Raw genomic sequence first — 72,089 nt, 5'->3', positions numbered from 1 at the left:
AATTTTATAACATCGACTTTTCCTTGCAAACGCAATTGCGTCTCGCTGGAGCTGCAGTGCCACCTTCCATGCCAGTGGCATCAACGCCTAAAGATGCGACGGCACGAAAAATTCGGCTGCGGCGAGGGCCACGCGCTGAGGGAGGTGATCAGGATGCAGCAAAGGTTCTGAAGGGCATGAAAGACGTGGCCAACGATAAACAGCAGGCTGATCGTTCGCTTAATGATGTGAGTGATGGTCGACCTGAGTCACTGAAGCCAAAGCGTTGGGATGAATCGTTAGAAAAACCACAGTTGGATTACTCAAAGTTTTTTGAAAAGGAAGATGGCCAGCTCCCAGGTCTAACCATATGGGAAATTGAAAATTTCTTGCCAAATAAAATCGAAGAGGTGGTCCATGGCAAATTCTACGAGGGCGATTGCTATATTGTTCTTAAGACCAAGTATGATGAATTGGGCACACTCACTTGGGAGATTTACTTTTGGATTGGCAACGAGGCGACATTGGACAAACGCGCCTGTGCGGCCATACATGCGGTCAATCTCAGAAACTATTTGGGCGCCCGATGTCGCACAATACGCGAAGAACAAGGTAAGTTTTTGTTGCAGCTTAAAATAGTCATTACAAATAATTTCCAACGTAAATAAGCTTTGTCTTAATGTCCGATTAATAAATATGTTAATTGGCTTGTTTTCAAGACTGCCTGACGTACTGTTCGTAGTGTGGGTACATTGATGTAAATATTTATGAACATGGAAATTCAAAACTGAACGGGGAAAGGTTATATTGTTTTGGTGAGCAAGTAAGACGGGGAGAATGATACTATAAACCAATTAGGACATTATGGTAGCCGCGGCCATAGCTCAGAATTTTCTCAATTTTTATACTATTACGGATTTTTGTTTGTTTTGTAAATCTGTTATTTTCATTTTTCCAGGCGATGAATCGGAAGAGTTTCTGGGGCTCTTCGAAACTGAAGTGATTTATATTGAAGGAGGTCGTACTGCTACAGGTTTTTATACAATCGAGGAGATGATACATACAACACGTCTGTATTTAGTGCATGCATATGGCGCTACAATTCATCTGGAACCTGTTACCGTCAAGCTAGAATCGTTGGATCCACGTCATGCCTTCGTTTTAGATCTAGGCACACGCATACACATTTGGCTGGGCAAGCATTCAAAGAACACTCTCAACTCAAAGGCACGTTTAATGGCTGAGAAAATCAATAAGACAGAGCGCAAAAATAAATGCGAGATATTTGTTGATCATCAAGGCGCGGAAAGTGAAGAGTTCTGGCAGGGTCTTGAGGTGAAACCAGAAGTAGGTGCTACATACATATTTCTGGAGCACGTGGATGCAGATTATACGCCCGCCCAGCCTCGTCTCTATCAAGTGCAATTGGGCATGGGTTACCTAGAGCTGCCACAAGTGGAGTTGCCTGATCAAAAGCTGACGCACACGCTCCTTAATAGCAAGCATGTATACATACTAGACTGTTATACAGACCTGTTTGTGTGGTTTGGCAAAAAGTCCACACGATTAGTGAGAGCAGCAGCAGTTAAATTATCTCGTGAGTTGTTCAATATGATGGAGCGACCTGACTGTGCACTTGTTATGCGTGTGCCTGAGGGTAACGAGATGCAAATCTTTCGCACTAAATTCATTGGCTGGGACGAAGTCATGGCTGTTGATTTTACGCGCACCGCAAATTCGGTGGCCAAAACGGGAGCAAATTTAACGAGATGGGCACGTCAACAGGAAACGCGCACCGATCTTGCAGCGCTGTTCATGCCACGCCAGAGTGCAATGCCCCTCAGCGAGGCCGAACAATTGGAAGAGGAATGGAACTATGATCTTGAAATGATGGAGGCATTCGTTTTGGAGAATAAAAAGTTTGTGCGCTTACCAGAGGAGGAATTGGGTCATTTCTATACTGGTGAATGTTACGTGTTTCTCTGCCGTTATTGCATACCCGCCGATGAGGCAGAACCGGAGGGTGAGGAGCAGCGGGACGATAATAAGCCATCATCACAACAGCCCCTGCCTGAGGATGAAATCCAATGTGTTGTCTACTTTTGGCAGGGACGCAATGCTGGCAACATGGGTTGGCTGACATTTACGTTTACGCTCCAAAAAAAATTTAAGGCGATGTTTGGTGAAGAACTCGAAGTTATGCGTATCTTTCAGCAGCAAGAGAACCTCAAGTTTATGTCACATTTTAAACGTAAATTCATCATACACACAGGCAAGCGTAAGGACAAAGCTAAAACACCAGATGGGAAAGCTGCTGTGGAGTTTTTCCACCTGCGTTCAAATGGCGGGGCGTTAACCACCCGTCTTATACAAATACAGCCAGATGCGTCGCTACTTAATTCAGCATTCTGGTGAGTGAAATATTAAGAAACTTCTTCAGATGTTTAGCTGTAACTCCGAATATAATTACACAGCTACATACTTCATGTGCCATTTGAAACCAAGGATGAATCACAATCAGGTATTGTTTATGTCTGGTTGGGCAGCAAGGCATGCAATGAAGAGGCCAAATTGGTCCAGGAAATTGCCGAGGAAATGTTTAATAGTCCTTGGGTTAGTCTTCAGGTGAGTCACAGAACAAAACATTTTTGTTTTTAAAATAATAAGCATTTTTAAGTTTTTGTTTTCGTAAAATTTAGAAATATCCAGAACTCATCTTAGTTCTGATGGCATGGGATGATTCATATGGCTACTCAATTTTTGATTCCTAATTTTTCAGTTTTCAGTTTCGACAAGTTACGAATAGTTGAAAATTGTATATTTATATATTTACTAGGGGGTTCCGCTTCTTGCTTTCTTCCTTTGTCAATACGATTAATTTAGTCAAGTAATTGACACCTTCCACTCAGAAAACCATACTCAAAGAGAAAACGGTATATTAGTTTTGTTCGAATGAATGTAACGCACAGATCAGCATGACATTGACGAGTCGATTTAGCCCGGTCTGTCTGTCCATATGAACACTTAGATTTTAGATACTATAAGAGCTAGACACAACATTTTGCACTCAGGTGCCTTATATGTGTACGTTGTGCAAGTTCTTTTTAATGCATAGTGCAATATTTTTTCCATAGTATTTTAACTAAAGCCAATCCTTTTGAATTTCTCTTTAGATTCTTAATGAGGGCGATGAACCTGAGAATTTCTTCTGGGTGGCGTTGGGCGGATGCAAACCACACGATACTGATGCCGAATATATGAAATATACACGATTATTTCGCTGTTCAAATGAGCGTGGTTATTATACAGTGGCTGAAAAATGTGCCGATTTTTGTCAAGATGATTTGGCTGACGATGATATAATGATTCTCGATAATGGCGAGCATGTGTTCCTTTGGATGGGCCCACGCTGTAGCGAGGTGGAGGTAAAATTGGCTTACAAATCTGCACAAGTTTACATACAGCATATGCGTATCAAACAGCCGGAGAGGCCACGCAAGCTTTTCCTCACTATGAAAAACAAAGAATCGCGACGATTTACCAAATGTTTTCATGGCTGGAGTGCGTTCAAAGAGTATATCTAAAGAAACGTGTGGAATTTTTTTATATAACATGACAATTTTTAATTGCTACGCACATATTTGCACATATACATAGTAAACCTTTCACGTCTTACTTTTATACTTACATATACATACATATACATATATGTATACCTATACCTACAATGCCGGCTAATAACAGAAGCTGAATAACTCAACCATCCCGACAGTATATAAAAAGTAATCGTTTTATTTATAACCAATGTACCATTTTTTATGTATTTTATATAAAACTGTATGTATTTATGTAATGAGCAAGCGTTTTTTGGATTTTTAGTTATAATTTAAAGTCAGAATTGCATTAAAGATAACACAAATAAAAAAAATTAATATATAACAAGAAACAAATCTGAATATTATTTGCTTTATAAGTGCAAGAATAAAGCCATGAAGGAAATACGTTTATTAATTGCAAAATCTTGTTTTGAAGAAAACGCGCTCAGAATCCCCTAATCGCCAATCTGGCAGCTTTGCCCATTATTTATCAAACATCGATAGGTAAGCGATAAATATCGATAGAATTAATTTCACATGCCGCAACGGCGTCTGCTCGGATTTTTATGCACAATTTTTCTCAATGGAAAAGTGCGTTAGCGCAACAAAGCGCACGTAAATAAGAATATAAATGAAGTGAAATAGTCGCGCCAAATCGTCTAGAATTGTAGTTTGCATACCACTCTCAGTGTTTTTCTGTGTTTTGGATTCCTTTTTGGTGTGATTTAACAATTTGCGAAGGGGTCCTGTTGTGACTGGAAAGAGTAGCTTAGGCAGCTTGCCTCGGCTCGCTAGCAATTTCTAGTATGTAGAAGTGTAGTTTGAGTAAAACTTCATTTGGAGGGAAAAACACAATAATATAGCAGCGCTATACAACTAGAACCTGAAAGTATTAGGCACAATTTGGAAACGCGCGCATGCAACAAGCGCCTGTTAAATTCTCTCCAAACTATAGGTATGGATCTGTTTGATATAGTACGAGCGGCGCCGCCGCCGGCAAACATTCGCGAAGAGCCTCAATCTGCTCAGGACGATCGGTTGCCCTCGCCAGTGGCACCCTCTCCAGTGGCGCCATCGCCAGTGGCACCATCACCAATACCATCAAATGGGTCCTGCTCACCCATACATAACAAAGCTGGTAAGCTCAAAGATAATATTACAAATGTACTTAGTAAACTAATCAATTTATTTATTCAGAAGGCATAAACGATCCAGCAGGTGCAGGCATTAACACAGCCTCCTTTTTGGATAGTGATGACGAGTCGCATCCATCACATCAGCTTCCGCCGCCAAAGACAAAGGCGGAGCAAAAAATGTTTGTCGATAATTTACTGCCGTCCGGTGAGAATAGCCAGAAAGTTTTTGAAATTAAAACTTGCACTGTGCGTATTAAACGCCTGACCGAGGAGGAAATCGCCAAACACACAAATCCACACCTTGCTAAAAGGCAATACTACTCCCGCAAGTCGCATGCCAGCGATGATTCAGATGAATCGCCACCTAAGAAGCAGCACCGTACAAAGGTGCACATCAAAATGCCGCTGTCAGGCCTTTTCAATGGGGGTAAATCGTCGATTGGACGCATGCGTCCGCCTACTCCACCACCACGCTGGTCGAAATCTCCGAAGTCACTAAATTTGCTTAAATCATCAAAAATTCCAAGAGCTCAGTTTCATGCTAATGAATCTGAACTAAAACGTCGCTATGGATCAAGATTTTTTAACTGCTTGGTGCGCGTTAAGCGCGCTAAACTTCCTAAGAGCACAAATGCCAGAAGATCGCGCAAAAATAATTTGTCCGTTTCGTTTAGCGACTCGGTAGAAATACTTGGCAGCTCACGTGGACGCAAGACAACCAAAAGCTTGGAATCAATGTCAGTGCCCACACGTTTACAACGTGTTGATGCCACAGGAAATGTTTTGGAAGATATTGAGTTGACTGCAGACACTTTGCTTGAGTCACCGGTCAAGGGCAAGAGGGGCCGACCACCGGGCAGGGGTGTGTGCAATGGTGGCGCCGGCAAAGGTTCTAGCACCCCAGGAAAACGTGGTAAACTGAAGCGCCCGGCTCAGCGTGTTCCAGTTATCGGGTTGGCTAACTTGCGTATAGCCAATGAGGATTTGGTCAATGATGAAGAGGATGAAAACCAGGAATATATTGGTAAGGATGCTTTTAAACGTTTTATGTTAGCTTTTAGGATAAGGTACCATTTTTTTTGCAGGTCATTTCCCATAGGGAGAATTACAATTATTGTTTAAATTATTTTTATTTTTCATCATTCATGTTTAAATAAAACGGTACAAATAAACTAGAAAATTGATTGCTTAAAACGATGCACTATTCAATGGACCTTTTTGCATTACCAGTAGCTTTATTTATATATATATATATATATATATTTATCCCTCTTTCTATCTTCTTTATTTGTCAAGACTATTATTTTTTAGCTCATGGCCGAACAAATTCAAATTCATGTGAAGATGGTGTGTGTGTGCATTTTTGGAATTTGAAGACCATTAAGATATTTATAGTTACAGAAATATCACATCTATTTTACAGTGCCCAACGAAGTGCCGGAGTGTCATACAGCTGACGTACGTCGCGTGGCTACTTCCACCCCAACAAAGCGCTCCACCACTACTACTATAAGCGATAGTGAAGTAGAGCCCGAGCCGCCCCTTATTCCAAGTAACCAAAATACTGAAAAGCCGAGGAAGAAACTACATAAATTAAATCAAAAAGAAGAAACTGAATTGCTGGGCGAAAAAGAAACGGTAGAAGAAGACAAGACGCCGCCGTTAGGTGAGAGCTTGCTAGACAAAGGAGATCAGGTAAATGCGGAGCTCAAGTCCATAAGCGCAGCTGCGGAATCAAATCCAGAAGTGGAATCAGAAAATGTAAAGTCTGAGGGGCAATTTAATGTACAAAAACTACATGACAATATGAGTGACGAAGGCAAAAGTGATACTCTGGGCGAGAAAGTGTCCATCAAAGACGGGACACCGTTACAGGAAAAACAGGCCGATAACTCCGATAAAATTGTTACACCTTCACCAAAAGTTATGGAACCTGAAACTCTAGACCTAGAATTAGCAGTTGCTGCCGCAAATGCAGCAATGGAAGAGGTGTCTTCCGACACTTTGGAAATTCGCACCTCCCTTGAGGATGTGCGCGATCTGCATACGCCAACCTCACGTTCCAGCTCCCCCAAGAGGGTACAGCGCACACGTACCGAATCGGTGGAATCTGATGTAAGCTTTAAATCTGCTTCGGAGCTTACAAGTAGTGTATTTAATGGAAATAAATTGGATATAACATCCGAGCGTCTGCCCACAATAAACGATTTGCGGACGCCTTCAATAGCAACGACCACCACAACGAATGGTCAACAACCACTCAGTGACTCTAGCGCCTTGGGCACAACAACAACAGAAACATATAACAGCAGTGCTGTGCCCCCATACTCGCCGGTTGGCCAAATGTCTAGTATAGATGGTGATTTGGGCACCGAGCTGGGACCGTTGGAAAATGGTAGGTTTATGTTTGTAAGTTTCATATTTCGTTCTATCTCTAAAATCTACCCCTTGTACTTCATTTGTAAAATGCCTAAACATAATGACGTTTGAAGCTTAAAATCTATATACAACACTTGTATGCATAACTTGAGAGCTTATACATATGTGGTGTTGAATGGAATCATTATGATTAGGGTTACGTATAAACGGAGATATACCTTTCTCTTTTTTCTTTGAAAAATGATCATTTTTGTGTATTTCACATGTGCAGACGCCGATTTCCTAAATAGCACCACTTCAGCGACAGCCAACTTGGAAGATATTATTACCGCATTGAATTCTTAGGAAGGCACTACAAACAACACAACGAATACCACCACCTACAAATTTTTTGTTTGATTTATCATCTTGTTTTCTTGATTTGTCAAAAAGGCCCAAAATACACACAATCTATTGGAGCAGCGTTTTTAAGGTAAAGCAAACAATTTTTTGTATTTTCTATTACACAACTGGTGTTAAGCATGAATAATGTATGTACATACACACCATATTATTTACCATATGTTCTTATACATTGTGCGTACTCATAACGTGTATAGGACCTCTAATATAAACAAGAAAGGAATGGTAGAGTCAAGCGGGCCCAACTCTTAAATACCCTGTACCCATTCCCACCAACAAGAAACAAGAAAGGAATACTAAACCCTACCCACCCTAACCTACCCTACCCCTACCCACAAAAAAATTAATTAAAATTTTGTTAATAATTTAATTAAATATAAAATATACAACATATGCGTATGTATGTATGTATGCAGCTCAAAGTTGAAGCAAGGCAGCACTACAACAACAGCTGCGGGCAGAGCATGGGCAGCGATCTTATTTATGGCTATAACTTCCTTCGACATTGAGCGATCATGATGAAATTTGGCATACGGACACATAGGCACTAACTGGATGTAACTACTAAATTTGAAAAGTCGAGATTCCAAGAATTACGGAAGTTATAAAAAATCACAAATAGCGGGGGAGTGGGATATAAAAACACAAACTCGTCCTTTCTCGGACTTAGGAGTATGTGGATACTAAGTTTTGTTATTCTAGCTCTTGTATTTTCTGAGATCCTTGCGTTCAAACAGACGGACATGGCTATATCGACTCGTCTTGTTATCCTGATCAAGAATATATATACTTTGTGGGGTCTCCTTTCGTTCATACAGTCGGACGATCATCAAGAATACAGGATTCGCCATCTTTTATCTCTAAACATTGAATATCTTTGAAAATACACAACCAATTTTCAAGTATGAGATATTTTTATTTAATTTGGTTCTGTACAATTTCTTGAACTGAGGTTTTCAACACTGGTCTACTCAAGTCAATCGGTTCACTAATGACAAAGTTATTCAATATTTACATACCGACATAAAAGATGGCGCATACACATTTGGGGTCTGCCACAACTCCTTCGGTGTGCTACATGTTTACTTGCCCTAAACTAGCATACCCTTCCACCTTTTGTGGACAGTTAGATTGTTAGATAAAGCAGCTAACATTTAATTTTTAATCGTGTAGTGGGAATTTTCTTTTGAATATTACGTTTTTCATACATATGTATGCATTAACTGTGTAACTGTCCTTAAAAACGCCATTATGAATATAATTGCAAGCTAATATTCATTTAGCCTGCATATAGTATATCAGATAAGGATATGTAATTTTGTATTGGTTTCAACAATAATTAAAAAACAAGTGAAAAAGCTAAAATCGGGTGTCCCGACTTTGAAATACTCTATGTAGAGAGTATATTAGAATAATTATAAAAATTAAAAAAAGTAAGAATTAAAAAAAAATTTGTTGATCGATTTTACCTTTTTTGGTATTCGAAATACAAAAAATGAAACAAACTTGCGCAGCGTACACACATAAGGCATCTTTGTGGGAAATTTGGTGTCTTTATCTCTTATAGTCCCTGAGATCCAGGTGTTCATACGGACAGACAGACAGGACTAGATCGACTCGCCTTGTCACGCTGATCAAGAATATATACACCACGCCTCTTTCTGCCTGTTACATTTTCACCTCGCGCAAACCTAATATACTCTTGTACATTTCATGTACAGAGTATAACAAAATGGTTTCATTTAAATATATATTTATATTTATCAGTTACAGATACAGATACATCACCACCCATCGTGCGCACAGATACACATAAAGATATATGCGGAAAGACGTCGTAAGCTGTACAGTGGAAGGGCTTATGTGACTACATAAGTCATAGTGGCCGTTTGCTATGAAGACCAACATTCTTATCAGCTTCGATAAACAATGAATTCTTATAATCCATTGGTACGTTTCTAGTCGCGCCCTCTACTGGACATAAAGTTGCACATAAAATGAAACAAGCGAGAAATTTGCAAATAAGCGGTGCGAACATTTATATTGTATAAGTATTAATATAAGGATAAAGTTTTTTTTTGTATAACCCTCAAGCTTTTACAAATTATTTGTAACGGTCTTCACATATTTTTGTTATTAGATTAATTCAGTTTTAATTAGGTAACTGTATTCGCAATGCAAAAAATATAATTATCGTGTAAGAGCAAAATAAAAATAATTAAACGTAAGGACCGTCATGGAAGAAAAGCAAAGCAGAGCACATTTTTCATTTCCTTTTCGATGTTGATCGAATAAAATCGCCATTAAATTATCGTGAAACCACAATAAAATATGATATTTGGGGCAAGGCCGACACTTTTAAATTTTCAAGCCATCAAAATCAAAGTTACAGATGGTCCACTGTGCGGGTTAAAACTCAACATGAAGTCTGTACAAACTTGGATAAAGTTGGCCAATTTAGTATTTACGATAAAGCTTATTATATTTCTTAAACGCATAAACCATTTTTTAATTTTAGCTGAAAAATGAATTAAAATGACAAAACAACACATTAAATATTTGATTGTAAGAGATTTCAGAAGCATCACCTGCTGTTCGTTATTATTTACAAAAATCGATTGGTTAATAAGTAAATCGCAATTTTCATGTCAAAATGAAATGTATTAAGCATTAATTAACGTGTAATTATATTGTAAAAAAATTTAAATAAAATAAAATTAAATAAGAACATGCAGCACGGATTTACAGTTTTTTTGTTGTCAATGTTAGGTTCCACTGAAACCTATGAAATAGCTTAAAAATGAGAAAACATAAACTATTCCAGATGTTTGCATAAATAGTAACTTGAAATTGCCGTGCATAGCGCATGAAGGAGGCGTGGCAGACCCTACAAAGTACATATATTCTTGATCAGCATGACAAGACGAGTCGATCTAGCCTTGTCTGTCCGTATGAACACCTGGATCTCAGAGACTATAATAGCTAGAGACACCAAATTCTGCACAAAGATGCCTTCTGATTTTCCCCCTACTTCCCGATTTTTCGTTCGTGTAATCGCCTATGAGACCTAGGGACATCAAATTTTAGTCTCAGGTGCCTTATGTGAATACGCAGAAAATGTGTATTTTGGAATTTCCCTCCCTCCCCCATCTCAACCGCAATCACTGATTTTCCATAACTCCCGGGACTCTGGGAATTTTTCATTGAAATTCGGAATACATGAGATGTAATTGCCCATTTGAGTTCAAAATTCCAAGAATAACGGGAGTAATGGAAAATCATGAATAGCGGGGGAGTGGGGGGTGCATCGAAAGAAAAACTCAAACTAGTTCTTTCTCGGACTTTGATGAATCTGGATACCCAGTTTGGTAATTCTAGCTCTTGTACTTCTGAGAGTTTATACGGACATTGTTATATCGACTCATCTTGCCATCCTGATCAATAATAGATATACTTTGTAGGGTCCGTATTCTGTGTGTTACATACATTCGCACAAAACTTTTACCCTTTGGGTACAGTGTAAAAAAGGCAAGTGATTTTGGTGGAAAATCATAATCATAATATCACCATCTACATAATAACAATGTTAATTAATGTAAACAATGAGTCAAATAAATTACTTAATTGTAAATTAATATTCCATTTAGCTCTATTATATACTTATTTTTAAGATTGTTACTTTTTGTGTCATACTCAAAAATTTGTCTTATCGGTCGTTTATATCGGACTACCATATAAACACATATTTACATATGTATGTATGTAAATGTACAATTTTAACTTTCTGCTACTTAGTTATTCCAATTAATGCACATGCCCATCTCTAGCGTCAACAAGCAAAGCAAAAGCAATTAAGTAATTACAGTTACCGTCGCTTGGCAACTCAGAGCTCAGAGCTGTTTAAATTAAGAGCTCTCGCTACCTGCTTTAACAGTTTAGGGGACATACAATTTTTCGCTATTTTTATAAAAATGTAAAAAATACAAGTAAAAAAGCTAAATTCGGGTGTCCCGACTTTGAAATACTCTGTACATATATCTAGAATAATTATAGAAATTAAAAAAGTAAGAGAATAAAAAAAAAAAATTAGATCGATTTTACCTCTTTTGGTATTCGAACTCACGTAAATACATACATACACTCAAATAGACGCAATTGCTTTGTATATGTGCATTATACCCCCCTAATTGCACATATACAAAGCAATTGCGTCTATTTGAGTGTATGTATGTATGTTTATGCGCGTCTATTCGTGTCTGTGTAAACATGTTAGCGGTCAACCAAACAGCAACATCAACAACAGCCGCGGGCAGCGCTTGGGCGCTGCAGCAGCAAATATATTTATGGCTATAACTTCTTCTTAAATCGGTCTATCATGATGAAGCTTGGCGTACGGACACATAATTACTAACTGGGGGTATTTACAAAAGTTCGAAATTCCAAGAGTTAGAGAAAATCGCGATTTGCGGGGGAGAGGGGGGAGGTAGGGAAATTCCAAAATACACATTTTCTGCGTATTCTCATAAGGCATTTGGTGTCCGTAGGTCTTATAGTCTCCGAGATATAGGCGATTATACGAATGGAAAATCGGGAAAACCCCCATAGGGGGGAAGTGGGGGGAAAATCAAAAAAATAAAACAAACTCGTATAGAATACACACATAAGGCATCTTTTGCCTCCTTCTGCCTGTTACATTTTTCAGCTCCCGCAAACCTAATATACTTGTACTTCTGTACATTTCATGTACAGAGTATAAAAATACATTGATCAATATCATCAATAGATGAATGGTGATTGATAAAACAAGGATTTATGTGTATTTTATTAGATCAAATATATACATAATACCGACCCATATCAGAATGATTTCAAGCTGTTTATCAGCTATGTGTGTTTTTATACCCTGAATCCAAAGGGTAAAAGGGTACACTAGTTTTGTGCGAATGTATGTAACACACATAAGGATGCGTGGCAAACCCTACGAAGTATATATATTCTTGATCAGGATGACATGTCATGTCCATCTGTCTGTCTGTCTGTCTGTCTGTCTGTATGAACGCAAGGATCTCAGACAGTATAAGAGCTAGATTAACCAAACTTGGTATCCAGATTTTCCTAAGTCCGAGAGGGAACGAGCTTGTGTGTTTTTCCTGATTCTTGTTTTTTCCATAACTCCATAACTCCTTAATTTTTGCCATTTTGTACTCAGATTTGGCAAATAGTGATTAGTGATTATGAATGCGTATACCAAGTTTCATTACGATTAGTTAATTATGAAGAAAGTTATAGCCATTAATATATTCTCTGCCGAAGCTCTGCCTGTATATGCTGTTTAAACTGTACATAAGAATGTCTTCACTTTTGTATGTATGGATTGACCATTATTTAAAAAAATGTAATTAATTAATTTTAAAAAAAAATTTTTTTAAATTTTCTTTTTTGTGGAGTACAGGGTATTTTACTGTTGCTCGACTGTAGCGTTATTATCATGCCTAGTTGATTATCTAAAAGAATTCGGATGTTCCTGAGTAGAACATAATTTGCTTGCAAGCTCACAAGCAAAGGGAGCGCGATGGAATTGGAGCAGTTATTAAAAAGAAAGTATGGCAGATAAAGAAATCCAAAACTATTTTGCTTCGACGGAAGCACCCTTTGGCTACAGGCTGTAATTAGTTAGGCCTGCATATTCTGAAAAAAACCGTATTGAATTTTACTAATAATATTCGAATTTTAATTTATTTTTGTTTTTCACACTTTTTACTATTAGTATAAAAATTTTTCATTTGTTGTTGTTAAGTTGATTTTATTATAAGAAACTAAAAAAACTAAATATTTCTGTTAACTCAAAAACCATTTTTACTAAGCTTTCTTTATAATTCGGTGGTCATGACTTTCTCCTCAAACAACTCTTTCAGATCAATGATATTCATCTCTTCGAATCCTGCACCTCCAATTAAATGTATAATTATACTCTGCACATGAAATGTACAGAAGTATATTAGATTTGCGGGAGCTGAAAAATGTAACAGGCAGAAGGAGGCGTGGCAGCCCCCACAAAGTATATATATTCTTGATCAGCATGACGAGGCGAGTCGATCTAGCCCTGTCTGTCTGTTAGTATGTCCATCCGTCCGTATGAACACCTGGATCTCAGAGATTATAAGACGTATAGACACCAAGCAAGTTTGTATTATTTTTTTGTATTATTTTTTTTGTGAAGATCGATTTCTCTCGTCATGCTGATTCAGAACATATGTATTTTGTGGGGTCGGAGATGCTTCCTTCTGCATGTTACATACTTTGCATTTAGCTAATATACCCTTTTTACCATACGGGTACAGGGTATAAAAATAGTCAACACGACTTTTGTTAATTATTGGACACTAATAATGCAAAAAAAAATTTTCTGGTTGCGTCAAAAATAGATTTTGAAATATATTACTATATATGTACTGCTGTTGATCCAGGAATTTGTGTGTTCAGGAACTGGAAAAAAGCTAAAAAAAAATGGGAATTGCTAAGGCATATATCAATACATATACATACATAGTCAATATCCCTGATTGCTTTTCAACCGGGGAGCGAGCTTTCTTTTCGTTTCTGGAGAAATTTTAAATGAGCGACGAGCTCGGTTTCTTAGCTCAAATATAGATGAGTACATATTCTTTAATACAAATTTAATTTTACATTTAATGACATGTTCGTGTTGGGCCGTGTTTAGAAATATTTTCGTCGTGCGTGCGCGTGCGTGTTTCCAAAATAGCAGGCCCATGGCCATCTCTAGTACAGGGTATTTCACTATCGGGCTTGCTCTACTGTAGCGTTCTCTTTTGTTCGATTCGATTTGTTTACATACGCTGTAATAAAGATGCAAACATAATTAATTATTATACTTTGCACCCAAAGCGTATATTAGTTTAGTGCGAATGTATGTAACACACAGAAGGAGACTTGTCAGACCCCATAAAGCTTATGTATATATTCATACACATACCACTACCCCACTATTACTGATTTTCCATACCTCCCGTAATGGGAATTTCGAGTTCAATTTGATAATTACATCTAAGTTGTGATTATGTGTCCGTATGTTAAATTTCATCATGATAGGTCAATTATGAAGAAACTTCTAGCCATAAATGTAATCTCTGCCCAAGCTGTGCCCTCTGTGGTTGTTGTTGCTGCTTTGACTTAATTCTGTACTGCACACATTCACGCACATAAATGCGCATAGGCTCCATTTTGATGTAAATTATCCTGTGGAAACTATACATAAAAATCTTTATATCTCCACTTATGTACACACTATATGTAGGGATTGAATATTTTTCATTAAATTAAATTAATTGACTTAATTTAATTAATTTTCGTTACAATGATTTTTTAGATATTTTTGTGTGGGTATTTAAGAGTTGAGCCCACTCGACTTAACATTTCTTTCTTGTTTTTACAGCCTGTATTCAAAGGATGAAAGGCTATATAGTACTAGTTTTGTGCAAATGTATGTAACACACAGGTCAGGCTGATAAGACGAGTCGATATAGCTATGTCCATCTGTCTGTCCGTCCGTCTATCTGACTGTACAAACGCAAGTATCTCAGAAAGTATAAGGGCTAGAATAACCAAACTTGGTATTCAGATTCTCCCAAGCCCGAGAAAGTACGAGTTTGAGTTTTTTTTTATGCACCCCCACTCCCCCGTAATTAGTGATTTTCCATAACTCCCGTAGTTCTTAGAATTTCGAACTCAAATTACGATGAAAGTTATAGCCATTAATTTTATATCTGCCCAAGTTGTTGTTGTTGTTGCTGCTTTGATATAATTATGTATCGCACACATACATATGTATATACATACATATGTAGTATGTACAATAACACAAACACGCATAGACATGATTCTGATGTAAATGTATGCTGTTGAAATTGTACATAAACACTTATGTGTGATGCATACATGTTGAATATTTTATATTTAATTAAATAAATGAATTAAATTTCTTTAAATGCATTCTTTTTGTTTTTTGTGGATTGGTACAGGGTATTTTAGAGTTGAGCCCGCTCGGCTTTAGCATTCCTTTCTTTTTTTTATACCCTTTACCCGTAGGGTAAAAAGGGTATATTAGGCTTGTGCAAAGTATGTAACATGCAGAAGGAAGCAACTCCGACCCCATAAAGTATATATATTCTGAATCAGCATGACGAGAGAAATCGATCTAGACATGTCCGTCCGTCCGTCTGGATGGACGCAAGGATCTCAGACACTATAAAAGCTGGAACAACCAAAGTTGGTATCCAGATTCTCCTAGGTCCGAGAAAATGCGAGTTTATTTTCTACAGAATTTCGTCAAAACCATCCACATTTCAAAAGCTACATTAACCAAACTGCACACATAATTTATATATAATTATCTACTTTTGTTTCAAATTTAATCTAAATCGGTCAATTCTAAGAAAAGTTATTAGCAAAACAATTTCACTCCGGTACTACGCCCACAAGCTGCAGCATCAAGTTCGCTCTTCTTCTGCCTGTTGCTTCTGCTAGAGGCGCATATGCCTCAGTGTCGAAAGTTTTTCTGGGTACAGGGTATTCCACTGTTGGGATTGCTTGACTGTAGCGTTCTCTCTTGTTAAACATTGATCTACGAGGATTTCATGCCTACATGCAAACAATATATATATTTCGAATAGAACATGCTACAACGTCCTAATATTGGTCCGAGTTCGCGTGTCGCAAATCGCGTGGCAGCGACAACAGAGTTCACAAAGTAGAGCTTCTTCTGTAGATAGTAAAAAAACAAGAAATCGGCGAATTCAACAGAAAATGGAATATGCTTCTTTCAGTAACAAGGTTGAGGAAGATTACATTGTTTATGGACATGGATTATGGATTAATGAATGTCCATACTGTATTGGGGCAAGTTTTATGGACAAACTCCTCAGGTGACCTTTCTTAATGAACTGAAAAATTGCTTACAAGGAATAGCAATCCAAATTAGAAATGGTTAGAATCGTCATAACATTTCCCTCTCCATTATCTTGTACATGTATGTTGGAGAATCAAAGCAATTATGTCAGCAGTAGCTGCGCATTCTACATAAATCTGTCTCAGCATCTCTGTTTTTTTATTGATTAAGAACCTACATACATAGGTGAAAAATGGTAGTACATTATTTTAAGGAACTAATTCCGTTTTTTGTGACGAGATGAACGGTGCGATTCACCGTTAACAAAATATGTAAATAGAATTGGAACACAGTGTTGCCAATTCTGAAACATCGCAAAAAGCTAGATCAGTCAATTAAATAGCTAAAAAATGCAAAACAAAATTAAGAGCTTTTGAATATACAGAATTTTTGAACCTTAATAGCTACGGAGATCTAGTTTGATATGTATGTACGGCCACATGTATGAAGGCCAAGTCTATTACAAACCCTATATCGCGTTAAAAAAATCTCCTTTTATTTATTACGATATCGTAGCCATATACGAGCGTCGGGCTCGGCGGACTTTAGCATTATACTCGCTGGTAATACATTGTAAGCAAGTAGCTCATATTGGACAATAACCTCTAGTTAATGATTATCTGTCCATATACCAAGTTTCATGATGATAGGTCAATTTGAAAGGATGTTATAGCCATATATATAACCTCTGCCCAAGCTCTGCCAGCAGTTTGTGTTGTTGTTACTGCTTTGGCTGAGCTCTGTACTGCATACATGATCTCTGACAGGCACGCATATACTCACATAGACACAATTCTTATGTAAATGTGCAGTTAAACACCTTTTACGTGAGTTCGAATACCAAGGGAGGTAAAATCGATCAAAATATATTTTCTTTTTTCAAAATTTTATTAAAATAATTTAATTTCTATAATTATTTGACACATGTGTACAAAGTAATTCAATGTCGGGACACCCGAAATTAGCTTCTCCACTTGTTTTTATTATGCCCTGTACCCGAAGGCCTATAAGGTAAATATACTAAATAGCTTAAAACTCTTTAAGAATTTAATAGACGGAAGGATGGGTGACATACCTGATCGTATTGTACTTATATATATAAACGCCAATCCGAGACTGATCGATATCCGTCTAGGAACACAAAACTTCGTTAGTAGACAAACAAGTGCACCATTGCATAGGTATAGCTGCTATTGGACCGATCGGTAGAAAAGAATTATTTTCTTTATTACGAAATCACAACTAATTTTGGTACTTTTTAGTTTCTTATTATTTCCTAACGTAATCAAAATCGGTGCGCTATGCCGTATGACTATAAGAGTAATTGGTGCAGAAATATGTACTTGATTTATGATTAATGTTGAATGTAGTAGGTTTTTTATAGATTATAGTAATGTCCATCTTAGAAAAACAATTTTTGTCAATGTTTTTAAAAAGTCAGCGAAGTTTTGTATTCGTATTGCGCAACTTGCAATTAAGAAGTTGGCGCTAAACGTGGAATTATTTATTGTACGGATTTCTGTACTTTATTTCGTGCACCCGCCATTCAAAAAACTTGAGGGTTGGCGGGAAAAACGCTAATTTGGCAACACTGCTGCCTTAGCTGCCGTCGCCGTGGCCGTCGTTGACGACGTGTCGTCGTCGGCACAAGAAGATTTTCACGCGAAAATTTTGCGGCTTCTGCTTCAGTCGTGGCGTTGACATCGTTGCGTGCGGAAGTCAAACGGGACGTCTTTTGGTTTTCGGGACTGCGAAGCAATATTTGAAATTGACCGTCGTCCTCCATTCAGCTCGTGCGCGAGTGTTATTTGATTTGTTATCAATTATTCGTTCATTTTTTTTTTGTTTTTTTCAAATTTGTTTTGTCAATTCTGAGTGTGTATTTATGGAAATTGATAATTTGGTGCAGGATGGGAGTCAGCGAAATAGGACTCCTGGCGCGCGGCCAAAAACGTTAAGATTTGGTCGCTCAAAAAGTTTTCACACATTGGAATTGTAAAACGTGAATTTTTTGTATAAAGTGACAGCACACATAATTATACGGTTACAAATAAAGGTAGAATGCCTGCCCCCGTTAAGACAGATTATGATTCACAAGATGAGGCCAGCACGGAGCTGCTGGAGAAGCTCAAGCACTTGGATCGACGCGTGGAGGAGACGATTGAGAGTGGAGGCTTCTGTCAGCGAGGTTGTTGGCAGTCTCTAAAGTGGAAATCGGCACTCAATCATATTGGCCTGCTTATTTCACTTTCGATTTACTGTGGCGTTGGTGGCTTGGTAAGTAATAGCGTTTAAAAACGCGCATAAAACGTGGCGCGCACGCGCCCAAAAACGCTATGAAAATTGCTGAAAATGTTGAGATACATATGTACGAGTAAATGTAAGCTAAATTATATTTACAACAAGCTGATTTGTTTGCTTATGCACCCAAATGTCCGAAAACAATATGCAAACATTTATTGCAGCAAAAATACTAAAAATGAACTAAAAATTAAGACATAAAACTATTTTGTACATTAAAGTGCCGACAGTAGCAGAGACGGCCACAAACACCCACTCACGCACATACACACACCCAAACCACCTCTACTAATTGCTTCATATTCATCTCGATCTTCTTCGACTCGCTGCTTTATTGCCAACAGCCGCCATTCCCATACATACAAACATACATACAAACATACATATGTACTACTTATGAGTGTAGTATAATATATGAACACAAGTTTATATATAAACATTTAAATTTCGGCAATGACGTCGTCAACATCAACGCTAATATTTAATAATATTGCTGCTTCAACACACAACTTTGACCCTTAAAAAAAATTGATTTATTGCAAATGTACATACATACGCGTATGTATGTATGCATGTGTTTGCAAATACTATGTACATGGATGCATGGACCTCAGCAAACGCTGGCTGAACAACGGTAATTACCAAACGCATGTTCGTCCGAACCCTTGACATATGGCAGTGTCGTACATATATGCCTCGTATTTATAAAGTGCCACTGTCTGTATATACAAGTATACATACATACATACATACTTGTATATGTGTGTATGTTGTCTCTACTCCAATTTCCGCACCATACATTTGCAAATTGTTTGGCTTATGATTTTGCTTGTACATATGATAATTACGTTAAAACACTGTAAGAATGGGTTCCACATTTTTTGACGGATTATCTACTGTTTAAATCTCCTTTGTGCTCGTTCCCCGCAGGATGCTATTTTACTGTCCATATTGATTTAAGCCCGAGCATTTTGTATTCGAAACTTAAGAGAGAAAGAGCTACTTATGTACTATATATGCGATGGTTGTTAGTTTAAGATGTGTTTTTGTCGCTTCAATATTCGTACGCCAAGTAAGTCGGCCATTGCAGTGGCCCGAAGGGGGCTAAGATGACTTGAGTTATTCCATACCAATGGTTAGCATAGTTGCTCATTCAAAGTTAACCAGTCTGAGCCCTATTTGTACTCTTTCACTAGTTAGGAGTCTAGTTCTCACTCGTGGAACCAAATACATTGCCTTCGGGCCCTCTAGAATTGTGGCATCGTGCGATATTTTACGGATGCTCATTTGTGGGTATTTGGAGCAGCGTTCTGATTTAAACATATGTGTGTCCATCAGGTCAAATATTTAGAAACGACGCAAGAAATATATCAATTTAGTATACTCAATACGAATGGATGCATTTGAACTATAGTATGATGTGTGTTTTTAGGAATGGGTTTTTCAAATAGGTTTCATCGACACTAATATACGAGTATGACGGCAATCATGGACTACATAAGTTAAATGTTTTCCTGGATCCTTAAGTAAAATCCGGATTCGTTTTTTGTGGGAAACGTTTTCGATCTGTCGGTTTTGTTTTAATTGTTTTAATTTACCTTAAAATTGGTATTTTTACAAGGTTTTTGTCTCTCGGCTTAAAAAATGACTTTGACAACTAATAAGAACAAGCAGTTCTTATATGTATATATATTTTTGGTCAGTCTTGAAGCCTAAAAGGATCATTAGAGCTAGAGACACAAAATGTTGCACACAGATGCGTAAAAATTCATTTTAAAATTTTCCCCAATCCCCCGCTATAAGTTATATCCATAACTCCCGCGATTCTTGACATTTTTTAAAAACAAATTTGGCAATTTCTTCCGCATAGTGCTTACAAGTATGTGCTTATTTATGGCCATAAATTTAATCTCGGCATAAGCTCTGCCAGCAACTGTTTTGTTGTTGCTTTGGCTCCGCTTTGACTCCACTTTGTGTTGGACACATACTATGCCGATGAAAATGTGCAGTCATAACCCTTTACGTGAGTTCGAATCCCGATGGAGAAATAATTGATCAAGAATGTTTTGTGTTATTACAATTTCATTGATTGGTGTTTTTTTCTTAATTTCGTACAGACATTGAAATTTACTATATATAGTTATTTTACACTCAGTCACAGAGTATTTCAAGGTCGAGGCACCCGATTTTAGCTTCTTCAACTGTTTTTCCTTCGCGCTGTAAGGTTATTGATAGTTTTGATTTCAGGTCTTGAGGCTTTTTATAGCCTGTACGCAAAGAGTAAAAGGGTATAATAGTTTACTACGAATGTATGTAACACACAGATGGAGGCGATGTATATATATTCTTGATCATCATGACAAGACGAGTCAATATAGCCATGTCCACGAAATTTATTAAATTAATCTAATTTTTTAAATTCAATGAACAATTTTTTTTTTTTTTGGGTACAGTGGGTACAGGGTATATAAAAGTTGAGCCCGCTTGAATCTAGGATTCCTTTCTTGTTTAAATATGGAGAGTTGTTTTGCCCACGGAAATTTCCTTTTAATGGTGTTAATAAATGGTCTAGGCATACCCGACATACAGAATTTATTTATTTTTTTGTCCATTCTGTTATATATATATATACATACATGTGGCGTTTATATTTTCTAGCCCTCGTGTACCAGCTATACGCTAAACCAATTGAAATGAAACAAAAGAGACGAGCAGCCCGGCAGGGAAATACCCTGTACCCAAAAAACCTTCCGCCCCTGACTTATGCACTTTTAGAAGCAACAACAAAAACAAGAACTACTAAAATATTAAAATGTAATTTATTTACTGTAAATTTAAATCAACTACTAAATCAAACTACGAATCAAAGTTGAGAAAATTATTTAATGTATTAATGTATTATTTTAAGTGCTTATTTAAAATTAAAATTGTATGTATTTGAAGATTAACAAAGACATACACTTTATTTTTAATATTATTCATTTTAAAAATATTAATCGAATATGTTTTTAGATAAATTTACGGTGCTTTTGTTATGTTTGATTTGAAAACGAAATATTAGAACATTGAATTGCATGTGAAAATATTCATTTGTACTATTTTATAATCTAAAAAAAAAAATATATCGTCAACTGTTTTATTTAAAATGTTTTAGTTTTATTTAAAAAAGTAGAAAATGTGGAAGTACGTTGATTAGTCAAGAGCCCTATTTGACCTTTTACCACATCGATGTTAAGCACTTTAGCATAAAACATATGGGCAGTTTAATTTACATCATATATCAAAAGTACATTTTTGGGATTTTTTTCCTCTTAACACCTAGCCGTCGTTTAACCCCAAAATTGTTTTTCCTATATTCACGGCCCGAAATTCAATCTAAGAGCAACAGTAATGGCAGGGCATAAATCAAATAACATACAATATAATAGAGCATCAAAACACACACAGACATACACACACACGTACAAAACCCGGAGACTTACAAACACATGTTGGCGCTTTCCTATTTTTTATGTGCTAACCAATTACGCGCACTTTTCCTGAAAATTGTTCATCAAGTAGCGCCAAATTTGCAGTCAATTTTAAGCATTTGTTTTATGTTTTGCCAGCCTTTGTTTTTTGTTTGTTTTCGCTTCGCGTTTGATTTGGACTCGTCGACTACTTACGAGTACTTATGTGCTGTATGAATTATCAGCACCCACAAAATTTAAATAATGGCAGCCAATTCGAAAGCAACGTTGCGTATGGGTAATGTGTGCGTAATCAAAAAAGAGCAAACACACTCTCATACACACACACTCTTGTACATACTTTTACATACATGTACACATGTGAAGAATGCCCAGCAAGGGCCACTAATGGCCACGAAAGTCAGAACATTACTATTAAAGATGATATGAAACAAATAACAAACATATGCACAGTGTTGTCAAGCAGAGTATTCAGAGAACTGTATAAGCAATAGGAATTTCGATGTTGTAGTTCATAGCAAATATGCTTGCGGGCTTGTTTGAGTTCAAAGTGAACCTTAAGTGGTCTGTATATCGACTACTAATTTGATCTACTGATCAATTTTGTGTCGATAGAATGAAATCTGTTTCCTCCTGTTCCGTATCCCCGACAGATCAATTCTAGAAATGTACTTTAGACAGAAATGTTAATGGTGATGTTACATATGTAAATACTTGTAAAATGGTATTATGTATTAGGTTTAATGACCTATATGTAACAGACTAAAGAAAGCATATCCGAGCATAACGGCATATCCTGCGTAACGGGAACCAAACTGCACGCGAGATCTGTAAATTTTGTATCTCTCTGTAAAAGCTTTATTTTATTTTTTAATTTTTTCGCAAAAAAAAGTTGTCTGACATTTAAATAATTTGCACACAAACTTGTGTTTCGTACAACTAGGATTCGCAAAATTAAACCTCAAAATGATTTGTTGCTGAACACAATATACTTGTATTATGTTTCTGTCCGCATTTGCGCGAGGGTGCTTAATTACAAGTTATCGCATGAGTCCCGTTAATGAGTTTGAATTTTTATAGCCTGTACCCAAAGGGTGTGCGCATGTATGTAACACACAGAAGGAGGCGTGGCAGACCCCAGAAAGTATATATATTCTTGATCAGGGTGACAAGCCGAGTCGATTTAGCCATGTCCGTCCGTCCGTCTGTCCGCCCGTCCGTCTGTATGAGCGCAAGGATCTCAGAAGGTACAAGAGCTAGAATTACCAAACTTGGTATCCAGGTTCCCCTAAGCCCTAGGCAGGTCAAGATTATTTTTTTATTTTGATACACCCCCTCCCACTCCCCCGCAATTTGTGTTTTTTTTAAAAATAATTTATGTTTTTTTCCTATTTTTTTTTAAATTTTTTGTTTGTGGAGAGTACAGGCTATTTTACTGTCGGGCTTGCTCGACTGTAGCGTTCTATCTTGTTTTTGATGCACCCCTGCAAAAGGTGTGGAGAGCCTTTCTTTCAATCTTAACAATTATTGAAAAGCTGTTTCTTTACTTTTGTTGCTTACAAAGCTATTAATTCAACAATATCGATTAAATATTTTGCAATTTAGAAAATGTTTAAGGAAAGTAAAACACGCAGTCAATAACTTCGGACTATAAAAAATTCTAAATGGGTTTTATTAAAGTTATAAACATTATATTCATAAGCTTGTTATTCAACAATTTGCCTTGGAAATGTTTCGCCTTTCTACACAAAGTGTAAGACATCCTAAAATAACAAGAGAGAACGCAACAGTCGAGCAAGCCCGACAGTGAAATACCCTGTACACACACAAAAAAAGGAAAAAATTAAAAAATATATATTTAAAAAATATAGAATCGTGTCCAACAATAACAGCTGCGGGCAGATCTTGGGCAGGGATTATATTTATGGCTATAACTTTCTACATAATTGACCTAAAATGATAAAACGTAACATACGGACACAACATAGAGTTGGAAATTTAAAGAACTGTGGGAATTATGAAAAATCTGGCGGGGTGCATCAAAAAAAATTCAAGCTCGTACTTTGTCGGACTTGAGAGAATCTGGATACCAAGTTTGTTCTAGCTCTTATACTTTCTTAGATCCTTGCGTTCATACGTACAGACGGGCTGACAGATGGATATGGCTATATCGACTCGTCTTGTTATCCTGATCCAGAATGTATATACTTTGTGGGGTCTGTAGACATGTAGACATGTCTGTCCTTTGATGTACATATATAATTAGGGTTTATGATTATTTGTGATTTATCCCATTACATGTACATAAACGAACACTTCGTACTTTGTTTAAATTTTCTACTAAATTTCAGTGCAGTACAGTTTGATCTCAATTGAAACGAATATGCACGGGGAGCACAAACAAACACTAGGACTTGTGAATATCGCTTCTTTTCTATTTGTGAGCTAGCCTCACAAATTCGCAAAAAGAAAATCAAGTGGAACTTAAAATGGCTTGGCTCTACAATTTGCCCGTTTTGGGAAACATTTTAAGCAAGATAAAGAAATGCGTCAATCGCGCTCTCTTTCCTTTGATGACCTTGACCAAAATTTTCGTCACGCATCAGAGCGAAAAACAAACTTATGTAAGTTTTGATTGCTTTTGTTGCTTCACTTTCCCTATACACACACACTCACACACATATATACATACATATGTATACATGTATAGTACGTACATACGCACACACTGGCTAGCAAAAACAATTGCCGCTTTAGACTGTCTTCGACATTTATCTATTTTATGGTCTTTTGTTGCGACCGGAAGTTTATTTATTAATAAAGCTCACTAAGCTGCCAATTGGCTTCATGGCGCATTAATTGGGCGCCTATAAAGGAGCCAAAAAGCAAACAAGGCACAGTGGTCGAAATGGGCAATTGTTATGTCATTAAGTTCAAGTATTTCCACTTCCTTTTATCTCGTATATATACTTGTACGAATACGAGAGGCATTCGTTCATAAAATCTGAACGTGTATTATTCAAGAAGCAATCAAATTGCTAAAGTGGGTCTGTGCTTATCCATACGAGTATATTGAACGTCTGAATTGTATAAAAAGTGGCATTTAAGGGCCAAGCTACATTGCCTACGTTAAGTCAGTTGTCTTTCTTTCGCTAACGTTAAAAAAAGATTAAAAATGATATTAAAACCCGGAATGGCGTGCGCAGATGAAGTAACTAATGTGTCCTAAGCGAACTGAATAAAACACACAAACGCTTTGTATTTCTTATGAGCCTAACCAAATGCATAACGTGGCTCAATGCAACTGGGCCATTGGCACACTTAAAAAGGGGCTAGGTCCCCACTTATTTGTAATTTTATTTGTAATCTCTATCCTATCGTAAGAAGTACTATACATATTAGATTACTTTTAAGTTAGCACGCCAGTCAGTAAAGATTTAGATCTTTATAAATATACCATATCATATATTTTTATCTGGATATATTTAATTTATAACCCAATATTTAGAAGTTACATTTTTATTTATATATAAATTAAAATTTAAAGTTTTTTTATTTTTGAGAGCCATGTCAACAAACATATGTCTGTCGATATAGGAGGGAAATATATAAAAATTATAAAAAGCATCTCATAAGCTAGAAAAGCCTAAGAAGGAGAAATCTAATAAAATTACAATAATATTATTTGGTCAGAGGCGTCAATAGATCACCGATATAAAAAAAGAAAAACTTTACAGAGAGAAGAAGCTTAGAATTATTATAAAATGGAATCTCAGACCCGGTTGGGGAAGATTTACTAGCCAGTCCGGCAAGTTATGCCCCGTCTGAAAAGAAAGGCTTGAATTAAAAGAAGAGACAGTTTGGTTCAGAGCAGGTGAAAATATTCATTATAAGTTGAGCATACAAGTAAAACCGGAAAAGGATTGTGTGATGCATAATCGGTTGCACATCTACTAAGGAAAAGGGGAAGATAATTTCTTGTCGTTCTAAAAGGAACAGAGAAATGAAGAAGACCTAATAGAAAAGGAGAATCGACACTACCGGCAATCAGTTTGTGGAGAAATACAGCTCCAAGGACAGTCCTCCGATTAGCCAATGAGAGAAGATTAATGAGCAGGAGTCTAACGAGTAAGGCGGCAAATTAAGGTTGTGATCCCAGTTTAAGCCGCGAGGAGAAAAAAGGAGGAATTGTTTCTGAATCATTTGTACTGCGGACACCAAACGCATGAGCATTATTCTAGAATAGGCCGTACCAGTGAACTATAAACTATTAACTTATTGGGTCTCTTGAAAGTGTGCTTGAATAATATTTCTAAAATGCGTTTTACTGCTGATTATTTTAATCAAGTCAATAAGTATAGGAGTATAATTGGAAAACCTCTAAAATGTGTGCCATACGTGTACAAACATATGTCTGTGAGAGGAAGAAGGAAGAAAGTTGTTATAAAGTACGTTGATGGATGAAAAACAAGAGTGAAAGTTACAGTCGAGCAAGACCAACACTTAAATATAGTGTACCCAAATAACTTCCGTCTGTGTTGTATAGCTATGTATATTTCCTTAAGAAAGAGAACGGCTAGTATTGAGCTCCCTGACGCGTCCTGAAGCTGCTGCTTTCGTCCTACTTATTTGTCTTTATTTCTGATATGCGGGTCATAAATAAGTTTCCATGCCCGAGTTAAATAAAAAATCAACACTTATAAAAACTCTATTCATTCCGTTTTATCTAATCGTTTGTTAGCGAAATATTTTGCACTTTTCTCTGCTATATCAAACCAAATTAAATAAAAATATCTCATACTTGAAAATCGGTTGTTTATTTTCAAAGATATTCAATGTTTACATACCGACATAAAAGATGGCGCACCCTGTAGGACGTGAAAGTCGTGCCAGCCCAACTCTTTAGTTCCATGTTTCCACGCTTTTCACCGCTACAGCCATTCAGTTATAATAAACTTTGTTGTTTCTATTGTGGCAGCTATGTGATATATCTCACCCATTTTGACCAAAAACAAAATTGGTTTTAGTATTAAATGGATATGTCCACCGATAGGTACAGCATAGGTACATACTAAAACAATTTTGGTGAAATGAAATCTCTTGAAATTTTTTAACGCCGACAGAATTTTTAAATGATTTCAAAAACATCCGAAGCTAAAATCTCTAAAGATTTCTGGCACACACCTGCAAAAGTTGTTCTTTAAATCTTGAAAAATATTCAGCTCTAGTCAAATGCAAATCGTATGCAAAGCGCAAAATTTCTGTCAATATTGGTTTGAATTACTCTAAATGTTAAATAAACGGACACCGAGAATTAAAAGGCCAAACGAATTAAACGGTCGTCGCTTACTCAATGTCTTGCTGTCTGTCTCCGTTTTTGGGCTAGCCAGTGGCCAAAAGTCAATTTGACAAGTTAACCCAACCCATAATGGGTATGTGTGTATTTGTTATCTGATTAACTGCTCCATCTAAGCGCAGGCACACATGACTTTATATAAAGCCACTTATTTCCTTTTTCGTGGCCAACAGACAGTGTTACCAGATTTGTATTTCCTCGGTCAATTCAACTTTGCCGATGTAAGCGATTCTGAGCTTTCTCAGGCACTGAAAAATAGAAAAACTTCATCCCATCCGGATTTGGGAGAATCCGGATTTCAAGTTTGGTTATTCTAAATTTTATGCTTTCCGAGATCCTTGCGTTCATACAGACGGACGAACGGACAGTGAGTATAACCAAACCTTGAGAAGTTGGACATAGCTCTATTATACATTATATAGCGGCTTCCAATATTTTGAAAAGATGGAATATGTTAACAGCTTGAATGCCGGAGCTTAAGCTATTTATTAAGCAAGGTCGCCATAGCATAGTGAGGTCGGTATTAATTAGGCTTTACTAATTAAGTAATTATAAGGAAATATACAGTTTTGTTTTTAAACGGAATAGAGCACTAATAAGAGCTCCACGCTGAGGCAATGAAATCTTAATTTGTTACTGTTTTATCAAGACTGTTGTGTCTGCATTTAATGCCACTGTGCGCAATCAGGATTTAGGCACGGCCCGGATGTTTGCGGTTTGATTTTGGTCAAAAGTGCTCGCATAAAAAACTAAAACAACTAATGCGCCCTATACACACATAAAATCCCACACCCACCAACACACGCATAATGTGACGCCTGATGATTTTTAGAAGCGTTGGCCTTTCCAAAATCACGCCAGTCGGGCATTAGGGGTGTGATAAACGGCCATTTATATTTGGTTTTGCTTCATTTTACATTTAAAAGGGGCATATTGCGTTTACTCTGACATTTGTAACAAAGGGTACAAGGTTACTTTGTAAAATGCTATGGTCAGACCAATTCTTTTCATTTTCGGCTTAGTACTTAGTATACTTGAACACAACGCGTGAGAACCGATATACAACGGCAAAGAACACACAAACACACACACACGATCACGTGTAGAAACTCAACTCACACAGACACACACACACACACAGTATACTGATATTCTCAAACCCTTGCACTCGTACGTACATATAATCTTCACTATACAAAAACAAGTGGAGAAAGTCGGGTATCCCGGTTAGAAATTAAAACAAGAAAGGAATGCTAAAGTCGAGCAGGCTCAACTCTTAAACCACCCCACAAAAAAGTAATTAAATTAATTAATTAATTAAATTAAATTAAATTAATTAACTAAATTAATTGGGCCTGGTTATATGACTATAACTTTCTTTCCGATCATTCTACCATAATGAGACTTGGTATACGGATATATAATCACTAACCTAATGTGAATTCCAAATTTTAGTTCAAAATTCCAAGAATTACGGGAGTTATAGAAAATCGTTAATAGGGGGGGGGGAGATGGGGGGGGGGTGCTTTCTTTCTCGGGCTCAGGAGAATCTATATAGAATATATATACTTTGTGGGGTCTACCAAGCCTCCTTCTGTGTGTTCCATGTGCACTCGCACAAAACTAATATACCCTTGTACCCTTAGGGTACAAGGTATAAAAAGGCAAGTAACGAAATTTCAATATTACAAAAATTGTATGCGAATTTCATATCACTAAATCAGGATTTTTTAAGCTGTTTAGATAAACCTGCAATATACACAAATATCTGCTCATAATTAACAAATTGAAAGTAAATATTCAAAAATTTTACCCTTTTATATGAAAAAATTCCAAAATTTTGTTTACTGTGCTGTCTGAAAGAATACAAATAGGAACAGAATGTATAGCAGCTCTAAAAAACGTTTAAAGATAAAAAGCTACCTACCACGTATTTTTATCTATTTTTCTACAAGAAATCTTTTTAAATATTCCTAAGAGAGAACGCTACAGTCGAGCAAGCCCGACAGTGTAATAAAATAAAAATAAACTCGTCCCTTTTTCGGACCAAGGAGAGTCTGGATACCAACTTTGGTTGTTCCAGCTTTTATAGTTTCTGAGATCCTTGCGTTCATCCAGACGGACGGACAGACGGACGCACGGACATGTCTAGACCGATTTCTCTCGTCATGCTGATTCAGAATATATATACTTCTTCTACAAGCTGCATACGATAGTTTTTATTATCATAAGTATATATTTGAAATTTCTAACGAGTTCTCTCGTACATGTGGACGTGTCTGTCTTTCCGTCCGTTTGAAGAGCGAAAACTTTCGTACCCTGCGCTAGGATGGGGTAAAGGATATACCCGAATGTTGTTGGGTTAGTTGCTTGTTTCTATTACATGTCTTTAGTTCATCAAAGAAATTTTTACGTGCACTCGTAAATGTTCGAAATTGAATGATAGAGTTACACGCAACTAATCCGCCGGTTAGTGCACGAGTGGTTTGCAATTTTAAACAAGAAAGGAATGCTAAAGTCGAGCAGGCTCAACTCTAAAATACCCTGTACTACCCCACAAAAAAATAAATTAATTTAATTTAATTAATTAATTAATTAAATTAATTTAATTAATTAACTAAATTAAATATAAAATATTCCATACATGCATACATACATTTACATTTACATCAGAATCGTGTCTATGCGTGTTTGTGTACTTGTACATATGTATGTGTGTGTGCATTGGGCCTGGTTATATGGCTATAACTTTCTTTCCGATCATTCTATCATAATGAAACTTGGTATACGGATATATAATTACTAACCTAATGTGACTACCAAATTTTAGTTCAAAACTCCAAGAATTACGTGTTGAAAATCAATACAAACATAAGTACCAATGCACGCATGTTAATATAAGCAGATAATAATCTTATGTTATCTACAAGTTATCTGTCACTGTTGCATACGAATGTAAGCATAAAGAATATGTATAGCAAAAGTGTCAGTCTCCAATAAAACTCTAAAGCGAACAGACGCACGGCGGTCCGCGACTATTGTCTTTTACTTTACTCCTACTGAGCCCTTCCCTTTTCAGCGAATATATAATCTATTCAATAGGTTATGGGCCCAGGGCATATAGGCTCATAGGAGAAGTTCAAAGTATTGTGAAATAGTAATCGTTTGGTGACTCAAGAAATATAACATTTAAAAAATGAGTGCGCTATATCAAATAGACAAATTGGAAGAGCATAACTATGACTCATGGAGCATACAGATGCGATCTGTCTTAGTGCACGCGGAATTGTGGAGTGTGGCATCAGGTGCTGAACCTAGTAATACTGAGAGTTCAAGGCCAAAAGATGAAAAGGCATTAGCAATTATAACGCTAAGTGTAAAAGCTTCACAATTGGGCTTCATTAAAAATTGCAACACTTCGTACGAGGCATGGAAAAAGTTAAAGGACGTTCATCAGCCGAGTGGACCTGTACGGAAAGTGTCGCTGTACAAGAAATTGCTAGGCAAACGCATGTTTCAAGGCCAAAGCATTTCAAGTTACATACACGAATTTAACGAAATTCTGGATGGTTTGTGTACAGTTGGCATCGAATTAAATGATGAGTTAAAAACAATCGTGTTGTTGTCAAGCTTGCCCGAACCATACGAAAATTTTGTCGTCGCCATTGAGACGCGTGACAATTTACCGTCATTTGATGTGTTATGTATCAAGCTGATGGAAGAGGGAGAGCGCAGAGGCAATGCAGATGGAGAGAGCGAGAATGCAAGAGCATTTATAGCTACGCAGCAGATCGTCGCGCATTCCAAAGCGAATTCAAAAAGGAATTCAAAAATCGTCGTTTGCTACAACTGCGGCGAAAAAGGGCACTACAAGGCACAGTGCAAGCGTGAGAAAATTCGCGGTGAAGGGAAAAAGCAATCGACAAAGAAAGAGATGGAAAAGCAGAGCAGCTTGTTAAATGCGTTGGACGTTGGAAAGATAGAGAACAACATGTGGTGTCTGGACAGCGGAGCAACAAGCCATATGTGTTGCGATAAGACGTTATTTTCAAAATTTATTGCGCACACTGAAATGATCGGTTTAGCTGACGCTGGTTTCCTGAAGGCCGAAGGCAGAGGAGAGGTGAAGTTACAGACAGAACTTTGTACCTTGGTGTTGTCAGATGTACTGTATGTACCGAAAATGAATGGCAACTTTATGTCCGTCAGCCGGTCAGTGCAAAAGAACAATGTTATACATTTTGGGCCACATTTTGCTAAAGTTATACAAAACGGCGAGTGTATACTGAAAGCGAATAAAGTTGGGAACCTTTATATGTTTCAAGGCAAACAAAATAGGTGTTATTCCGCAACTGAATCAGATGGTACATTGTGGCATAAGCGTTATGGCCATTTAAATTTTACCAGTCTGAAGGAAGTGATCAGCAAAGAGCTAGTGCGTGGTATTGGAAAGGTTGTTTTCCCAGACAACTTGAATTGCAAAACGTGTATGCTAAGCAAAATACATGTACAGCCATTCCCAAAGGTAAGCACTAACCGTGCCGAAGAGCTGTTGGAACTGGTTCATGCTGATGTATGCGGCCCATTCGACACGAAGTCACTTGCTGGATCCAAATACTTTCTGACCTTCATCGATGACAAGTCCAGGCGTATATTTGTTTATTTTTTGCGGAAGAAAGATGAAGTGTTCAGTAAGTTCGTCGAATTTAAAAACTTGGTTGAACGGCAAACAGATAAAAAGCTCAAATGTATTCGAACCGACAATGGAGGCGAGTTTGTCAACACAACATTCAACGGTTTCCTGAAACACCATGGTATTGCAAGGCAATTGACCGTGGCTTATACTCCGCAGCAGAACGGCGTGGCGGAAAGAGCAAACCGGACATTAACGGAGATGTCCAGATGCTTATTGGTGCAGTCGGGCCTAGGCGAGTCTTTGTGGGCCGAAGCAGTCAACACAGCAGTATACATAAGAAACAGATCACCTACCAGTGCACTGAACAACCTGACTCCAATGGAAGCGTGGACAGGTAAGAAACCCTGTGTTAGCCATCTAAAAGTTTTTGGTTCCATTGCAGTTGCACTTGCAAAGGGTCCCCGTAAAGGCAAATTCAAACCCAAAGGGCATGAGTACCGTATGGTTGGGTATTCGGTAGCAGCCAAAGGCTATCGGTTATACGACCCAGAGACGAGGACGATTGTCGAAAAACGAGACATTCTATTTGATGAGCGTTGTGGTGGTCATACCAATGAAGATACCGTTACGGTAGATTTTCCTGCATGCGAGGTTCAAGAGCATGTCACTCACACGGATGGTGACAGAAGCATCGACGACGATGACAGTGAGCACAGTTCTGACGACAGCAGCTCCAACGCATATGAGAGTGCAGTCGAAAAAGAAGACTCTGACGAGGATACTGTGAAGATTGGGCCAGGCCGGCCTAAAATTGTTCGAAATGGTAAACCTGGTCGTCCAAGAAAGCAATACAATGTGCTTGGAGCATTGGTTGCTAGTGACGTAATGGTTCCGACATCCTATGATCAGGCCGTTGGTAGCACACATGCAGTATTCTGGCAAGAGGCGATGCAAAAGGAATATCAGGCACTACAATCAAACGAAACCTGGCAGATGGCTGATTTACCAAAAGATCAGCGAGCAGTTGGTTGCAAGTGGGTATACAGCCTGAAACGTGACTCTGATGGAAAAGTCGAACGTTTCAAGGCACGACTCGTTGCTAAAGGGTGCTCCCAGAAGTATGGCGTGAACTATGTAGAGACGTTCTCACCCGTTTGCAGATTGGAAACCGTGCGGTTTATTTTGGCGTTAGCAGCGGAATTGAAGCTGTACCTTCACCAGATAGATGTGTGTACCGCCTATTTGAATAGCGACCTGCATGAAACTGTTTATATGAAGCAGCCACAGGGATACACAGATCCCAATAATCCAAGTAAGGCTTTATTGCTTAAAAAGGCAATATATGGATTGAAGCAGTCGGGGCGCGAGTGGAACTCCAAGCTCGATTGTGTACTACAAGGCATAGATTTTGTAGCATGTGAAAATGAACCGTGTCTTTACAAAAGGAACGGAAGAGGTGACTTATCATTAATCCTTGTTTATGTTGATGATATAATTATAGCATGCCGATCAAAAGAGGACTTGGCCAACATCAAGTCAGCCATTACAACATCGTTTGAATGTGTTGACAAGGGAGAGCTGCATTTGTTCCTTGGCATGGAAGTGCAGCGCGACGGTGAGCTTGGCGAAATTTCGCTAAGCAATTCGCAATACATCAAAGACATATTGCGTGAACATGGATGCGAGACCTGTAGACCTACAGCGACCCCACTGGATGCTGGTTTCCAAGTGATATGTACCAGCGAGCATTGTCAAAAGGTTGACATTGCATCCTACCAGTCTTCAATTGGCGAGTTAATGTGGCTGGCGCTTACAACAAGGCCAGACATATTGCATTCCGTTGCCAAGTTAGCTCAACGGAATCAAGATCCGCATGCAGAGCACCTAGTGGGTGTAAAACATGTGCTTCGATACCTGGCGTCAACTGTGGACCTGAAGTTGCACTACAAAGAGTGTGGACAACCCCTTACCGGCTATGTGGATGCAGACTGGGGTGGCGACCGCATCGATCGCAAGTCGTATACTGGCTATGTATACTACTTGGCTGGAGGACCCATATCCTGGCGATCTGAAAAGCAACGCAGCGTGGCACTTAGCAGCACGGAGGCGGAGTATATGGCTCTTTCAACTGCGTGTAAGGAGGCCATATACCTACGGCGTCTTATAGTGGAGATTGGCTGCGGTGACTCGAGTACTCCAACTATTCTTCATGGCGATAATTTAAGTGCTCAACAATTAGCTAAGAATCCTGTACACCATGAAAGAACAAAGCATATTGATATTAGATATCATTTTGCAAGACAGGTTGTAAACGAAGAACAAATTGTTTTACAGTATACATCAACCAATGAAATGATAGCTGATATTTTAACGAAAAATCTCCCTAAAGCGAAGCATGTTCATTTTACAAAGCTGTTAAATTTGATTTGAAAATTTTTGTAAAACATGTTTGCATTGAGGAAGGGTGTTGAAAATCAATACAAACATAAGTACCAATGCACGCATGTTAATATAAGCAGATAATAATCTTATGTTATCTACAAGTTATCTGTCACTGTTGCATACGAATGTAAGCATAAAGAATATGTATAGCAAAAGTGTCAGTCTCCAATAAAACTCTAAAGCGAACAGACGCACGGCGGTCCGCGACTATTGTCTTTTACTTTACTCCTACTGAGCCCTTCCCTTTTCAGCGAATATATAATCTATTCAATATTACGGGAGTTATAGAAAATCGTTAATAGAGGGGGAGTGGGGGGGTGGATCAGAAAAAATGAACAAACTTGTCCTTTCTCGGGCTCAGGAGAATCTGTATACCAGTTTGGTTATTCTAGCTCTTATACTTTCGGAGATCCTTGCGTTCATACAGACAGACAGACGGACATGGCTATATCGACTCGGCTTGTCATGCTGATCAAGAATATATATATACTTTATATATATATATATATATACTTTGTGGGGTCTGCCACGCCTCCTTCTGTGTGTTACATGTACACTCGCACAAAACTAATATACCCTTGTACCCTTTGGGTACAGGGTATAAAAACCGCATAAAAACAGCTAGCTAAGTCCCGTCGTGTTTGGAACAATAATGATAAATCAGTTAAGTTGTTCTGATGAAGTTGAGTTATTTATTTTGGAAAAACAATTGAAACACCCCTTAACTGTGCCACTGGTCTTGAAAACGAGTTACTCAATCGTTCTTCGGAATTGCAAGCTAATATTCCTCATACAGAACAGAATTCATTAATCTCCCTGAAGCCTTAAGTCACAGATTGAGATGATAATATTGAGTGTAGAGATAAAAAAGAAAGCTAGCTAAAGAATTATTGAGGTGAATTTAATGGACAGCTTTTTTCGGAAAGAACTTTTCAACACACACAATAAGTATATACTTATATTATCTTTATTCATCGAGACTCCGAACCAATCATTTAAATATGTTATCGTTTTCTTTTAATTCTGTTTTCAGTTCGTGCCATTTAATTTAATGTAGAGATAAAAATGAAAGGTGAGCCATGTTTCTGAACAATTATTGAGTTGAATTTGATGGAGAGCTTTTTTCGGAAACAACTTAGCAACACACATAGATTTATGTTACTCATATTTATCGAGACCACGAAACAATCTTTTAAATTTGTTATCCTTTCTTTGAAATCTGTTTTCAGCTCAGCTCATGTCATTTAATTTCCTTCTGAATACTATTTTCCGAAATTTTATTACAAACAGTATTATAATCTTTGCTCATTTCAATCATTTCTTTCAAGTGTGAAGACACAACGACCCTCAGAAACAGCATGATCATGGACTTCAATGAGGCGGGATATTACAAGGCTAGATAAATTGTCATTGATGTGTCTCATAAAGAAAAGTTTCTCAATGTACTTAAGTGTATTACACGCCGTACATACAAGTATACCAGTACATGCGTATGTATGTATGTATATATATGTATATACAACTGATGGCAGATATTATTACCAATAGCAGTCAGGGGTGAAGGTGATGCTGACCTTAAAAAATACAAGAAAAAACAATAACAGAAGGACATAGTTTTCCCTTTTCAGTCGCACGCGTCGATCATACCAATTTGAGGGTCTCAATGCTTTGCACATTTCAATTTATTTACAACAGCAAAGAGAACATCCCATTATTGCCAGAAAATGTAGGTCATAAAATCACTTGGCCGAAACTTGCAAGAATAAAAACAATATCACTCAGGAATGTGCGTACCAAGAAATACTGTCGGGGCTATTTTATTTGCTACTAAGTATTAAGCGCTTCTTCGTTCACAGGCGGAGTGAGTCAGCGTTTAAGCGGGACATGTACATACCAGTATGAATGTATGTATGTATATACATAGTGCATACATACATAGTATGTATGTACTATATTTACGCATTTCACAATTTCACACCCAACAAAGAAGTTCATCAGTTTTACATGCTTCGAATATACAAGTCTTTTTGAATCTATATATGTATGTATATATGTATGTACTATATGTCTGTATATGTATACATGAATGTACGAGTAGAGTATGTACATATGTATATGCTTTAAAGATGAGCTGCTGCAATGTTTCCGTGATGGACAGTTTGCAGATGCGGCTAAAAGAAAACGCAGCCTGGCGCAGGGCCAAGAGGCGCCACAGATGCTTTGCAGACATTAATGTACATACATACTTGTATGTATGTATGTATGTAGAATATACGAGTATGTATGTATGCATGTATCTTTGTATTAAATGCGTCTCATAAACAACTTAAGTGTGGGCGATAATAAAGAAATTAACAAACGACACAAGCGTCGACAGGCAGGTGACAAATGTGGCCATACATACTTACATGTATATGTATGTATGTATGTATATATTTTTGAATTTGGCTAGAAAAATGATTTTTGTTTCGATTCGCTTGTTTTCGCTTGGTCTTTTGTCGCGTGCCTCTCCATAAATAAATCAAACGAAAATACTCTGGGCTGTTCCTTAATGTAGAGGGGTCTTTAAATGGAGAGGCACCTCATTCGAATCAAATTTGTAGGCCCATTCCTCACAGAAAAGTGAAGCAGCAAGCACATAACCTTAATTTTGCTGTTAGCGAGGTCGTGATTTCAACAACAGCATTTAAACAACTTTGACTTAAAAGCCATGTGAAACCATTTGTTATATTGGCTCCAACGACTTTTTATACCCTGTACCCGTAGGGTAAAAAGGGTATATTAGGTTTGTGCAAAGTATGTAACATGCAGAAGGAAGCATCTCCGACCCCATAAAGTAAATATATTCTGAATCAGCATGACAAGAGAAATCGATCTAGACGTGTCCGTCCGTCCGTTTGTCCGTCTGTCCGTTTGTCTGGATAAACGCCTGGATTTCGGAAGCAGGCGAGCGTACATTAACCAAACTTGGTATGCAGACACTCCTAGTCCCTAGTCTATACGAATTTATTTTACTGTTTTGATTTTCCCTCCCCCTCTCCCTCATATTAATCGGTTAATTCTAAGAAAAGGTTTTAGCGAAACAATTTCACTCCGGTACTACGTAGAGATACTGTGATAAGGGTTTTGCGATTAGTGTAAGCAAATAATTGAATGAAATGAAGAATGAAAATAATTGAGCCCTGTCACATAACGAAATTGCTCTCATGATTAAACGCAGAAGTGATGTCTGAATAATTGTAAGCATTTATCTATTGTGATGACAATTAAGTAATCTGAACATTACTTGCGCCATTTAATCTATCCAGTTGCTTTGATTATTTGCTTTAACTTCACTTAGAAGAGCTTCCAAGAGCTGCTTCTTGGATCATTAGAAACATTTCTAAGTTAAGCTGAAGCTACTCGTAAGCTTTTTAACAACTGAGGCCAGACAAGCAACGGGTCGTACTAGAGTATACTTGTATTTATTTATTTATTTACTTATTTATTTATTTTAACAAACATGGACTGTCGGTGGAAAATATATAAAAATTATACAAATCATCTTATAAGCTAGAAAAGCCTAAGAAGGAGAAATCTAATCAAATTACAATAATATCTAATTAACGCCTCCGACCCGGTGGGGGAATATTATTTGTCCCTTGCCAAGCTGTGTATATACATACATATATACTAATAATTGTTTGTTCCATCTGGTACCGCACCCATTTAATAATAATCGGTTAAAATAAATCAATGTAATTGAGAGTTTGCATAAGTCTTTGGACAAAAGATTTTAAGTCGCCTAGATGGTCGAAAAAAGCTATTAGGTCTGCGAGAATTAAACAAGACAGAACGCTACAGTCGAGCAAGCCCGACAGTGTAATAGCCTGTACCCAGGTAAACTTCCGTCACTGAGTTATATGCGCCCATAGCAGCAGCAACAAGAGAGAACGCTACAGTCGAGCAAGCCCGACAGTGTAATACCCTGTACCCAGGTAAACTTCCGTCATTGAGTTATATGCGCCCATAGCAGCAGCAAAAAGAGGAAGAAGAAGAGCGAACTTGTTGCTGCAGTTTGGTGGGGTTGTACTGACGAGAATTTGTTTCGCTAATAACTTTTCTTAGAATTGACCGAATTACATAAAATTTTGAACAACAGTAGACAATTATATAAATAAAATATAGGGTATAAAAATAGGAAGAAGAAGAGCGAACTTGTTGCTGCAGTTTGGGGGGTTGTACTGGCGAGAATTTGTTTTGCTAATAACTTTTTATACCATGTACCCGTAGGGTAAAAAGGGTATATTAGGTTTGTGCAAAGTATGTAACATGCAGAAGGAAGCATCTCCGACCCCATAAAGTATATATATTCTGAATCAGCATGACGAGAGAAATCGATCTAGACATGACCGTGGGGTCGGAGATGCTTCCTTCTGCATGTTACATACTTTGCATAAACCTAATAAACCTTTTTACCCTACGGGTACAGGGTATAAAAATATAACAGGTAGAAGAAGAAGAATGCGTGGCGGGCCCCACAAAATGCGAATAGCAAAGCAAAAAAATTTAGATTTATAAAATGCAATTCATGTGCACAATACTTGTATGATGATTATTTTTAAAATGTTTGTATGTATGGCATTTACTTATTTATTTGTATAGCAAAGCTCGATGTATTATTGATTTAATTGTAGCTCTTGTTGCGAAACAGTTATGCATGTCATGCTATGGTCTATTGCGCCTATTTATGAGAGTTCGTCTGGGCTACTGTGGCAATAAATAATGCAGCAACCGATAGAGTGTGCGCTTTCAGATTTATCTGCGCACGTACTCTATCGAAAATGTATATGATATATGATAAGGTTAGCCAATAAATTCAACTGTAATGATTAATAGAGTAATAGCTGCATTCTGAATTTATTACTTGTTCAAAAAATGGTGTGACAATACGAATATGTACATTTAGAATTTAATTGCATAGTAAAATAAACGATACATGTACCCGGTTTGGTAATTAATTAAATTTAAAACATAAATTAAATAATATATAAAAGGCATAATTACCCAAAGCATAAAAGAGTACACCAATTAAGTGCAAATGCATGAAATAGAAGAAGAAATGACAGACCCCACAAACTATATACAGAATATACGAGTATTCTTGATTAGTATTGAGTATGACAAGACAAGTTGTCTTAACAATGTCAATCTCAGGAAGTAGGAAGCTTATGTAGTGTAGAAAGAATCTCATTCCAGTAAAACGCCCACAAACTGCAGAAGGGGATTGCTCTTCGTCTTTTTGCTGCTTCTGCTATGAGTGCATAAAGCTCATTTTGTACAAGGTACAGGGTATTACACTGTCGGGCTTGCTCGACTGTAGCGTTCTCTCTTGTATAAAATGGTTTTGGTATACAAATGTGATAACATACATATTACATATTACAATTGAGCCCCACAACTATTATCAATATGTAACAAGGCAATAGTGTACATATTTACAAAATAAAGGAGTTTCAAGATTGTGTTTTTGGGGCGTCCAAAACATTGAAGAAGGCACCGCTAGCTGGTGAAAGTTTTATTTCGTTGTTTTTATACCCTGTACCCGTAGGGTAAACAGGGTATATTAGGTTTGTGCAAAGTATGTAACATACAGAAGGAAGCATCTCCGACCCCATAAAGTATATATATTCTTGATCAGCATGACGAGAGAAATCGATCTAGACATGTCCGTCCGTCTGTCCGTCCGTCTGTCCGTCCGTCTGGATGAACGCGAGGATCTCAGAAACTATAAAAGCTAGTATAACCAAAGTTGGCATCCAGATTCTCCTAGGTCCGAGTAAGGACGAGTTTATTATTTTTTTTTAATTTTCCCCCCGCTACAGAATTTCGTCAATAGCGTCCACATTTCAAATGCTACCTAAACCAAACTTTGCGCACATAATTTATATATAATTGTCTACTGTTGTTCAAAATTTTATTCAATTCGGTCAATTCTAAGAAAAGTTATTAGCGAAACAAATTCTCGCCAGTACAACCTCCCCAAACTGCAGCAACAAGTTCGCTCTTCTTCTTCCTCTTTTTGCTGCTGCTATGGGCGCATATAACGCAGTGACGGAAGTTTACCTGGGTACAGGGTATTACACTGTCGGGCTTGCTCGACTGTAGCGTTCTCTCTTGTTTATGTGTATTTTTATGTGAATGAAATGCGACCGTTTAGTCTACTGTTCGAAATTGGCGTGCCAAGTAGTCGAAAGCAGCTGCAGTGTGCTGTTGGCGCCTCGACTCTTGGACCTAGCCCCTACAACCTACACAAAATTGGGCTAATTTGGCATAATTGATCTAGAAAAAAGGATTCAAATCACACCTGATGCGGCTGTCAGGCCAAATAGCGAGCAGCAACAGAAACAGACACAAAAACAAAAACTGGAGCAACTTTCACTATTCGTGTTACACCTGCAACAGAAATTCATGCTAAGACGATAGCCAAAGCAATTTACAAGCTTTGAAGGCGCTTTGATTGTTTGCATTCCGCAAAGACTTTCAGTTGTTTGCCACGCAAGCCACTTGGCGACTCAATTCTTCCTTTTGGTATGCCCCGTTAGCACGAAAGGGATATGGGTGTTATTTTGCTGATTTGAAAGTAGACTCCGAGTCAATGAACTAAAATACTATGAACAAATAAGTTTATATTGGCCCATATATTACCTAGGTATATACGAATAAACTGGGCGTAGTACATCGATTTACATTTTATAATACTCTTGTACCTTTCGGGTGAAGGGTGAAGGTAAAGTTAAGTTAAAGCAGTTAAGATCTGTTTGCATTACATAACTGGAATGGAATGCTATCCACTTTCATTTTGAATTTAAATTGCAAATGCTAATTTAATATAACTCAACAAATAATAACACCTACATGAAATTATTGATATACTTTGCAGTTTCATCAAATTTGCATCGGATCTGTGTTTGGGTTTTAAGAACAGCAGCTGTTGGCAAACCACGGGCTAGTATAAACTAATATATCCTTTAGATACAACATAATAGCTAATATACATATACAAAATGTGATAACAATATAATAACAGACGAAAACGATTTTGCTACCCAAAGTATTTTTGCACCCAATGTTTCTATAGGAACTACGTATATGCATATACATATATGTAAATGAATGGATTATTTATGTATATTATGGAGTCTGGTAAACCTTCGTATGCTAGTTACATATAGTATTACAGTTTCTTCTTTGAAGAAGAGAGAAGGAATATCCACTTGTTTGTAACCAGCACATAAAAGGGTTGCATTTTATATTGTATTATTTATTAGATATTTATACTCTGTCCATAAAATGTACAATACTATTATATTAGGTTTGCGGGAGCTGAAAAATGTAACAGGCAGAAGGAGGCGTGGCAGACCACACAAAGTATATATATTCTTGATCAGCATGCGAAGACGATCTAGTCGATCTAGCCTTGTCTGTCTGTCCGTATGAACACCTGGATCTCAGAGACTATAAGAGTTACAGACACTAAATTTAGCACAAAGATGCCTTATATGAATACGCAAAAGTGCGTTTCAGAATTTTCCTCCCTCCCCCATCGCCCCCGCAATTCGTGATTTTCCATAACTCCCGTAATTCTTCGACTTGTTGACTGAATATTTGCCAAATAAATATATCCAGTTAGTGATTATAAGTCCGTGTGGTAAGTTTCGTTATGATAGGCTGATTTAACAGGAAGTTATAGCCATATATGTATCTGTTGTAGTTGTTGCTGCTTTGAACAGACACAGCAGATACACACACAGACACGCACAAACATGCATAGACACGCACAAAAATGCATAGACACGCTTAGAGATAAAACGACACGCACAATGTGTAGTTATAAACCCTTTACGTGAGTTCGAATACCAAAGGAGGTAAAATCGATTAAAATTCTTTTTACTGTTTGTTTTTTAATTTTCTTAATTTTTTATATTCTATAATTATTCTACTCATATGTATGTAAAGAGTATTTCATAGTCGGGACACCCGACTTTAGCTTCTCCACTCGTTTTTTTTAAATCCACGTCGAAAATTCTAATCAATCATCGCACGAGCACTTAACGAGCTATTTCAACTTTTTTGGCCGAAACGAATTTCCCAATTCACTGTACGAGTAAACAACACAAATACAAGTACAAATAGTATGTTTGTTTTGTTGTTGCGCAGCCTTAATGCTGACGTTTCGGGTAACAACTTTTTCGCCATTAAATGCCCACCTAGGTGTGTAGTTTTAGCTGTAGTCAGCCTACAATACTGACAGCACATACGTGTCTATTTAACAGATTAAACTACTTGTATCAAAGTATAGAATACTTACAGGCTGACGGCCAAGCGCTTCATCCGTGATGTTGAAATTTGATGTGTGTATATAAATATAAGTCCATGTAAGCGCTAAAATGTCTGCCCGTACAGCTAAAGCTGACAGCGGGAAGCTGATTTATTGTTTTTGCGCAAATTCAAAACAAACATGTAGTGTTGGTGTCGAGAAAGCTCAATTCTTAAATACACTGCACCAACTGCCACTAAAACCATATTTTAATTAAAAGTTCACTTCGGGGTTGTGTCTATCTTTGTGGTACAGAGTTTAACCAAAACAATGACAATCATAAGCTGCTGCAGAGCTTGGACTGGGATTATATTTATGGCTGTAACTTTGACTAGAGTTGACGATAAAAAGGGTTAGTAAAAATATAAGAACTACGAGAACTTGATACTGCAGTTTACTGACATAGTACTGAAGCGGAATTGTTTCGTTACCTTTTCTTAGAATTAACCAATTTGGATGAAATTTGAAACAGAAGTAGGCAATTGTACTGACAATTACGTGTGCAATGTTTGCTTTATGTAGCTTTTGAAATACTATATGATCAGTATTGTCGAAATTTCGTAGCGGAGAGAGGGGATGAAAAATTAAATTATATTGTATTGCCTAGGGACTAGGAGTGGCAATGTCTAGATCGACTTCTCTAGTCATGCTGAGACTTAAAATATAAATAGTACTTTATGGGGTCGGAGATGCTTCTTTAATTAGTATACCCATTATCCAAAGGGTAAAAGGGTATATTAGTTTTTTGCGAATGTATGTAACAGGCAGAAGTAGGCGTGGCAGACCCCACAAAGTATATATACAAGTATTCTCGATCAGGGTGACAAACCGAGTCGATATAGCTATGTCCGTCTGTCTGTCTGACTGTCCGTCTGTATGAACGCAAGTATCTCAGAAAATGAAAGATCTAGAATAACTAAACTTGGTATCCAGATTCTCCTAAGTCGCACAAAGGACGAGTTTGTGTTTTCTCTCTGATACACCCCTTCACTTACCCGCTATTCGCGATTTTCCATAACTCCCATTATTCTTAGAATTTTAAATTAAAATTAGTTAATTACATCCCTTTACTGATTATGTGGCCGTATGCCAAGTTTCATCATTATAGGTCAATTATGAAGAGAGTTATTGCCATAAATATAACCTCTGCCCACATCTGTTGTTGTTGCTGCTTTGACTTATTTCTGTGCTGCACACATGCATAAAACAAGCATAGACACGATTCTGATCTAAATGTATGCTGTTGAAACTGTACATAATCATGTATTAATGTTATTATCTTAAATTAATATAAAAAATTGTTGAAATTTTTGTTCCTTTTTTGTGGGCGTGGGTACAGGGTATTAAAGAGTTGAGCCCGTTCGACTCTTTCTTGTTTAAATTAATTGATATTAATAATAATTAGTATACTCTGTATTAGGTTGTAGTCCAAGTTGCCTTACATGAATACGCAGAACATGTGTGTGTATTTCAGAATTTTCATCCTTTCCCCACTCCCGCTATTAGTGATTTTTCATAAATTCCGTAATTCTTGGAACTTTTCAATCAAATAAACGTAGGCATTGGCCATTGTCGTTACATTACGAGTACAATAATATTTTGCTGATTTGACAAATTTGTTGACATTCTTCAGGGTTTTTTTTTCGGATTTGTAAATAGTTGAAAATTATGTACATACTGGTACTGTATGTAAATAGCATCATGCACGCACATGGTCATTTATGTGTATGTACGAGGTTTGTTCAAAAGAAAAGGTGAATGATGGATTTTGAGTTTTCGCGGGCTTCGAACATTCGATTATCGATATTTTTATACCCTGTACCCGTACAGTAAAAAGGGTATATTAGGTTTGTGTAAAGTATGTAAGATGAATAAGCAAGCATCTGCGATTCCATAAAGTGTATATATTCTGAATAAGCATGACGAGAGAAATCGATCTAGACATGTCCGACCGTCTGTCCGCCCGACTGTCTAGATGAACGCCTGGATTTCGGAAACAACTGAGTATACTATACATTAACCAAACTTGGTATGCAGACGCTCCTAGGCCCTAGTCTACACGAGTTTATTTTTTTTTTATATTCTCCCCTCTCCTCTCCCCGCTACAGAATTTCGCCAATAATGTCAACATTCTCAAACGTACATGAACCAAACTTTGCACATGTAATCCATACAAATATCTACTTTTGTTTTAAATTTGAAAATCGTTCAATTCTAGGAAAAGTTATTACCAAAACAGATTCACTCCAGTACTACGCCCACAAACTGCAGCATCGAGTTCGTTATTGTTCTGCCGGCAGTTTGTCTCGCGTTCTCTGTAGCGTTCTCTCTTGTTCCTATTTCCAAAAATGAAGAGACCAATGAAAGAGAAGGGTTTTCCCACAATTGGTGAGATAAAGCCAGAATCGAAGAACGAGCTGATGGCCATACCGAAAAGCGTATTTCAGAAGTGCTTCGAGGATTGGAAGAAGCGCTGGCATAATAACATTATACCTGAGGGGGATTATTTTAAAGGGGCCAAAATGGATATTGATGAATAAAATTCACCTTTTCTTTTAAACCGGCCTTGTACTTATGTATGTACTTTGTGAGCAAGTGATGCATGTTTGACAAACAGCTTCAAAATACTTATGTATACATCGTATGAATGCACACAATTAAGTTATTTACTACTTAGCTGCCCAAATTTGTTGTTGAAAACGAATAAGTGGCACTGTCGCAAATGTTATTATGGGTCCATTAAAGCAAAGCATCAGCGTGGCATTTGTGGTAGTTGTTGGTGTTTTTCTTGCAGGCCGAATACACACGCACGCGCACACACACACACATACTCGTACAGGAGTCGATAAGATGGGGAATCAACCTGGCACGGAACACGCAAGCCCCTTTGCTTAAGTTACTCGAACACGACCTCCCCCAACTACCACCATATTCTTTGCTAACTGCCATGTTTGGCTCACACACGTCAAAATAAGAGAACCACAAATCAGGTTAAAATGTTGGTAAAAATCTTTTATTCGCATGACCTTATTCACATGGAGCGGGGAAATCGGGCTCTGGAGTGGGGAATGGGGAATGGAGAGAGTGGAGAATGGCGAATACTCCAGACCCAGCAAATATACAACTGATTTGTCGCCTGTCGTCTCATGCAAATGCGTTTAAATCGCGCGCATTTTCCTGCCTGTAATTACATTACATTTCATTTCATTTACCGTTCGCATGTTTCGTGCTATGGCCAAATATCACGTGCTACTCATAGCATAGAGCTGGAATCGAATCAGCGATTTGGCCGAGAGTGAAACTAGTATACATACATACTACCCATACATACTCGTACATATACGAGTATAACATATTTTATACCTTTTGGATTTCCCCGGAAATTCGTATCACAACTTAATACTTTTATAGTTTTCGCATTAACGCTGAGAAGGATGATAGGGGGACAGTTTCTGATGGTAACTCACCTGCGAGAGGTCATAAATTACACAAAAACAAACATACTATACGCGTATACGTCCGCAAAATCACGTGTCCTCTGTGTAGCCTCTAAGCGTTCGTTTAAGAGCGTGCCAATGAGGAGACGAGGTAGTACCCATCCATGTACATAAAACTAGTATTTTCGCACTCACCCAACTAATGACATCGTTCGTTCGTTGTTTCGGAATGCACATATATATAGTCTGTACTACCCTTTGGGTATTCTAGTTTTGTGCGAATGTATGTAATACACAGAAGCTGGCGTGGCAGACCCCACAAAGTATATATATTATTGATCAGGATGATAAGACGAGTCGATATAGCCATGTCCGTCTGTCTGACGAACGAAAAGATCTCAGCAAGAATAAGGGCTAGAATAACCAAACTTTGTATCCAGACTCTCCAAAGTCTGAGAAAGTACTTGTTTTTGGATGCACCCCCCTCTCCACCGCAATAACTAATTTTCCATAACTCCCGTATTTTTTAAATTCAGAAAATCCCTCCAGTTAGTGATCATTAGTCCGTATGCCATAATGATAGACCAATTTAACAGGAAGTTATAGCTATATATATATACTTGTATATATATATGTCATCTTTGCCCAACTACAACCGGCTGCTGTTGTTGTTGTTGTTCTTACTTTGCACAGACACACGAGACATACACAGACACAGAAACACGAACAGACACGCATAATGTACATAATGTATTTCAATGTCGGGACACCTGACTTTAGGTTATCCACTTGTTTATTGTATCGCTTAAGTTAGATTCCACGGTTGAGTGGAATAGGTGCGCATTGGAGATGATTCTGAGCAGTTTGTTTTGAAACATTTGTATGATATTACAGTTGCTTCGGCTGGAAATGCCCCAGATCGGAATCCCATTGCTATTCATTATACCCTTATAAATTAAAAGCTTGAAGCGCAGCCTCAGGGTGGACCTTTCGCCCACAGCGTTTGAAAGTGCTTACGTACATACATGTACATATGTACTGATATATTGATTAATAACAAACAAGTAAAAAAGTTAAAGTCGGGTGTCCCGACTTTGAAATACTCTGCACATATGTTTGGAACAATTATGCGTATCTAGGCGTGTATGTGTGTGTTTGGGTGTGTCTGTGTGCTTGTGCAAAGCAGTAACAACAACAACAGCTGCGGTCATTGTTTGGTCATATATACATATATGGCTCGAACTTCCTGTTAAATCGGTCTAGCATAGTGAAACTTGGCATACGGACACATAATCACTAACTGGGGGTATTTGCAAAATTTGAAATTCGAAATTCCAAGAACTACGGGAGTTACGATTTATGGGGGAGAGGGAAGGAAATTCCAAAATACACATTTTCTGCGTATTCACATAAGGCGTCTTGGACTAAAATTTGGTGTTCCTAGGTCTTTTAGTCTTCGAGATATAGGCGATTATACGAATGGAAAATCGGGAAAATCCCCATAGGGGGAAGTGGGGCGAAAATCAAAAAAATAAAACAAACTCGTATAGCGTACACACATAAGGCATCTTTGTGCAAAATTTGGTGTCTCTAGCTCTAATAGTCTCTGAGATCCAGGTGTTCATACGGACAGACAGACGGACAGACAGACATCTTGTCATGTTGATCAAGAATATATATACTTTGGGGGGTCTGCCACGCCTCCTTCTGCCTGTTACATTTTTCAGCTCCCGCAAACCTAATATACTTGTACGCTTGTACATTTCATGTATAGAGTATAAAAACCGAATATGCTATTTTTACCATACGGGTACATGGTATAAAAACTCGTACTGTCGTTGTGTACAAAATTTGGTGCCTCTAGCTTCTATAGACAAACAGACTAATTCTTGCAATTTAGATCTAAGAAGAGTCCAACATTCCGCTAAATTTTTATTTAATGAGATTATATTGGAGACGGCGGCATGCGACTTGTGCGTAAATAATTTGCTTTCTAACTTTGTGGTACAAAACACGTATTTTATTATGTTCATGTGAAAAAAGTGAACATCCTGAACTTAAGCAATAAAATGTATATGATCTATTTATGAAACCACAAATAGGAAAGTAGGCACTCTTTGCTCAAATTAGTAAAATAATTAAATTAGCAGACTTGTTTGTATTGTAAATACTCGAGGTGGCCGCCGTCTATATAAAAATAGCTGCAGTCAGCACTCAAAAGTAAAAGTTCGCTGGCGTCAACTCTTAGATGACATGGCAGGTATTTATATAATTTGCATTTCAAGTCGGGCACCTCCCACCCACATACATATGTATTTGTAGTATGTTTTACATATGTACAATGCTGGACACATTTCTGGTCTTTGTGGCTCCCGTCTCTGTGTTGCTGTGTTGCTCCGTCGCTGTGGCAGTGCCATAGGCGGCCATATGTAACAATATATTTTTATCAACTTAATATCAATAAATACTCAAACAAATGATGGCACATCGCCAGTCACGCCTTGCTCAGATAAATCAAGATCTGGCGAAAACGCAGGGGAGAGCATAGTCAATGAAGTGGAAGAAATTTGTGCTAGATGTTAAGCATAAAAATCATCAAATCATCAAATCAAAAACTCATAAAAATCATAAAATCAATACGAAAGAAGCAGCAGCAGTAATGAGAAAGACCAGGCAAGGAATTTTTCAAGTACATTTTGTTGTCTATACATAAAATAAACATCAACACCACCAACATTGGATTGTACAGTTGTGGGGGTGCTTCGAAAAAAGTCCACTATCCTGTCCAGTACCATGGAGAACCGGGATACAAAGTTTTTCTATTGTATTGTACTATAGCTCCTTTAATTCCGCTGATCATTGTGTGTAAACTGATTATCCATCTGCCAGGCCTCCTTCTGTAATTTACATACATTCGCAATTGGGTACTATAGAAACTACCTTTTGCGAGCAAGGTATGAAGAGAGTAAAACCTGGAGTACAGGTGTTTGAGCAATAGCTTTTTAGAATTAGCAAATTTAATTTAAATTAAATTTTTGTAAAGACTGCTTACAGACGTCGCGACTAGAAATCCACAATTCGCAATTTGTTTTACAGCTTAAGAACTGCTCTTTCAAACTAAATTTGTTTATCCCTTCGGGAGATATGATTTTTGCAACGAAAAAAGTCAGAAGGCTCCACTGTGCGTCGTGCGGAATGTTCTATGTGTAGGTTTTGCATTATGGACACGATTATTGATGAATAGGAATTGAATAGGATACTTTTCAAATTTAAAACTACAATTTCCGAAACTCCCTAAAACGTATCTTATTTAAAAAGAAATTCAAGTACCTTAATGAGTTCTGATTGTCGTTTTCGAAATATTGTACATACATTTGAATAATGAGGTTTTTCTTTTTAAATAAAATATTTATTGATCTGAAAACGCTTGCGTTCAAACATGTACTTATGTATTTAACTTATACCTTATGAGAAGATTTAAGTAAATTGGTGCGTATTTTCTTCAGTAAAATCGCGAACATACAAGTAAAAAGATGCGTTACAAGGATATAAAAATGATGTCGAGATCAAAGTTATTAGATATAATTAAATTTTAGGAATTGTGTGTCTAAAAAATTCCCACAACATTCTTCAGGCTGCAGTAGCTGCTTTCATTCTTCTTTTAAATACTGCTGTATTCAGACGTTCTCTTGCGTGTAGGGTGTTGCCGAATCCAGCTAACTGAAATGTGTCTTGTTAAAATTAAATGATTTGTCGGTTTTATAATGCCATTAAAACCCGTCAGTGGCGATTCTCTGTTTTTTTTAGGTATGTGTGCAAACTTTCTGATTTATAGCATGTAAATGGAGGGATAAATCCCCATGGGCTTTGAGCCAACACAATCAAAGTATGAGCCACCATGGAAATGGGAGAGTTGAAAGCTGACGCTGTCCTTCACTTACATCAATGCAGGGACTGTAATCATTAAATGTTTTATTATACAAATTACATAGCTTTAAAATTTTAATTTTTTATTGATTCGCTCAGTATATAATGATAAACCTTGAGTTATACTCAACCAATAATCAATATTTTTGAGCAAAAGAATAAAACTCATAAAATAGTGATTATTCTTGAGTTTTATTTTTTGCTTGCAAATAATATTCAACATGTAATTTTGTATTTTTCGTACGGATATATACGTGTATACATACTTGTATATTCGTAGCCAAGACCTCTATAATATAAGAATGACCAAGAATATATATTAATTTCCCCCCTATTCCCTACAAAATTGGTGCTTGAGTTTTATTTATAAGCAAAAAATAAAACTCAGTAATAAACATTAATAATTATTATGAGTTTTATTTTTTTGTACATTCTTAAATCATGGTGAAAATGCACAGAATATGCTTAAATAAGAATATTGGTATATTTCTCGCACTCTTAAAGTAAGTGATTTTTTCATTAGAAAAAAAAAAACTCATTATTTGCAGTCCCTGCATCAATGCAATGTCGCCTTAAATGAAATCTATTTATTTTTTGTTTAGTTGTAAACCTCAGAAAAAAGTTTCGTTATTCTACCCCTGGCATATCCTGAGATCGTTTTGTACATACAGACATTTCTATATTGACTCGTCTTACGTTATACTCATCAAAACTATACGTACTTACTTTGGAGGTCTGCTCTTTAACCCTTTTACCCATTGGGTACAGGGTATACAAAGGAATACAAAAAGTGCCCCCTTTGCGCACAACCTTGTCACTGTTTTGTGTCACTGTTTGTGTCACTGTTTGTGTCACTGTTTGTATCACTGTTTGTGGAACTGTTTGTGTACATGCACTTATGCGTGTGCGAGTGTGTGGTGCCATCATGGTCCAAAGTCTTTTCAATAATAATTATAAATTATGCGTGAGCACAAAAATAACACACAATTACACGTTGTGTAAGTTTGATTTAACGCTTCATGCTAATGCTGATGCTGATGTCGGTGTTTGTGCTGCGACAACTCGCCCATCGCATAACCATGACAAACGGCTACTGCCAACAGGCAACGGGCAGGACTTTCGAGCCTTGGCCAAGTCGACGCCACAGGAAGACATTCATATAGATGACTACATATGTATGTATGTTCGTAAGTAAAGGGTGCGGTCGGTGTTCTCTTTTTAAAAGGGACTTTAATGAAATACAATTTTATAACTTTTAGAATCAAAGATGGTACCGAGTGGTACCGAATGGTTCGATTGGCGCACTGTAGAGTTACTTTACGAGATATATCATTTTACAGTTTTCAGTGCTTTGCGGGTTTACAACTGAACGATTTTTGATATAAAATATTTATATAATTTCTAGCGACTACAGTCCACGTCGCATGATACATAACTTAAGTAACTCAAAAATGTGATCCTATCCAAAATGGCGCCAAAATAAAGTTGCTCTAAAACATAAACCACACCCTGTATTTACTTGTAGTGGAAAAGATGTACGCAAAGGCAGAAAACTGAAATTAATGCATCAATTACAAAAAGTTAGTGTTTCTGCTGAGAAAGTGCAATCAATATGGACGTGTGGGTGCAACATATATACATACACACGTGTGTATGTACATAGTACAAACGACTACACTGATAAAAAAAAAGCACGGAAATTTCAATATTTACACGTAGATTTAACTATTTTTACCATCGATTTCGCACCATCGTGTGTTTTAGTAGATTTAAAGTCTGCACACTTCAATTTCAAGTTGAATATTAAAATATTACATTTAAAGTGTGACGATATTAAATGTTAAAGGATGATGTGGTCGGGGGTTGATCCACGTCAAAGGTTTATTTTTATAGCCTGTACCCAAAGGGTGAAGTATATATATTCTTGATCAGCATGACAAGACGAGTCGATATGGCCATGTCCATCTGTCCGGCCGTCTGGACGAGCGCAAGGATCTCAGGAAGTACAAGAGCTAGAATGACCAAACTTGGTATCCAGGTTCCCCTGAGCCCTAGGCAGGTCAAGTTTGTTTTTTATTTCGATATACCCCCCACTCCCCTGCAATTCGTGTTTTTATTTTATAACTTCCGTAATTCTTGGAAATCATATATGTATTGAATAATTTGTATTTAATTTAATTAAATAATTTAATTAACATAAATTTAAAATTAATTGAATTTTTTTGTGTTATTCTTTTTGGTGGGAGGTACAGGGTACAGGGTAAAATATTTCTCCAATTTTGTTGTCTACTCTACTGTACTCTTTTCAACTACTACATTGCCATAATGCATATTTTATATACACATATATTCTGTATAGAACCATTTTTAGTGGAAAGCAATTTTCAAATTCTTTTGATTATTAATTCTTATCAATTAATTATTTTGATATTTTTTATGCCTTTTATATATGTAGTTTAGATCAATATATTAATATTAAAAGTGAAGAAAAGCTGATTGAATTCACTTCTTCACACATACCTAACGACCATATATAGTATGTTATGGACATACACTTTGTGTTTATACCACACAACCGCTGAAAACCGACTTGGGAATTCTAGTCAATTAAAGTTTAATACGTTTCTAGTATATTTAAGTCGTCAAATTAAAGTTGAGAAAAATATTAAAATTTGGTATGGAATATAGTTAATTTAACTATTTGTTATATGAAGTGTGTGCATATTAATATTTAATATGCTTTAACGTTAAATTGAATATGACACACTTTAATAACAAAGTTTTACACTTTGTTTTGAATATTATTCATATTACAATCACCATGAATACGTTTTTAGTAAAAACGATGTTTTTATTTGATTTGAATATGAATTTGTAGAACATTAGATTTAATATGAAAATATTCATCTGTACTATGCAACTTTTTTATCAGTGTTTGTATCCACATACATACAAGTAGTATGCCACACAGCAGGCGGTGATGGAAGATCAGCTTGTGGCACGCACGCATATGTCACTCAGCTCAAGTGTCTGCTTCAATTTGTTATTGTTTTTTTTTTTTATTGGTTGTACTCGTATCTATTTCCTTTCGCGTCTGCAGAAGAAAAATGGTTGACAGATTTGAATTGAATTACAATTTTTACTGCATAGCAGATACAATTGAAAAGCATTCTTGGACAAAAATACAACTCACATCAATTTGTAAAACTATTTTTATACCAGAAACAACAAACAACAGACAACAACATGGTACAAATACTCGTACATACATACATGTTTAACAAATTTATTGTGATGATGTGTGAAAATTGAATACAATTTTAAACTGAATTTTTCTGCAAAATTCACAACAATTAGGGAAAAATTTGTGGTTTATTTTGAATTATTTGGAACATGTGTGGCAGATTCTTTATCGTTGGCATGACGAAGAGGCAAGCCGATGTGGCTCATTCATATTTATTTAGGCATTAGTCGTATATATGTACATACATTCAAAGATACACAGGTGAAAGCGAAAATGTGCGAAAAGTTTATCTTTATAGAACTCGGAATTAAATTCTGAACAGGTCTGCATAAATCAAATATGCAAAACACTTTAACCGGCTGCGGAAGCACGTCCCAAAGATTTTCAAAGGCGTAAAAATATCCCAAATTGTTTTAGTATTTTGCTATAATGCCAGACTGATTTTTTATTTGCATTGAAAGACATCTTAGAATACACTATTAAAATTTGTACACTGAGTATATTGCTGGGAATTTATAATTACAATTAAAGCAGATTATATTATAGCAGGTCTTGTCCGCCTTTGCTGGCATACGAATTTTGTGCTACAATTACATATATATTTATTAATTTATTAAATATGTGATAATGCTAATTCTCTTTCTACATTGTGCCCATTTCCAGATCGAAACTATTGAAACTGCCCAATAGAAAATAAGAAAGGAATGCTAAAGTCGAGCAGGCTCAACTCTTAAATACCCCACACCAAAAAAGAAAAATTATTAAACAAATATAATTCGATTAATTAATTAATTGAATTAAATATAAAATATTGTGTACTTGTACATATGTATGTACAAGTATGTGTGCATTACATAATCATGTCAAAGCACTGCTGCTTTGAAAGCAGCAACAAATACAGCTGCGGAAAGAACTTGGGCTTGGTTATATGGCTATAACTTTCTTTATAATCAACCTGTCATAATAAAACTTGGGATACGGATATATAATCAATAACTGAATGTGACCACCAAATAGTTTAAAATTCCAAGAATAACGGGAGTTATAGAAAATCGCTAATAGCGGGGAAGTGGGGAGTGCATCGGGAAAAATTTGCAAACTGGGTGACATGTACATGGCTATATGTAGTGAAAAAGTGAAGAAATATTAAAACCCCAATAATTCAAGTTCCAAAAATTTCAAAAAATCAAGTAGTATGTACTTTTTATACCCTGTACCCAAAGGCTAAAGAGGGTATATTAGGTTATTGCAAAGTATGTAACATGCAGAAGGAAGCATCTCCGACCCCATAAAGTATATATATTTTTAATCAGCATGACGAGAGAAATCGATCTACTTGTAGACATGTCCGTCTGTCTGGATGAACGCAAGGATCTCAGCAACTATAAAAGCTGGAATAACCAAAGTTGGCATCCAGATTCTCCTAGGTCCGAGAAAGGACGAGCTTATTTAATTTTTTGAATTTTTTCCCCTCTCCCCCGTTGTAGAATTTCGTTAATACTGTCCACATTTCAAAAGCAACATAAACCAAACTTTGAACACGCAATGTACAGGTATCTACTTTAGTTTAAAATCCAATTCGGTCAATTATAAGAAAAGTTATTAGCGAAACAAATTTTCTCCAGTACAACCCCCCCAAACTGCAGCAACAAGTTCGCTCTTCTTCTTCCTCTTTTTGCTTCTGCTATGGGCGCATATACCTCAGTGACGGAAGTTTGTCTGGGTACAGGGTATTTCGACTGTAGCGTTCTCTCTTGTTTTTTAATAATGGCGGATTTTCCTTACAAAATTTGAAGCCTTTTGTGCTCCTTTTTTAAAAACCGAAGAAAAAACTTCTTATAGCCCACCTTCATTATGAAAGGATACTAGAGTCAAAATTTCAGCTTCTTAGTTTTAACGTTTCGGCTGCGCGTTGTTCACCAATCAGTCAGTCAGATTTCAGACATCTCACATGTGTACATATGTCTGTCGGGCACGAACGCGCATTCGGCCTATGCCCGCCTGCACACAACTGCTCACGGCCTCTGCCTGCCGGCTCCAAACGACTCACGGCAGAATATCCAGCGAGCGTGAATGTGCAATGCTCGCTTTACGAACCCTATATTTCAGTATGATGAACAATAAGTAATAATCCTAAATGCAATATTGCGATGGAAAATATTAATTTATTTTAAACGTATATGTATTTTTTAAGGATATGCAATTTCAACAAAATCCCGAGCTTTTTAAACAATAAAAGACATAGCAGAACGCATGTTATACTCTGTACCTGTAGGGTAAAATCGGTGTATTAGGTTTTTGCAAAGTATGTAACAAACAGATGGAAGCATCTCCGACCTGGTAAGATTTCTCAATGCACATTGATAGTTAGAAAGGTGACATCGATATTCAAGGGCGTAGGCAGTTTTTTCCAAAGGGGGGACCTAAAAATATAAATTTTGATTAAATAATACACAATGAGTTCAAATAATAACTTATCAATATAAAATTTTCATGAAATCCAGCTCAGTTCCATTTTAAGGAGAAAATATTGATTGTTTGGTCGACTTCATATTGCGAACATTTTTGGCCGACGCCCTTGTCGATATTACATTACAATAATAATCATTTTAATAGTAGTAATTACACATCGATGAGACGTCAATATTGCAGTAGATTAATATGAAAGAAATTGCATTAGGCACTTTAATATATTCTTCACCTTTACATGTATGTGTCTATTTATTCATTTTAGTTTTTTGTTATTTCAAAAGATTCACGATAGGTCATTATTATTACACATTTAATGCGAATACGCGTATGTGAAAAAGTGAAGGGAATAGGTACTGTTTTGTAGAAGATTGTCTAGCTCTATAATTGTGTGAGAGAGCGAGAGAGAGAGAGAGAGAAAAAAAATCGTAATCATAATCTTATCTCACGAATCTCTCATATACTATTTATTAAAGCAAATCAGGAGCCTGTTATTACATATACAGATACTCGTATGCTTGTCACGGCCTTGAACATGTTATATTTGGTTAAAGAAAATCTTGAATAGCTAACGTACAAATAAGCATATATGTATACCCTTTCGAGGACTAGTTGTAAAAGGCATTTAATTGGTAATACATAATTTTCGCACTGCGGGGCTATCCTTAAATTAATATCAATGACCATTTAAGAAGAAATATATTTAATAATGTGCTTGCGGTTGCTTTTCCAGATATTTCGCCATTTGGAACGACCCGCCGAGGTTGCGCGGTTATCGCAACTAAAGGATGTGGTTAAAACGCACAGAGAGCGTTTCATGGGCGCCATACTGAACAACACCGAAGTGAACAATCTGAATGAGCTGCTGTCCTTCGAGCTGGCGAAATATGAACTGGTGAGTTAAGGCTAAGTCGCCTACTATTATCCAGTGCTCAAATTAATTGTCTGCCAATACCATAAAAACTCAATGAGGTTTGTATAGCAGTTTGTTCACTTGGCTAAATTGCTCAGCCTAGGTTTTACGATGCTCAAAGCCTTTGTTTGTCAATTGTCCGTCACAAATTTATAAATTTCTCATTCCATCCCATATCCACAGGCTGTTCAACAGGCGGCCGAGGGTGGTCTGCTCATTGTGGCCGACAAAGACTTTCCAGAGCCCTACGAGCGCTGGAGCATACTGCAAGCTGTGTTCTTCTCATCGACTGTGTTAACAACAATAGGTGCGTCATCATTCCCATAGCAGCTGTTCATAATATGTAAATATAAATATACTATAAAACAAAAATGTAATAATAGATGAACGGGTGCAACAGTCAGAAGGACGCGTGACAGTCCCCACAAAGTCTATATCTTCTTGATCAGCATAACAAGACGAGTCGATCCAGCCCTGTCCATATGTCAGTCTTTCCGTCTGTCAGTCCACCCGTATGAACACCTAGATCTTTGAGAATATAAGACCTAGGAGCACCAAATTGTAGTCCTAGATGCCTTAAAATACACAGAAAATATGTATTTCAGAATATTCCTCCTTTCTCCACTCCCCCGCAATTAGTGATTTTCCATAGGTTCTTTTTTTAAAACTAATCTGGCAAATACCTCCATTTAGTGATTATGTGTCCGCATGCCAAGTTTCATAATGATGTGACAATTTGAAAGGAAGTATCTGCCCACACCGGTTGTTGTTGTTGTTGCTGTTGCTTTGGCTCAACTCTGCACTGTATAAGAGCTAGATTTACCAAATTTAGTATCCAGATTAAGAAGAAGTTTTTTTTTTTTCATGATACACCCCCCCTACCCCTCTATTCTAAAATTTTCTACAACCTCCGTAATTCCTGAATTTGTACCTTATTTTATTTATTTATTTATGGGCTAGCTTAAAGTTAAAACTATAAGCTAACAGAGGTTTATAGCCTGGCTACCAGGGCCTTAAGCTATATTTGTACCTTAAATTTGTCAATTATATGCCTACAGTGCCTTTGTGTCCTTATGTTATGTCACGATAGGTAAAGGAAGTTATAGTCATATAATCTCTGTCAGCAGCTGTTGTTGTTGCTTTGGATCCACTCTGCCCTGCACACATAAACGAAGTCGTTTAATCGTGACACCATATTGAGGTAAATGTATTATTTTGAAACTGTAGGACTCTATGTACGTGTTATGTATATTTAATAAGTTCCATTTCAAAAGAAAAAAATTTTTTAAATATAATTTTTATGTTTTTGCGGGAGTGGGAACAGGGAATTAAGAGTTGAGCCCGCTCGACTATAGCATTAATTTCATTACAAATTCATCTTTTAGAATACAACTTGTCGCATTTGATTTTAATTCAGATCTTAATTCCAAATTCCATAATACCCTAACGAATCGTCTTGTCATGCTGATCAAGAATATACATACTTACTTTGTAGGATTTGTTCATATTAAAAGTCTATCTAAAGCATATCATTTTATTGGCCACAAAAATTATTACATTTTTAGTGAAGAGTAGAAATATAAACAGTATTTTGTAAATACAATTAAGAATTTATAAAATAACTCTTCAATTCGCTCACCCGGGTGTAGGCTTATATGAACATAGTATATACATTTTTGTATACATTTCGAAATTTTGTGTCGATTGCTACAGCACGCGGTATACGGTAGTGCAAGGTGTGTGCATATGTTTATATATATTTTTGTTTCTAATATTTTTATATTTTTTCCCCACTTTACAGGATATGGCAACATTGTGCCTGTAACTACTGGAGGCCGTGTATTTTGCATTTGCTTTGCACTCATTGGCATACCCTTCACCCTGACGGTCATTGCTGATTGGGGTCGGCTGTTTGCCACCGCGGTGTCTGTCTTTGGCAAACATATGCCAAGTAAGTATGCATTAATAATCTTCATTTGAATATTTTTAAAACCAACTATATCCAGTTAAAAAATATAACTCTTGAATACTCTTAAATATCCACTAAACAAGAATATCCAAATATTTACATGAAACGGGATTGTCGATTCGGCACACCCACTATGCTTGAACTTATTAGCTCTCTATCACGATAACATTACTTTTTCTGTTATAAGACAAGTTATTTAAAAATTAAATTTCCATAGACTTTAGCATCTGATTATTAAATCACTTAATTTTGCAAGCTTTTTTTAAAAACGTATGTTGAATGTTGAATAGCGGTGATGTCGATGACTTAATTGTAGATTTCGAATCCAATAAGTTGATTTAGAAGTATGAACATATGCACATACTGAAAAGATTAGTCACGTTTTAGTGTGTACTCCGATTTTAGACTTTTGAAAAAAATTTATCAAAGAATATGTATTAACAAAAACAACACCGTAATCATGCCTCAACCACCGTATTTACCAGACTTGGCTCCCTGCGACTTCTTCCTATTCCTAAAACTGAAGAATATTTGTATTATGCGGAGGGTAATACTAAGCAGTCCTTCTCAAAGTTAACCGTAAACAAGTAAAAAAAGCTAAAGTCGGGTCTCCCGACTTTGAAATACTCTGTACATATGTTAACAATAATTATAGAAATTAAAAAAATAAAGAAAATTAAAAAAAAATTGTTGATCGATTTTACCTCTTTCGGTATTTGAACTCACGTAAAGGGTGTATAATTGCACATATACAAAGCAATTGCGTTTATGTGAATGTATGTATGTTTATGCGCGTCTATTCGTGTCTGTGTAAGCATGTTTGCAATCAACCAAAGCACCAACATCAACAACAGCAGCGGGCAGCGCTTGAGCAGCAGCAAATATATTTATGGCTATAACTTCTTGTTAAATCGGTCTATCATAGTAAAACTTGGCATACGGACTATAATAACTAACTGAAGGCATTTGCAAAATTTGCGTTCGAAATTCCAAGAATTACGGAAGTTACGATTTGCGGGAGAGAGGGGGGAGGGAGGGAAATTCCAAAATATACATTTTCTGCGTATTCACACAAGGCATCTGGGACTAAAATTTGGTGTTCCTAAGTCTTATAGTCTCCGAGATATAGGCGATTATACGAATGGAAAATCGGGAAAACCCCCATAGGGGGGAAGTGGGGGGGGGAAAATCAAAAAAATAAAACAAACTCGTATAGCGTACACACATAAGGCATCTTTGTGCAAAATTTGGTGTCTCTATCTCTTATAGTCTCTGAGATCTAGGTGATCATACGGACGGACGGACGGACAGACGGACAGTCGGACAGACGGACATATATACTCTTGTACATTTCATGTACAGAGTATAAAAATTTTATAATCACATTTTATTTTTATAGCCTGTACCCAAAGGGTGAAAGGCTATACTAGTTTTGTGCGCATGTATGTAACACACAGAAGGAGGCGTGGCAGACCCCACAAAGTATATATATTCTTGATCAGGATGAGAAGCCGAGTCGATATAGCCTTGTCCGTCCGTCCGTCTGACCGTCTGTCCGTCTGTCTGTCCGTATGAACGCAAGGATCTCAGAAAGTATAAGAGCTAGAATAACCAAACTTGGTTTCCATATTCTCCTAAGACCGAGAAAGTACGAGTCGCAATTCGTGTTTTTTCTTATAACTTCCGTAATTATCGGAATTTTGAAATCAATTTTGGTAGGAACATCCAGTAATTTCATTATGATAGGTCAATTCTGAAGAAAGTTATAGAAATATATATAAATATAAATATAAATATAAATAATAAATAAAAATATATATATAAAATCGCTGCTCCTGCGCTGCCTGCAGCTCTGTCGGCAACGCTGCCCGCAGCTGTTGTTGTTGTTGCTGCTTTGGTTCAACTTTGTGCTGCATACATACACGCATGTAAACACGCATAGGAACGTGATGTAAATGTATGCTGTTAAAACTGAACATAAACATGTATTCTAATTTAATTTAATTAATTAATTCATTCATTCATTTTTTTAATAATTTAATTTTTTTTTTAATTTTTTTTTTCTTTATTTTTTCTTTTTTGTGGAGAGTACAGGCTATTTTACTGTCGGGCTTGCTCGACTGTAGCGTTCTATCTTGTTCTTAAATAAAAATCTTAAACATAAATATCCACAATTATAGGTGTTGTGTTTCTGCTCATTTCTATAATTATATTCAATGGTGGTTTTAAATAATTTACGATTTCAATCGGTGGTTGCAAATCACCAAAACTATCAAAGTATTCTTTATAATTTCCATTTTTAAAATATGTTACCCAGTGCGTGCCTCTGCCGCTTTCATTATCTAAATTTATTATACCACATCGTTGATCCATGGTCTCTTCGGCATGGTCTCTTCGAATGTGCTTAAAATATTTACGAAAACCAATTAAATCAATATCGGTAAGTAGTTGTTTGGGTAGCATATTTAAGAGTTTTTTGGATGTGGCTTATAAAATAGTCCATAGCCTTGCTTATATGGTTTCAGAAAAAGTCCCTTCCCCATCGCAATTGATTTCATGTATCGATTATGTCGTGTCGCTTCCGATAATTGTTCTTTTCCAATTGTAATATCGTTTATGGCTTTGGCAATAGCTGATCCACTACTTGCAAGAACACCAAGTTCTGAAATTGCTGACATTATTGGCACCAAAAGTAGGAAACCACAAATTTTTGGTATTGGCATCACTCTCGGAATGATTGATGTAACGTCCTTCTTTATCTTTTGTCTTCGAAAACTTGCTGGGATTGATTGTTGTGATATCTGAATTGCTTCTCTCATATTAATGGATTTTTTCGCTTTAAAATTCGTGCTGTTCGCCTCACACGGTTTGTGAATGATTTTTTATTACAGGCTGCTGCTGCTGGTTGACGGCGATGACGATGTCTTCTAGTAATTGGGTTCCTCTTACGTCGTTGACGAGATATTTTGTTGCTGTTCCTCATCATCATACCTAGTCCGAATTTGACTTTCGTTTTCATAACATTTGTCACAAACCAAGCAGCAGAACGTTCTTTGAAGCCACTATCTTTTGCTTTAACACGTTCCCAGGCTCTTCTCGCTAATATGACGTCGGCGCGATGTGGATTTTCCAAGTCTTTGAATTCTGAATATGCTATATCGTGTTCTCTACACGCTGCATCTAATGGATTAATAAAATACCAAACATACCAAAACATTTAATACGTGACAATGCCAATTTAATTATAATATTTAAACAAGATGAAATGAATATTAAACATATTTATAATGATTATGTCATAGGCGATATGACTTTTAAACAATTTCTAGATATTTGTAGTAAATTTGGGAAGATAAATATGAATTTGTTGTTATAAGTAAAGATAATGCTGTAGACAATGGACGATATAGGAAAGGTTTTGATAATTTTATACATTTGTGATAGCTTCTGATCAGCTTCTGATAAGCTTCTCATAAACGATGTCATTTTAATATATAATAACATATAAAGGATAATACAAGTATTTTAATATTTCATCTAGTTTAAGATTGAGTTTGAAAAGAACAAGAGGAAATACAATGTACATTTCATGTACAGAGTATAATAACGTAAAACATTATGAGACACTACATTTCGCAAATTTTGGCTCTCTATGTGTTTGGGTATGCTGCTAATTTGTTTGTGGATTCTTAAGTAAATTGTTTTTTGGTCTTAGTTGGACACTTAAGTTAAATTCAAACTTATTTCAACTTTACTTTTCACAGAAAAGCCGAAGTTTACAAATTTTATTGGAAAAACCTGGTTCTATGCGATTTTGGCGGTTTGTTTTCTGGGCGTCTATTTGGCAGCCGGCGCGGGTCTCTTGCTACTCTGGGAGGATGATTGGACTTTCTTTGACGGATTCTACTTTTGCTTTATCACCATGACGACGATTGGTTTTGGTGATCTAGTTCCAAGTGCGTTCCACTCTTATCAGATATTCTAAAAGCGTGCATAGCTCTGACTAATGAGCTTTTGCTTTTTCCACACAGAGAAACCGAACTACATGCTTTTGTGCACCCTGTATATACTCATTGGACTGGCCCTAACCTCCACCATAATTGAGCTGGTAAGACGGCAATATGCTACCAGCTGGGCGAAGCTACAGGTACAGATTTTGAGATTTTGCATATGCATCAAAGCATTTTCACGTTGCCTATTTGCTTTCAGGAACTTTCTGGTCCCATGGCGGAAACTTTGCGTCGTTTGGGCGAAACAGCCGGCACAGGCTTGGATTATGCGACTTTGCAAAAAGTTTTGACTGTAAGCACTCCCTTTTTTTTTTACAGAATTGTTGTTAAATTAGAAGTAAATGTGAGTAATTCTTTTAGGTCTCAATGCCCAAGTGGAATAGCAACAAAAAGGACCCACATAATTCGGACATTGCCGCGCTGGAGGCTATAACTAACGCCATCCTCAAGGAAGTTAAGGAGGCTCAAAATAACAAGCCCAAGGTTCTGCAAATTGTTATCTATGAGTCGTCGGTGTAGCAGAATCGCATTCTAAGAAATAATTTTAGGCTTAGTTTGGAATTGAAAATAGTTTTAATGTGGGTATTTTCATAATCATGATTTACATACAGGTGTGTTTGCAAACTGCCCAATAGTTCAATTCATATCTTAGTTTTGGATCCGAATTCTTCTACAATGTAAATATTAGTATATACTCGTACATATGTAGAGGTCATACACATATTGACAATGTGCAAACTTAAGTAAACAGGACTTTTTGAAAATGTACATTTCTGGTGGCGCCATGCATAATTGCTTTAGCTTTATACATACAAGTATAGTATGTACATACATATATACATATTTATTGACATCTCCTCAAAATGTCGTAACTCTGAAGATGTCACGGCGATTAAGGAAAGAGCAAATACAAGTATTATGCTCATTTAAAATTATGAACCAACTTTAGGGTGATACGCGATTCAAAAATACTACTATTATTGCCAGTCAAAATTCGTGAGATTAATGGAAATAAAATAGAATAAAATATCAACGATTCTTTAAATATACACACACAAAGAAAAAGACCAAAACTATTGATGTAAGTATAAGACATTAAGTGCGGAATGAAAGCATCCAGATGAACAAAAACCGATAACTTGTCGAGTTTTTCACAGAAAATTTTAATTTAAACATAAATCACTAGCTATAATCGCCTGATTTGGCTCCATGTGACTATTACTCTTTCGGGAAGTTGCATTTGGCCACGCCTTTCAAATGGCTTATATGATCATTCTGAAGGACATGTCGTCTGATTCCCTAAAACACTCGTACGTATGCTTAATAATCGTAGAAACGTGTTGGTTTTGAATAAAACAAACTAATTTTCTCTAAATGCTCTGCTCCTATTTTCAAAAAGTCCTATTTACTTTGCGATGCATCTTGTTATTCATACGAGTATGTATTTAAATGTAAATGTCTAAGCATAGAATATATATTGCTCATAAGTACTGATACACAAGACCGATGCGGTCGTTCTTTTATGTACAATTTAACTGAATATTTCATGGCATTGGCCCACTGTAAGTTATTGCGGCTGAATGAGATTAGCTTTGTGTAAATGCAAAAATAAATGAACATCGAAATAGGCAACATAAATTTGTTATAAACATGGCCCTCCTCTTCATCCACATAATTTATTTTGTTATAGTTTTGCAGAGCTTATTATTTGTATATTTTGCTTGATACGATCGTGGGGAAATAAATGATGACGTTGACAAAGCTTGAACATCTTCATAACACCAGAGGATGGACCGAAATTTGATCCTCCTAATTAAGTTGGACACGGTTTATTTCACACAAGTATTTAATTAAAAAGCTCTTTGCATTTTGTTTTACGTGGTTAATCAGGTAGTATGACAACAACACTCTCTTACATATATTCCTTTGATTCCATATTGCTCATTCAATATGGCCAATAACGATTATTTGAGACCATTAACAGTTTCAATGCGATAGCTCTTTAACTGTGGGAGGAAATGAAATAGATAGACGGATAGACGAACATCACGATATGGATTCGTTTCGTCTTTAACGTGTGATCTATCATTCCTTCTTTTGAGAAATTTTATATTGCACACAAAAACAGAATACTCTTGCGCTTAACATTTAACACATTTTATTATTGGGGACTGAATTCCATTCTCACATCTTCTTTTCCTAAACTAATTAGGCGCTAACAACGTCCCCGTCTTCCTTAAGGTGTGGATAGTACAAGTATGGCCCTATCCAATCGAATTTGCCATAATAACTCTTCCATCGACTCGAGTTGTGTTAACTACTGTTGTTTACTGCTTAGGTCTACTAGTATTTGTCTCATTAAGTTTATTTTATAACATTTGTTTATGTGTAGAACGCCACTTACTGCCGATACTTTAATAAATACAATAAATAAATAAATAAAATAGAAAAACCAAAAATATATAAATTGAACTTTCAGTTTCCGGTATCGGGGTATAATAATGGAATGGTTTCTGAAATGGTTTGTTGGAAGGCCTAGCCTTCTGATGTCTTATATAGTTTATAATTTAGTTCTCTTATAATATAAAATCTATTTAAATATACTCTCATATATTGTAGTGCAGCCTCGTCGTAACGTCCATCAGGAAAAAGTAGTGGTGCATCAGCCTGCGACTTCAATTACAGATATTCCGCAATAAAACAGCTTTAATTATACACAATTTTGTGCACAAAAAAGTGCGCACAGAACTGCAAATTATAAATATTTGTTACAAAAATAACAAAATTATAATATTTTGTCTATAAAATTTGTTCATTAGAAATGATAATTAAATATAAATCTCCTTGTAATTAACTTTATAAAAGCATTTTTTTGTAATCAGTCGAGATTGCCTTGGTTTGACCAATTTTAGCCCCAAGCTTATAATAGAGTTTCACTCCAGTACTACTACTACTACAGTACTACTACGCCCTAAAACAGAAGGAGCGGGTTCGGTCTTCTTCTTTTTGCTTATGCTATGGACACATGCAACTCAGTGGCGTAAGTTTGTTAGAGTATAGGGGTGTTTCATTGTCGGCCCTGGTCGACTGTAGCATTCTCTCTTCTTTTTATATCCTGTACCCAAAGGGTAAAAGGGTATACTTGTTTGGAGCGAATATATGTAACATACAGATGGAGCCGTGGCATACACCCAAGATAATTTATACTCTTTATCGGTTAAACATGACGAGTCTGTCTCTCCGTACAAACGCATGGAACTCGGGAAGTATAAGATTCAGAACCAAACTTGGTTTGGTTTTTGTTTTTTTGGGGTTCACCTCCCATTCCCCTGATATTAGTGATTTTCCATACCTCCCACAATTCTTGGAATTTTTTCCGGCTAGTGCCCAACTGCCATGGTGTTAAGTTTCATAACGATAGGTCAAATGTAAACGAACTTGTAGTGATAAGCTATAGCTGCTTTGGCTCAACTCTTTATTGACACACATAGACAAAATATTGAGGTAAAAAATGTATTCTTTTAAATCTGTGCGACTCTAGGTACGTGTTATGTATTTTAAATTTTATTCATTATATTTAATTTCAAATTTGGGACACCCGACTTTAGCTTTTCCTCTTGTTTTAACTTCTCTTAGTAGTATTGCAATAGTTTTAAAAATCAATTTGTGAGGCAAGCAAGTCGTTCCACCTCTGATGTTTGGTAATGTAATATTTTACTTGGCAATTGGTTGGAATACACGTATTTTATTTTTTAGGCTTTTTTGTATTCTACCATATGTTTTATATACTAATTTACTCGAAATCTTAAGAAATCATTGAAAAATTCTTTTGAAAAGTACGTCTATAGAGAAACTTAGAATACATTGTTGTAATCTTTTGTCTAAACAGTGCATTTAGTGTTGCTGATAGGAAGGTGCTCCCCGTTCACAAAAGAGTCAGTGGCGGGCAAATTAATAAATTTATTTTGACTCATATAATCTATTATTTTGTACCTATTGGCAATAGGAAGAAGATCTCTTGTAAATAGATAAGAACTAACACAAAACTTGTAGTTTGGCAAATAATAAAAGCAAGACTTCTTAAACAAGAAAAAAAAAACACTAATCAAGTGGAAATGGTAAAGTCGGGTGCCCCGACTTTGAAATACTCTGTACCTATGTCTATGCATGTCCTTGCGTGCCTGTGTGTTAGCATGTGCGCAATATAGACAAAACAACAACAACACATAATCACTATCTGGAAGTATTTCCCAAATTTAAGTCAAGAATTACGGGAGCTATGTATGCATGTAAAATCAGTATTAGCGGGGGAGTGGGCGGAATTCTTAAATACGCATAATCTGCGTCTTTATATAAGGCATCTTGGACGACGTCTCTAGCTTTTATAGTCTCCAAAACGAAGGTGATTATACGAACGGCGTTTCGGAAAAATCATTAGTGTCTCTATCCCTTATAGTCTCTGAGATCCAGGTATTCAGACGGACAGCTGATCAAGAATATATTTACTTTGTGGTGTCTGCCACGCCTCCTTATGTGTGTTACAAACATTCGCACAAAACTAGTATACCCTTTCACCCTTTGGATAAAGGGCATAAGCACCTTGATATAAATCCAATAAAAATTCCATGTTAAGAACGCTGCTTGAGGTCATCATTCCATAAAATATGATCGTGATTTATGTACTCGTAGGAATTTGAATAAAATAAGCCATAAACGAAATAAAACAAAATGGAAACTGAGAAATTTGGGATTTATATATTAAGCTAGTTTAGGAGTAACTTAATTATAGAGTAACGATCATTAAATAACTATCATGAAACGTTTTTCAACGAAACAGTAAATTCAATTTCATGTATAGCAATTTGTTATCATGTTCGTTAAGAATTTATAAAATTATAACATGTTCAAATGCTTATCGACTTCTGGTAACAGTAGCGCTCTTTTGTACTCTAGATATCATATTTTGGCGCACTGAGCCACAGCTATATAAGACGATATACTCTAAAGATATCCAGCTTTCAGTTTTTGGTAAGCAAAGACATAGTTACGTTTAAAGTTAACTAAATATGGCAGGTAAGTGTAGCATACAAGTATATTCACCAACAATCCTCATTTTTATTAAGTTTTGTATTTTATTTATAGGCGTATACCTCTTGTCCAGCATTTTGTGCCTGGTTTTTTCCAAAGCTCTAAGCGCCGACATTATTGAAGGCAACTACAATGTAACGGCCTTCTGTACCTCGGTTAAGACCGGCACCAGGCTGGGTAGCCTTGAATCCTGTGAGAAATACTATCAATGTGATTCCACCGGACCACGGGCCATTAATTGTGATTCCGGTTACTCATTTGATTTGGCTAATCAACGCTGCTCCCCGTCATCTCAGGTTAATTGCGCTGTTGGTGTCGGCAGCTTGGGGAACCCTTGTGTTGGTAAGAGTGGAAGCAAATGGGTACCAATTCAAGGGAATTGCAAGGCGTATGTGTACTGTCAGGATGATAAGGAAATCGGCAAAGGAACTTGTCCACAAGGATCGAAATTTGATGGACAGACACAGCAGTGTGTTTCTGGCCAATGCTCCGATCAAATAGAAGGCACTTATCTTCAGAACTTGTGCAGCGTTGCGGCCCCAGGAATATATTTCGGCAGCACAGTTGATTGTGGAACATGGAACTACTGTACGCCAAGTGGTGAACTTAAAACCGGCTCTTGTAGCGAAAGTGGGAATGTCAAGACTGTAGGTAACTCTAACTTTTTCCTATTCATTCATATTTAGCTAATAACTATTTTTTTTCAATTTTAGGGATTCAATGTACAACTACAAGCATGTGATTACAGCACTAATTCGGTGTGTAGTAGAGTAACAAACCAGGACTTGACTTCAGGAGGTGGTCCCTGCACTACCAGGGGAGAAACGAGAGGGGACAACTATGTGTGCGGCAATTACTATGTATGTAATGGCGAAATTTTTGTGCCCACCTATTGCCCCGCTGGGCAATATTATGACACAATAGCCAAGGCATGCCGTTCGCGACAAATTGCCGTTGCCACGAAGGGCTGCAACAGATGCCAATACGCAATGACCACTTTCGTGAATGCTGTCGACAACACTGCCTGCAGGGATTACGTGTATTGCAAGAATGGCGTGGCCACATCTACTGGACCATGCCCTGAAGGTACATTTTTTGATGAGGCCACTCAATACTGTCAGCCAGATTCTAAGTTGACTGGATACGTTAGTACCAATGGAGCTTGTAATGGGGCAACTGTCGGAGGTGTTCTTGCTCCTCCTGTTCGCACGATGTAGCGCATATTTGTGCCTTGCTTTAAATAAATTAAAATGAATATTATGATACCCCAACTATTATTTTCAATAATCCATTAAAAAATTTCGCGATTGATTACCTAATGGGGTTTTATAGCCAGCTTTATCTAAGATGTATACCAAAATAATGAAAAACAAGTGGGCAGCGTTTGTGCAAAATTCGGTAGAGGTTGAGACATCTTATAGTCTCTGAGATCCAGGTGTTCATACGGACAGTCAGACGATAAAGCTAGATCGACTCGTCATGCTGACCAAGAATATATATACCTTGTGGGGTCTGCCACGCCTCCTGCCTGTTACATTTTTCACCTCCTGCAGAGTGGAACAAGTATAGTATAACAAGTCTGCATCGACCACTGCCATATAGCTCATAGTAGCAGCCTAAATTTAAAACAAATGCTACCGCGCTGATTCAAGATTCAATATAAATGGATAATTAGAACTTACAACGTACCAGGACGGGAATATAAAGTATTAGCTCGATATATACTGAACTGAAAGAATAGAATTGAAACTTAACGGCGATGGGTGGAAAAATGAAAGTGGAATAGGAATGACAGGGAAAACTTTTATTTATTTATATACAGCTTAAAGGTAATTAAAATTACAGATAAGCTTAACTTAAAAACAAGAAAGGAATGCTAAAGTCGAGCAGGCTCAACTCCCACAAAAAAGTAATTAAATTAATTAATTAATTTAATTAATTAACTTAATTATTTAATTTAATTTAATTAATTAACTTAATTAATTTAATTAATTAACTTAATTAATTTAATTAATTAACTTAATTAATTTAATTAATTAACTAAATTAAATATAAAATATTCTATGCATGCATACATATACATTTACATTTACATCAGAATCGTGCCTTATGCGTGTTTGTGTACTTGTACATATGTATGTATGTGTGCATTGGGCCTGGTTATATGGCTATAACTTTCTTTCCGATCATTCTATCATAATGAAACTTGGTATACGGATATATAATCACTAACCTAACCTAACCTGACTACCAAATTTTAGTTCAAAATTCCAAGAATTACGGGAGTTATAGAAAATCGTTAATAGGGGGGGAGTGGGGGGGGGGGGGGGGGTGGATCAGAAAAAATGAACAAACTCGTCCTTTTTTCGGGCTCAGGAGAATCTGTATACCAAGTTTGGTTATTCTAGCTCTTATACTTTCGGAGATCCTTGCGTTCATACAGACAGACAGACGGACATGGCTATATCGACTCGGCTTGTCATGCTGATCAAGAATATATATACTTTGTGGGGTCTACCAAGCCTCCTTCTGTGTGTTCCATGTGCACTCGCACAAAACTAATATACCCTTGTACCCTTTGGGTACAGGGTATAAATATGATTTTTTATAAAGAATTAGTTTTATATACAAAAGTTGATGGGTGCATTAATGAACATTTTCGGGAATTCTAAGAGAACTATAATTTATGAATTAGAATGGGAAAGATAGATTTGCGACTCATGAGGAAATAGCTCTGTGCTATTAAAGACAAGGACGGGAATATAGTGGGTAAGGGACCTCAAACAATGAAATTGCAACATTTTAAGCTTTACGACGACGTTTCTTCATCGCACATTCCACAGCAAGGCTATATACTTACATTCCATACATATGTTTATACATATACATATGTATGTAAATGTATGTTTGCTTCGTTCTCGCTCCGATAACTAGTGAGTTATCGTACATACATAAAATACATATAACATAAAGAGTTGGGTTAAGCCGTATCACTCTATAATACTCTGTACCCAAAGAGTAAAAACGTATTCGGGTTAAGTGAGGTTATCACGCAGGAGGAGGCGTGGCAGACCCCCCAAAGTATATACTCGTACATAGTCATATATGTATGTATATATATTCTTGATCAATTTGACAAAGCGAGTCGAGTTGATGATGTTTGTTCCGTCTGTCCATATGAATGCAAGGATCTTAGTAGAATAAGAGCTAGAATAGCCGAATTTGGGATTTTTTTGCATTGTAGGATTGTAAGCGGAGGGGGTGATATTACTATTCTATATTACTTTTCTATTCTAAAATATTATTTTCCTTTGCAGAGGCGTACGGGCACAGTGAGTCTCAAGAGTTTTCTGGTCTGCTCACTCTTTTGTAAATTGAAAAACAGCTGTATTTTAGCATTCTTGCGTGCGCTTGTTCTGGTAATAAATTTGAATTAATTTCAATCTCACAACCCTTACTAATCGGCCAACGCTTTGCAGATATATTGTGAATCAGAGGAGTGCATTGATCGTGCTAGTTTTGTCAAGCTGATGCGTCATGCCGGCGGAAAACTTACCGAGCAGAAGGCTCAATCGCTCTTTTATGCTATAGACACTTCCAATTTGGGTTACATTTCGTTTGGTGAGCACGATTTCTAATCAACTTTATGCCTGTATCTATTTATTTTGGTTTTCTTTTCGCAGAGAGTTTTGTTCAATACACACAAGTACGTGGTTTTTAAGAAGACTCTTGTGTCCATTTCTTGTTTTTTATAACGATTTTTTCAGCAAATATTGTTCATCATAAGTTGTCTATTGCTACAAGTATTATTCGCTATAAAGTTACATAGGAAAAAGTGCAAAAGCTAAAGTCGGGTGTCTCGACTATAAAATACATATATGTACATATGTGTAGAATATTTGTAGAAATGAAAACAAGTGGATAAGCTAAAGTCGGCTCTCCCTACTTTGAAATACTATGTACATACATGTATGTATGTGTAGAAAAATTATAGAAATCCGGGCAGACGAA

At 36.8% G+C, this 72,089-nt stretch overlaps 4 protein-coding genes across 7 annotated transcripts in view; all 4 read left to right on the top strand.

Moving 5' to 3' along the window:
* The window catches only part of LOC115629185 (protein flightless-1), a 5,271-nt gene extending 1,435 nt beyond the window's left edge, over window positions 1-3,836 (top strand). Inside the window, exons 2-5 of the mRNA XM_030525569.1 lie at window positions 1-591; window positions 938-2,390; window positions 2,454-2,604; window positions 3,153-3,836. The exon at window positions 1-591 is cut by the window's left edge and continues 1,108 nt beyond it. Coding sequence (XP_030381429.1) covers window positions 1-591; window positions 938-2,390; window positions 2,454-2,604; window positions 3,153-3,563 — 2,606 coding nt within the window. The 3' untranslated portion in view covers window positions 3,564-3,836. The remainder of the gene's footprint in view (window positions 592-937; window positions 2,391-2,453; window positions 2,605-3,152) is intronic.
* Window positions 3,837-4,154: 318 nt separating this feature from the next.
* LOC115629110 lies at window positions 4,155-10,229 on the top strand. 4 transcript variants are annotated; one of them, XM_030525436.1, is made up of 5 exons: window positions 4,155-4,713; window positions 4,773-5,735; window positions 6,135-7,106; window positions 7,362-7,562; window positions 9,266-10,229. In XM_030525436.1, exons 1-4 carry the CDS (start codon window positions 4,533-4,535, stop codon window positions 7,433-7,435), a joined length of 2,190 nt encoding a protein of 729 aa, XP_030381296.1. In that variant the 5' UTR covers window positions 4,155-4,532; the 3' UTR covers window positions 7,436-7,562; window positions 9,266-10,229. The 4 variants fall into 4 exon arrangements, with proteins under 4 accessions (XP_030381296.1, XP_030381295.1, XP_030381297.1 ...); XM_030525435.1 differs by having other exon boundaries at window positions 9,260-10,229; XM_030525437.1 differs by lacking the exon at window positions 9,266-10,229 and having other exon boundaries at window positions 6,135-7,120; window positions 7,362-7,410.
* Window positions 10,230-18,518: 8,289 nt separating this feature from the next.
* On the top strand, window positions 18,519-63,509 carry LOC115629207 (TWiK family of potassium channels protein 9). Its single transcript, XM_030525607.1, has 8 exons — window positions 18,519-18,734; window positions 56,832-56,993; window positions 57,195-57,318; window positions 58,813-58,962; window positions 62,745-62,936; window positions 63,012-63,127; window positions 63,190-63,282; window positions 63,351-63,509. The coding sequence occupies exons 1-8, from the start codon at window positions 18,519-18,521 to the stop codon at window positions 63,507-63,509; spliced, it is 1,212 nt and encodes a 403-aa protein (XP_030381467.1).
* Window positions 63,510-68,056: 4,547 nt separating this feature from the next.
* LOC115629206 (peritrophin-48-like) lies at window positions 68,057-71,799 on the top strand. The gene is made up of 6 exons (XM_030525605.1): window positions 68,057-68,063; window positions 68,133-68,725; window positions 68,792-69,250; window positions 71,396-71,497; window positions 71,558-71,699; window positions 71,762-71,799. Exons 1-6 carry the CDS (start codon window positions 68,057-68,059, stop codon window positions 71,797-71,799), a joined length of 1,341 nt encoding a protein of 446 aa, XP_030381465.1.
* Window positions 71,800-72,089: the final 290 nt, after the last annotated feature.

Source organism: Scaptodrosophila lebanonensis, unplaced genomic scaffold, assembly GCF_003285725.1.
Source record: "Scaptodrosophila lebanonensis strain 11010-0011.00,11010-0021.00 unplaced genomic scaffold, SlebRS2 tig00000136-arrow-arrow-pilon, whole genome shotgun sequence".
Taxonomy (NCBI): Eukaryota; Metazoa; Arthropoda; class Insecta; order Diptera; family Drosophilidae; genus Scaptodrosophila; species Scaptodrosophila lebanonensis.
The sequence above is the reverse complement of the archived record's forward strand: the minus strand, read 5'-3'. Positions and strand labels throughout refer to the sequence as shown.

Coding starts and splice junctions, on each gene's coding strand:
- LOC115629110 (XM_030525436.1), top strand. CDS start 4,533: ATGGATCTGTTTGATATAGTACGAGCGGCGCCGCCGCCGGCAAACATT. Junction 4,714..4,772: donor ACCCATACATAACAAAGCTG/GTAAGCTCAAAG, acceptor TTATTTATTCAG/AAGGCATAAACGATCCAGCA. Junction 7,107..7,361: donor GCTGGGACCGTTGGAAAATG/GTAGGTTTATGT, acceptor TCACATGTGCAG/ACGCCGATTTCCTAAATAGC.
- LOC115629207 (XM_030525607.1), top strand. CDS start 18,519: ATGCCTGCCCCCGTTAAGACAGATTATGATTCACAAGATGAGGCCAGC. Junction 56,994..57,194: donor AGCTGGCGAAATATGAACTG/GTGAGTTAAGGC, acceptor CCATATCCACAG/GCTGTTCAACAGGCGGCCGA. Junction 58,963..62,744: donor CTTTGGCAAACATATGCCAA/GTAAGTATGCAT, acceptor TACTTTTCACAG/AAAAGCCGAAGTTTACAAAT.
- LOC115629206 (XM_030525605.1), top strand. Junction 68,726..68,791: donor AAAGTGGGAATGTCAAGACT/GTAGGTAACTCT, acceptor TTTCAATTTTAG/GGATTCAATGTACAACTACA. Junction 71,700..71,761: donor TTTGGGTTACATTTCGTTTG/GTGAGCACGATT, acceptor TTCTTTTCGCAG/AGAGTTTTGTTCAATACACA.